Source organism: Coturnix japonica, chromosome 33, assembly GCF_054131305.1.
Source record: "Coturnix japonica strain WE chromosome 33, WE-NBRP24, whole genome shotgun sequence".
In the NCBI taxonomy this organism is placed as follows: Eukaryota; Metazoa; Chordata; class Aves; order Galliformes; family Phasianidae; genus Coturnix; species Coturnix japonica.
Window position 1 is genome coordinate 2013777 of NC_140695.1, and position 71481 is coordinate 2085257.

General features: G+C 47.9%; 3 protein-coding genes across 3 annotated transcripts in view; 1 reads left to right on the forward strand and 2 right to left on the reverse strand.

Annotated features, from left to right (window-relative positions):
• Window positions 1-954: 954 nt before the first annotated feature.
• Window positions 955-2359, reverse strand: LOC146755346 (uncharacterized). The gene has a single exon (XM_085525720.1). The coding sequence runs from the start codon at window positions 2307-2309 to the stop codon at window positions 1185-1187; it is 1125 nt and encodes a 374-aa protein (XP_085381846.1). The 5' UTR covers window positions 2310-2359; the 3' UTR covers window positions 955-1184.
• A 14320-nt stretch (window positions 2360-16679) lies between these two features.
• On the forward strand, window positions 16680-41872 carry LOC146755347 (olfactory receptor 14J1-like). Its single transcript, XM_085525685.1, has 4 exons — window positions 16680-16912; window positions 37216-37354; window positions 39062-39137; window positions 40914-41872. The coding sequence occupies exons 1-4, from the start codon at window positions 16680-16682 to the stop codon at window positions 41870-41872; spliced, it is 1407 nt and encodes a 468-aa protein (XP_085381811.1).
• A 24950-nt stretch (window positions 41873-66822) lies between these two features.
• Window positions 66823-71481, reverse strand: part of LOC146755348 (rho GTPase-activating protein 32-like) — an 8171-nt gene continuing 3512 nt past the window's right edge. The window contains exons 8-9 of the mRNA XM_085525686.1: window positions 67593-67638; window positions 66823-67229 (exon numbers count right to left, since the gene is read on the reverse strand). Coding sequence (XP_085381812.1) covers window positions 66852-67229; window positions 67593-67638 — 424 coding nt within the window. The 3' untranslated portion in view covers window positions 66823-66851. The remainder of the gene's footprint in view (window positions 67230-67592; window positions 67639-71481) is intronic.

Below are 71481 nucleotides of genomic sequence, written 5' to 3' on the forward strand. Positions count from 1 at the left end.
ACCTGCTGGAGAGGAGATCTGCTGAGAGGGACCTGGACGTCCTGGTGGACAACAGATTGGCCATGAGCTGGCAGTGTGCCCTTGTAGCCAAGAAGGCCAATGGCATCCTGGGGTGCATTAAAAAGAGCATGTCCAGCAGGTCGAAGGAGGTGATCCTCCCCCTCTACTCTGCCCTGGTGAGGCCTCATCTGGAATATTGTGTCCAGTTCTGGGCTCCCCAGTACAAAAAAGACAGGGATCTCTTGGAGAGAGTCCAGCGGAGGGCCATGAAGATGGTGAAGGGCCTGGAGCATCTCCCCTATTAAGAAAGGAAATGCCTTGTCCAGAAGCAAGCAGTGGGCTGGAGAGGGCACCAAAACGAAACCCTGCTTGCACCTTTCCCTCTCCTCATTCCACATGCTGACATTTATTTTAAGAGCAAAAACAAGACTACAGTGAAGAAAGCTCCAGAACAACTCAGCTACTTTATTCACCCCCTTCTCTTTCCACTACAGAAGATTCTCAGAAAACCTCCTAGAGCCACCTTACTGCTCTGCTGACCCTTCTCTGGGATGCATGAGTGCGCTCAGAAATGACTGAGAGCAACACATGCACACAGACACACAGCAGATCCCTACACAACCGCTTCTCCACTAGGAAACAGAATCAAAAAGCAGCTGGTGGAAGAGTAGAAGTGGAAAGCGGGCATGGTGAGAGAAGTGCTTTGGGCAGCAAGGAAAGGCCATCTGAAGCTCCTGGGTTAAGTCCCTTCTGCAGAGGGTGTCGGCGATGCCGTCTCCTTTGCAAACTCTTCCTGCATGGGGAGAAGCATTGGTCTCCCTCATCCCTGGGCTCTCCAGCATCCTGAGAGTCTCTCCTGCTGGGGGTTTTCCCATGAGAAATGAGGCACCAGCCCTGAGAGAAACTCTTCCTGCAGGAGATGCACTCCTAGTAGCTACCTGTCCTGTGGACTACAATGTTTAATGAGGACTGAGCTTTGCATGAAGTTCTTCTGGGAGTGTGAGGAGCTCTCTGCTCGGCACAAAGCCCTTCTCACACTCAAGGCTTCCTGCCATTTCAGCTCACTGGTGCAGACATTCTGGTAACACAGCAGATGGGATTCTCTGAGGGAGAGAAAAGACAAGTTCCCAGGCATCTCCCTGCATGCAGGCCTGGCCAAAATGTTCTAAAATGTCCAACAGAAGCTATGGTCTCTCTCCTGTGTGCATATGCTGGTGCAGCTTCAATTCAGAACTCCCTTTGAAGCTCTTATCACACTCAGGACACTCACAGGGTCTCTTTTTCCTGTGGATGCTCTGATGCAGCGTCAGCTCAGAACGCCTTTTAAAGCTCTTCCCACACTCAGGACACTTATAGGGTCGCTCTCCTGTGTGCATGCACTGGTGCATCTTCAATTCAGAACGCCTTTTGAAGCTCTTCCCACACTCAGGACACTTATAGGGTTTCTCTCCTGTGTGGACACGCTGGTGGAGCTTCAGTTCAGAGCTGCTTTTGAAGCTCTTCCCACACTCAGGACACTTATAGGGTTTCTCTCCTGTATGGATGCGCTGGTGGAGCTTCAAATTAGAACTGCTTATGAAGCTCTTCTCACACTCAGAGCACTTATATGGTCTCTCTCCTGTGTGGACACGCTGGTGCACCTTCAGTTCAGAGCTGCTACTGAAGTTCTTCCCACACTCAGAGCACTTGCAGGGTCTCTCTCCTGTGTGAATATGATGGTGGACAGTGAGGCTGGAACTCTTTTTGAAGCTCTTCCCACAATCAGTGCACTTAAATGGTCTCTCTCCTGTGTGGATGCGATGGTGGATGGTGAGGCTGGAACTGGTTTTGAAGCTCTTCCCACACTCAAGGCACTTGTACAGTCTCTCTCTTCTGTGGATACACTGGTGGGAAGTGAGGCTCCCACTGTCCGTAAAAGTCTTCCCACAGTCAGAGCACTCAAATGCTCTCTCTCCTGTGTACATGCACTGCTGGCCAGTGGGGTGGAGTCTCCATTTCATGCTCTCTGCAGAATCACAGAACTCGTAATGCCTCTTTGCTGAGTGCGTGCACTGGTGGCTAGTGATGCTGGAATCCAGTTTAAAGCTTTTCTCACACTCAGTGCATGGATTCTGCTTTTTCATCTGGCACACATCCTTGCTCCTGGTTTCCTCAGGCTGCTTTGGACCTATGTTGAAGTCCACTGGGTTCCTCAGTGTCATTCCCAGATGCTTTCCCAGGGGCTTCTTGATGTGCTCACCCTGACCTTGCTGCAGGACTTCCTGGACATCCCTTCTGATTTCTTCCTCAGAGATGCAATTCCGCTGCATTTCCGCTACACAATTTCTCTGCGGAACCTCCTTTGTATTTCTGATCCCATCAGCTGCTAGATGACAGAGGAAATGCAGCAATAGCACACGGTGCCCAAAATAAAACACAGGCAGAGAAGGCTCTTACAGCCCCAACATTCCCCTTCCCTCCACCACCTCACCTGGGCTGAGGTCTCCTGGCATGGCCTCAGGGCTATGCACATCTGGGATCCAGGGGTCTTCCCCTCTTTCAAGCAGGGAGATCACCACGGGCTTGGGGGCTGGAAGTGGAGCTTCAGGGAGAGAAACAGGGAACAAGAGAGCATTTCCCTCATGCTGGCACAGTGCCTGTTCAACAGTTCCACTCTGTGCCCCTCCCCAAGGAGAAACCACCATTTAGGTCTAAATGACACTGTGCCTACAGCTTCCCTTGGAGCAAAGAATGTTTTGACATCTCTGAACATTGTGAAGGGATATTTTTTCTTTCAAATTAACTTTACAACAGCTTATTTGTTTTCTTACAGTCTACCAGTGGTCAAGGCATCAAAATGTTGATGGCAATTGCATGGAAAATCCTCAATTCCATAGCAGTAACCAGGGATTCATCTGTGAGCTGGAGCTGGTGGCACCAAGCAACACACAACACAAGGGCTGGTTTTCTCCCTCCAGGCTGATGCCTGCTTGCCAGCACTGACTCTGTGGCTTTGATCAGAGTGCCGTGCATACTAATCCCTTCTGAAACTCACGCTTTTCAGTATCTCCTTTCTTGCTGGCACTGTGGTGTGAGTCAATATGTAGCTGCATGGTGTTTATTCAAGGCCCGGCTTGCAGAGGCTCATTCTGCACAGCCAAAGGTGCCCTAACGAGGAGGAAAGGCAGACAAGCTCTCACCCAGCGAGGCCACACACTGGTATGTCTCCAACATCACGTCCCGGTAGAGCTCTCGTTGCACAGGGTCCAGCAGCGCCCACTCCTCCCTGCTGAAATACACGGCCACCTCCTCAAAGCTCACAGGCTCCTGCAAGCAAAGAGGCTCCTTGCTGGGAACAGCCGAGACCCAGGCAAGCAGCTCGCACAGGACAGAACCTCACACCCCAGCTGCTTTTCTGTCCCCAGCACACACACGCTGGCTGAGGGCACCTCCCTCTTCCCCTGCATTCACATCCCTGGCCCCTTGGCCTCTCCTGCCTGCTTCCCCAACCCCTACCTCAACTGGATGTGCTGCAGCCATTTGCTGCTCTCCTGCAGGCTGGGATGATCACGGCTGGAAGGCAGAAGTTGAACTGGAGCCTGCAGAGAGAAGAGAAATGGCAGGGGAGCTGTGAGGGAATGCAGCAGTCCCAGTCCCAGCTCAGCCCTTCTGCAGGTCACTGCCTGGCCTTGCAGAGGAAGACAATGAGCTGCAGCACAGGAAACAGTATGGCTCAAAGAGATGAACCGTCACAAAGCTGTCTCAGACTGGGAGGCTGAAACAACTGGTAGCTGACACTTAGTTCAACAGCTGAGACTGAGAGGGGACTTAAGACAAAGCACGGCAAGGAGGCAGTCATCTTACCCCAAAAGAGGGAGCAGCCCAAGTGCCCCTCCAGCTCTGCTGCACAGCAGCGGGCTGCACCACAGGACCTGCCCTCGAGCAGGGCTGTTTCTGCAGCTCACACCTGCACAGAGATCCCTTGCAGTTTGACATCAAGACTCCTTCTCAATACAGATCTTCTGTAAGACACCCGTGGTTACTTTGGAGCTTTCATGTATTCTCTAAGGTTCTGTCTTAGAGGGACTGTGCACGTATGATTCCTTCCACACAAAGCCTTGACCAAGCTTGGGACTAGGAGAGGATCCAGCCACATCCTAGCTCCTTACCTCTGTGGACTGAAGACATGAGAAAAAAAAGGGAACTACTCTGAGCCTCGTGACTCAATGGGAGGGCCTCCTGTAGGTGTGTGCGTAACCCTACCCTCCATGCAGTAAATAACCAAGTGTATCCAGCCACCTCCGATCCTGCTGTGTCACTGTTAAATCACTACAGCATATCCCTATTATATCAACAAATATAGTCCTGCTTCTCCCTTAGGAGTATATGCTGTGTTTGGATCCACTTGTGACCAATGGGCAAAGTCTGCAGGATGGCAAGAAGGGAAACAAACCGATGACAAGAGACATGAAGCGCATCCCAAATTCTTCTGTGAATGTTCTCGTGGCAACTGCTGTAGTTGAGCGGCAAGCAGAGGTCACTGGGGGCAGTAATAGGATGCAAAATGGGAAAGGTGGTATCAGCATCGTGTCGGGTTTGGAAGTGACATATGAAGCAAAGGAGTACTGCACCAGTCCTCCCAGAATCAAAAGCGACTGATATACCACAATATTTCTGCTGCACTACGCGGTGCATGTTGTGCAGGAAATGCTTATTCACACAATAAACGAAGACCTCCCCAAGTCGCCTACAATCCTTTAGGCCACACATCCTCCACCTGTAGGGTTTGGCTCCAAACAGATGCAAAACTGCACCCATAGCACTAATTAAAGGCACTGCCTCTACAAAGTTAAGGCAAACAGAGGCAGCAGAATGACGGCTTATTGCCTGCCCTAGCTGCAGTTAAGGAAACTGAAGAGTGATACAGGAGGAATGGGAAAGGGGAGTTTCATTGGAGGTCTGTGTGGTGAAGGAAGTTGAGGACATACAACAAGGACAGCCTGTGCCAACTGGGGGATCTTTTGATTGACTGCAAGCACGCCTAAAGGGGACGGCTACCCAGGAAAGAGATGCAGAAATACTGTTAGAAAATGGTATGGCCATCCAACCATCCAGCAGGAGGTGCAGAAAAGCACCTGGTTCATGGAAGAACACCGTGAATGCAGCCCCCAACACACAATCACAGCAAGCCTCAGCACAGATGGCAGCTGCCAGCAGAGCAGCCTGCTGGAGCACCACCTCCACAGATCCATGAGGGAACACCTGGTGGCAAATGGATTAAATCCTCTGGCAGATGTCTGTACATCCTCTCAGGAGTGGAAGTAGCCCTGGGCTTGCTGAAATCAAGCAAGCCCTCAGAAAAGGGTTGGGAAAAGTACTCTGTAAAGGTGACTGATGTAGTTCTCAAAACCACCTACTGCTGATGTTACCTAAAAGTGGTGATGGCTCACATTCCTCAGGTAAGGAAGTGCAAAACGGCGAGGAGTCAACTGGATGGTTCACACTTCTCAAATAAATAGGATGGCTTACTTAAACATAACAATAAATCAACAAAACATCCAACCACACGGAGATTATTTTTCCATCTCCTGAGAAGAGAGAGTATCTGACAGCACTGCAGCCAAACCAGCCTGTGACGGTCACAGCCACCACCAGCCGATGCAGTCAGCCCACAGGCTGCCAGCTTCTCATCGTCTGCTCCAGAGCCCAGTGCCGGAGCTGCTGCAGATGCTGAACGTGCTCAGGGCCCGCAGCTGTGTGCTCAAGACATCTGCAGCTGCCGGGACAGCCTGAACAAAAGCCTTGCCAGGGGTTTGCACAACCCCAGCTGAGCCATCAGGCAAGCGCTCAGCAAACAAAAGGTAACGCCATTTCAAGGGTCGCCAGAGGCACGTGTTGCCCGCAGGGTCCCCGAAGAGAAGCTGGGGGCTGCTGGGGAGGAGGAGCAGGGCGAGTGCAAATTTCCACTTGGAGGCTTCACATTAAGACACTGCAAAGGAGTCATCGGGGGGTTTAAAGCTTCCATCAATCCACGCGTGCAAAGCTGCAGAGCGAGGCCGTCTCGTGTCTCCCGTGGCCCAGAGGAAGAACTGCAGCCCCAGCTGTGCTGTGTTACAGAGATCCAACCGGGCAGCAGAGCACGCTGACCTCCTCTGCTCCCTTCCTCACTGCCCCAGCTCCCAGCCCGTTCCCGTGCCCCTCGGAGCCCAGCCCGGGCTGCATGAACTGCTGCCCTGGTTGCAGCCCGTCTGGGCCAGCAAACCTGCTGCGCTGAGCGGGAGCTGGAGCCGGGACCAGGGTCCCGCCTGGGGTACGGCAGTGCGGGTTCCGCCCCGTCCGGGGCCGCTCCCCGCTCCTCTCCCGGTGCTGCTGGCAGGGGGCAGGAAGCGTGCGCTCCTCTGCACGAGCCACGAAGGGCACCTACCTTGGGTGCGGAGCAGGCTGCTCCCAGCTCTGGTGCAGGTAGCCGGGCTCCTCGGAGTCGCGTAGAGCAGAGGACGCCGAGTGCCCTCAGCCCGGAGCTGGCCGCAGGACGGCCTTGGTGCACCTCCTGCCACCGCGGTGCTGCCCGGATGGCTTCCAGACAGGCTCTCGCCTCTTCCGCACAGGCTCAGGAAGGCAGGAATTCCCGCAGCGAGCACGCCCCGAGCCGGCTGCCAGGCGCTCGGCAGTTTCACAGCTCGTTCTCATGGCACATCTGCACCCGTGGGAGGGGGGAAGGGGGGAAGGGATGGGTGTTTGTGTTACGCTAATGAAGCATCGCTTTCTGCCGGCTCTCTTTGCTTCCTTCGCTGGGGACATTCGCACACCCCTGTGCTCAGGCATCTCTACCTTGCTGTCCTGGCGTTCCTTTCACTCCTCTCCCCCACGAGTATGTCCCAGCAAGAGGCAATCTCCGGTACAGCACCAGAGGACATTGTGTGTTGAACAGAACTCTTGCAATGGAACCGAGCTGTGGGTAGGAGCTTTACCCAGAAGCTGCTGTAAGAATACGACTTTCCCCAGATCCTTGTCTAAGGGTCCTAATAAGTCTTCTGTGCAGCGATACCTTGTGGTTCTGTGTGGGTTTGTGGTCCGTATGGCTGGCCATACCTACCCTTGAGTTGCACCGGGCAATGTACTTGGGGGTGACCTCACTGGAAGGAAAGCAGTGTGCAAACTGCAATGGGAAATTGCATTTAGGAAAGCAGGATATTGAGGTTCGTTTTCTGGTGGATATGGGTGCGTCTTACTACCCATAGATGGTTTTGTAACAGTAGTAGATGCTACTGCCCAACGAGAAAAGGTTTCCTTTTTTGGATTAATTAAACATAAGCTAAGAAAACAAGCAGGAATACAGAAATTCTTGTACCTGCTGGGTTTCTCTGGCATGAAATTGAATAAAACTGGAGCTAAGAGTGCAACGATATTGACTGATTAAAAACTGTAACTCTGGCTTTAACACAAACTGGGCAAAACAATGTTGTACCCCCAGGAGTTACAGCAATCTCAAATATGACACACTTGGTGGTGTGGGCATCAGGGCCAAAAATGAAGCCCCAAATAGAAGTTAAAAGCAAGAGTTTGCCTAGTCAGGGTAAAGCGGTGCCCTTTGAGAGTATGGGACTGTAAGAGGATAAAAGAAATAATAGGTAACTTTTTGGAGTTTGGATTCCAATTTTGATAGCAAGTGCTGTAGTTTGGTACAAGACTTGAGGGCAAGTACTAGAATAGTTGAATGGATACACTCAGTGGTGGCAAATCCATGCACTTTATTAACCAAGTTAAGGAACAAAAAGATGGAGTTTACCTTCTGGATTTGAGGGATGTCTCTTCTGCCTGGTTTGGCCAAAGGAAGCCCAAGGTTATTTGCCTTTGAATAGGAAAGCCCTGATATAGGGAGAAGAGTCTCAGTTAACCTGGACAGTGTTACCCAGGGTTGTGAGAACAGCTTAATGATGGTCAACTTGTGAGCCTGAGATCTGGGATCCTCTATTCTAGGGTGGAACTTTACTGCAGCACGTGGCTGCCACAGCAACAAAAGGACTGTGTACAATAGACTGAGAGTTTGCTGAGTTTCTTGGTTTACAGAAAGCACAAATAACTCAACAGCAAGTGACATATTTGGGAAATGAGATTACAGCTGGACTTTGAACCTTAAGGACTGCCAGGAAAGAAGTCATCTGCCAAACCCCTGAGCTGCAAATTGCCAAGGAAGTGAGTAAGGGATGGCCAGGGTGCGTGAGGGCGGTGGCTGCACTGGTGCTTGTGGGAATACAAGAAAAGCTGTTCAGAGCAGCAGCTATGGAGCAAGATCAACAGCATGAGAACCAAGGACACCTCTGCTAGGAGAATGTCATGGTTTTGTAATTTTGTAATTTTGCTATCAGTATTCCACATCATAACATCATGTCAAGTATGGATACTTCTGTTGAATGTGCAGTCCACAGAAGAAGACTACATATCCCAGAGAACAACAGGGTTAATGATAAGTCACAGGACCAGGACGCTGTATAATCTCGTTCCCAGGCTGGAGTGCCCTCCTTCTTCTCTCGAACTTCTCGGAGAGTGGGAAGCGTTCCAGCCATGTCACCTAGAGTTCACAGTCGGCCTCTCGGTTTTTGGGGACTCTCTCTGTTTCATTCGATTTGTTAGCCTCAATTATATTATATTGTGTTATCTTGTATTTCGATATCATATTTAGTAAAATAAGTTTTTCCTCCTTAGATTGCCGCTGTTTTTATCCCATTCCCCTTTTCCCCCTCCTTTCCGGGCCCCGGGGGGGGGGCCCACAGGGTGGCTTCCCCTGTCACGGGCATAGGTAAATCTAAGTAACCCGTGACAGGCGGCTATGGTGCACTTATGGGGTAGCTATGGGACACTTATGGGGCTGCTATGGAGCACTTATGGGGCAGCTATGGAGCACTTATGGGGCAACTATGGGGGAGCTATGGGGCACTTATGGGGCAGCTATGGGGCACTTATGAGGCAACTATGGGGCAATTATGGGGCAGCTATGAAGCATTTATAGGGCAGCTATGGGGCACTTATGGGGCTGCTATGGGACAGTAATGGGGCTGCTATGGGGCAGTAATGGGGCACCTATAGGGCACATATGGGGCACTTATGGGGCTGGTATGGGGCAGCTATGTGGCACTTATGAGGCTGCTATAGGGCAGCCATGGGGCACTTATGGGGCAGCTATGGAGCATCTATGGGGCACTTATTGGGCAGCTATGGGGCACTTATGTGGCTGCTATGTGGCAGCTTAGGGACAGCTATGGGGCAGTTGATGGGCTGCTATGGGGCACTTATTGGGCTGCTATGGGGCACTTATGGGGCACTTATGGGGCATTTATGGGGCACTTATGGGGCATTTATGGGGCATTTATGGGGCTGCTATGTGGCAGCTATGGGGCAGTTATTGGGCTGCTATGGGGTACTTATGGGGCTGCTATGGGGCACTTATTGGGCAGCTATGGGGCACTTATGGGGCAGATATGGGGCACTTTTGAGGCACATATGGGGCAGATATGGGTCTGCTATGGGGCAGCTATGGGGCCGGTATGGGGCACTTATAGGGCGATTATGGGGCTGCTATGGGGCACTTATGGGGCAGCTATGGAGCTTTTATGGGGCACTTATGGGGAAGCTGTGGGGCACTTTTTCTTCCGTTATGGGCCAGCTATGGGGCATCTATGGGGCAGCTATGAGGCACTTATAGGGCACTTATGGGCACATATGGGGAACTTATGGAGCAGCTATGGGGCACTTATGGGGCTGCTATTGGGCAGCAATGGGGCACTTATGGGTCACATATTGGGCAAGTATGGGGCAGCTATGGGGCACTTATGAAGCAGCTATGGGGCACTTATGGGGCACTTATTGGGCTGCTGTGGGGCAGCTATGGGGCACTTATGGGCCAGCTATGGGGCGGGTATGAAGCACTTATGGGGCAATTATCACTGAATCACAGAATTATCAAGGTTGGAAAAGACCTAGAAGATCATCTAGTCCAACCATTACCAATACTTCCTGGCTAAATCATATTCCTCAGCACCACATCGAAGCATTTCTTGAACACTCCCATGGTCGGTGACTCCACCACCTCCCTGGGCAGTGCATTCCAATGCCTGACTACCCTTTCCAAAAAGTAATACTTCCTAATGTCCAGCCTGAATCTCCCCTGACGCAGCTTAAAACCATTCCCTCTAGTTCTATCACTGATTACACGAGAGAAGAGGCCAACCCCCAGCTCACTACAACCTCCCTTCAGGAAGTTATAGAGAGCTATAAGGTCTCTCCTGAGCCTCCTCTTCTCCAGGCTGAACAATCCTAGCTCCCTCAGCTGCTCCTCATAAGGCCTGTGCTCCAGATCCCTCACCAGCTTCGTAGCCCTCCTCTGAACACGTTCCAGGGCCGCAAAGTCTTTCTTGCACTCTCGGGTGAATCTCATCCGGACCCATGGACTTGTGGCAGTCCAGTTGGAGTAGTAATTCCCTGACCACTTCTTCAAGAATCACAGGGGGTTCAGTCTGCTCCCCAGCCGAGACTACCAGGTCAGAGCGTGGGGAGCCCTGGGGATGACCGAGACGACTTTTAAAGACAGACGTAAAGAAGGCATTCAGAACATCTGCCTTTTCCTTATCGTCTGTAATCACATTCCCAGCCTCGTCCAGTAAAGAATGGAGATTCCCCTTTGTCCTCCTCTTACAGCTGATGTACCTGTAAAAGGGTTTCTTGTTTGTTTTTACCCCAGCGGCCAGCTTAGATTCAAGCTGGGCTTTTGCCTCTCTGACTTTCCCTCTACACAACTTACCAGCCTCTTTGTAGTCATTCTGAGCTGCTCTTCCCTCCTTCCACAGGCGGTAGATTCTCTTCTTCTTCTGCAACCTTAAGAACAGTTCCCTATTCATCCACGCCGGTCTTCTTCCCCACCGGCTCATTTTGCGGCTCAGGGGGACTGCCTGCTACTGCGCCCTTAAGACTTCCTTCTTGAATAGCAACCAGCTCTCTTGGACCCCTTTGTTTGCTAAGACTGAATGCCAGGGGACTGCCCCTACTAGTCTCTTGAACAATTCAAAGTCCGCCCTCCGGAAGTCCAAGGTAGCAGTTTTACTATTCCCCCTCCAAGTTTCACCATGAATTGAGAAATTTATCATTTCATGGTCACTCTGTCCAAGGCAGCCCCCAGCCTCCACATCTCCCACCAGACATTCCCTGTTTGCAAACAGCAGGTCTAGCGGGGCATTTCCTCTTGTGGGTTCTCTGACCAGCTGCATCAGGAAGGCATCCTCTATGCACTCCAGAAACCTCCTAGAGTGCTTCTTCTGTGCCGTGCTATACTCCCAGCATATGACAGGGAAGATGAAGTCCCCAATAAGGACAAGGGCTGACAACCGTGCAGCTCGTGCCAGCTGCTTGAAGAATACCTCATCTGTCTCTTCATCCTGGTTTGGTGGTCTATAACAGACGCCCACCAGGATGTCTGCCTTGTCAGCCCTTCCTCTGATCTTTACCCATAGGGATTCAATGTTATCATCCCCAGTAACAATCTCGGTAGCATAAAAGAATTCCCTAACATAGAGAGCCACACCACCACCCCTCCTTCCTTGCCTATCCTTCCTGAAGAGTTTGTAGCCATCCATTGCAGTGCTCCAGTCATGGGAGCAATCCCACCATGTTTCTGTTATGAAGTTCAGAGTTTCATTGGAACTGACTGCTTGTTCAGACTGGGCCCTTCTCTCAACCCACATCCTGCGATGATACACAGGGCCCATATGGGACATGAACTTCACACCGTCCTTGCACCCCATGCACAGCCTGGGATCTTCTGTCCCCATGTCTTTCATTAAACATCATACAGACCTCCATCCCACTGCCCCAGGAAGGGCCCTGAGCCAACATGAGAGACAGGATCTCCCTGCCAAGGGTCTGGGAATCAGGGCTTGTCCTGTTTGCTTCTTAAGACAAAGAAGGATTTTCTTAGCATCAGAGCCACCGTGCCAGTGCCTTTGCCTGACTGGAGTCATGGCTTCCAATTATCTGCTCTAATTAGTGCCTTGGGAAGCTTACTTGGTAATGGCCCTCAGTGGGCCCATTAATACTCCAAGAATCTTCACTGTTACTTTTGACTTTGTCTTGCTGAGTTCTTTGTGCAAACTTCTCTCTGCACTGGAGGTTGATGGACTCAGCACCAAATGTGCCCTGTGGCCCATTATTAACTAAAGAGCCTCTTGCGCCTCTTGCCTTCCTGTTATCTTCTTCAGGTTTTCAGAACTTGTTCAGCAACATGGAGACAGCTTAAAGAGCAAGAATCCAAAATGCAGTTATTGTCTATTTGTTTATAGTTTGTTTTATACAGGAAGTAAAAGAAGCACTTTGCAACTGATGTCAATCCAGGATGTCCCCAGTGAGTTCTATTCTGTTTCTGTGTGGAGAAAGTTCCTCCTCAATCTCCCCACCTCGCTTCTACTCTCATTGGCCCCATGGGACTTGCATCACTTTTCCTCACATCACTCTTCTCTTCTGCCATCACCCGCTCAGTGTTAAACCTACTTTGTACCAACTTCCAATGGCTTTCCACAGAGAACCAGCTGCACATGGAAGAAGAAAGAATTATCTTTATTTATGGCCAACAAAGAGAAGGAAAGGTGATGTAATTGAATGAACAGTAAAACACAGTGATCAACTGTATGCCGTGTCCAAGCTGCTTCTATTGAGGTTTATCTTTCATAGGGAATATTTGCACAAGAAATGAGTTAGACACAGATAGGATGGGATAGACAGAATCATGGTAAAGGAGCTGACAACAGACTTTTGAGGAATGGAGCAAATTCCAGTAATCTCCCTGGGATAGATCAGCCAGGGAGTTGGGAGGTATCAACACTGAACAGGACTCGTGAGTATTTCTTACTTTGAGATGGGTTAACACATTCTTCTTGATTTCTATCTTTGTCTTCAACTCTTTTTTTCACTTTTACTGACATTAATGAACAACTTACAGAATTCATGCTTTCTTTGAAGCATGAAAAATTAAAAGAGAGAAAGTGAAAGAAAAATAGAAATAGAAAAAGAAAAAGGAAAATGAAAAGGAAAAAAAGGATATGGAAAGGGAAAGGGAAAAGGTAAAGGAAAGAAAAAGGAGAAGAAAACGACATAGAAAAAGTAAGAGAAAAAGAAAAGATAAGAAGGGATAGGTAGAATCACGGTGAAGGAGTTGACAACACAGTCCATCAGACTTTGGCGAGATGGAGCAAATTTGAGTCATCCCCCTAAAAGTCAGAAATCAGACAGATAATTGGGAGATATCTGTCTGAACAAAGAGCAAGGGATGGGGAAATCTGGCAGGCTGTGGCAAGAGCATGTGTCTAAATGGCCTGCTGAAAACATGCCCTTAACGACAGCCATTTATTTAGGAGAGCTGGAGGCACCTGTAGCATGAGGGACATCAAATAGACAGCAGGGAAGAGCAGCAGCGGGAGCCGGGCTATAGTCTCAGGGCATTGGCACTGGCACCGCTGTCTGTGTCCCTGAACCTGAAGGCATTTGTGTCCAGCAAACACAGTTCTGGAAAACATCGTAGTTTCAGAAAAAGAAAAAAAAAAAAAAAGAAAAAAAAATAAAAGAAAAAAAAAAAACATCAAATCACCTCAAAGATACATATTTACAACTTATAATGGAACAAGGCTCATGAGGTTTTCTCATGTTGAGAATGGTTAACAAATTTTCATTGATTTCAATCTTTGTCTTTAATTCTTTGTCTCAATTTTATTGACATTAATGAATATCTTTTAAGTTTACGGACTCAAAATAAATAAATAAATAAATAAAATGAGATCCATTTGCTTCTTGTACATGGCCTGATGCCCCCTCGACCTTCAGAGATCCCACCAGACTTTTGTTTACGGAGAGTATGAGATCCAGCAGAGAGAACCTCTCCACTTTGGTTCCTCCATGGCTTGGTCAAGAATCTCCCATCTGTGCTCTACACGAATCTTCTGGATGGCACATGCCCTGCTGTGCTGTCCCTGCAGCAGATACTGGAGTGAAAAAGGCTCCCAAAAGGGCCAATGGCCTGACAACATGAGACTCCCATATGTCTGCAGAGGGCACCTTCCACTTGCTCTCCATGAAAAGAAGACAGGAACAGACACTGATGGTCTCCTCTGTTGGCCATTTCCCTTAGCTCTGACCTGTCTGCTCTTCCATCCTCAGGCAGATCTCAGTGCACTCTCACAGAGGGCAGTCGCCCTTCCTTGACTACTCACCCAACCTTTGTTAAGACTCTGTATTCCCCTTGTGCTACAGTGAAGTTGTGGAAGCCATGTAACTGTGACCCTGTGGTCCACACAGGAGCTCAGGCCTGCAGCTCATCTATGGTATCAGTGTGCAGAAGGTGAAACACAGACATTAGACGGATCGTGGGTCTTGGATTCGACATAGCAACACGGACACTCCTAGGGCATGGCTTTCCTGAAGGCCCTGTGCTGCTCTTGCAGATGCGTGTGAATACACCAGACAGCCGGTGCTATCCCCTCTCTGGCCCTCAGCTGATGCCCAGGAAGGAGGTGTCTATCTGAGGGACTTCCCACACGGTTTACAAGCACTTGCAAACATCAGGAGCAGCCCAGGCACCTTGGGCATCACCCAGTGTCTGTGTGTGAGCAGCTGCCTCCCAGCTGAAGGACTGAGGACTCAGAGCAGGAGCTCACATGCAGGCAACTCCTTGTGCTCTTCTGAACTGAATCAGAGGAATCCCAGCTCCTGTGGTTCTGTGGGGAGCTGAATCTCATTTCAGCTCCAGGATTTCTGTCATAGGATGAGATTCCTGCACTGCCTCAGCTGGATCACTGTCCTGCACAGGGAAAGTCCAAACCTCCCTGTCCTTGCCTGGGTGCCCTTTGTGCTTCATCAAACGAACTCTAGTAGCACTCGCTATATGTCTCCATCAGTCACTGACCACTGGACATGTGGTGGTTAATTGAGCGGATTTCAAAACACAGTCATGATGCTGTTGTCTTTCAGGAGATGTTGACCTTGAGGACCCAGGGAAATGTGAGGGGAGATGAGTGGGAAGAATAAAAATGAGATGATCTGCTGTTGAGCTGGGCCATGCTCCTGGGACACAGGGAGCTCATAAAAGTGGATGGTGCTGTAGAGAGACAGCTATGCCCAGGAGCGTCTCTTGTGCACAGAGAGACACCCATTTGCTGTGTGGATAAAGAGAGGCCAGAGTGGGTGGGAACTAGTTCCCGCCCACACAACACAGAAGGTGTGAAAAGCTGTTCTGAGCACCTAGTTTGGAGTAGTCAGTGTTTGAGGGCTGCCTGGGCTACCCACTCAATAAGGCAGCAGTGGGAGTGGAGGCTGCATCCTGTGTGAGCACGGGTCAGTACTCTTGTCTTTTCTCAGGTAACTTGCTCTTCTGTTGACAGGACCTGATGCTAACACTTCAAACATGGTCCTTACCAGGAAACGGTCTTCCCGTGCAAAGACTGTGGCAACCCAAACAGAGGGTCTGCTCCAAGATGCGGCAGTTCAGGTCTCTGGCTGCCAGGAGTGCCTCAACCTGCTGCTGCCAGGAGAGGATGGGAAGGATGCAACTTGTGTGCGGTGTGAGCAGCTAGATGAGCTGCTCAGCCTTGTGGTGGAGCTTAGGGAGGAGGTAGTTAGACTGCGGACAATCAGAGAATCTGAACAGGAGAGGCTGAGGTCCATTAAGGACTGTGAAATTGAAATTGATGGGTGGTGCCAGGCCCTATTGGCCCTGGGATCCAGGCACACAGCTGAGGCTCCCCAAGAAGCATGTTGCCCCCGGTCACCTTGCGAATAGGCGATAGAAAGGAGTGTGCAGATGGACTGTGCTCCTGCTGCACTGAGCCCTCAGTCCTCCCTTACCCCTACCAATACAAATGTAGAGGTAGGGGGTGTGGGACTGTCGGCAGAGCCTCTATCCTGCAGTTGCCAGTCAGACCAAAGTAGTCTGAGAGAAAAGGATGGGTGGAAACAGGTACCGGCAGCTCGGCGAAGTGGGAGTCCCCACCCACGACCATGCTTGGCTCCCCAGGTGCCTCTGCAAAATAGGTTTGGGGCCCTGGAACCCGAGGGAGAGGTGAATGCCGATGTGGAAGCAGCCCCACCTGTGAGGGTGCCTCGGGGGAAGCGGACACACCCACGCCTCAAAACTTCTTCCACACGGAAGGATAGAAGGGTAGTTGTCATAGGTGACTCCCTTCTGCGAGGAATGGAAGGCCCTATATGCCGGCCTGACCCTACCCACAGGGAGGTGTGCTCCCTCCCGGGGCACCGGTCAGGGACATTGCTGGGAGACTTCCCAGTCTGATCTGCCCTTCTGACTACTATCCCCTGCTGATAGTTCAGGCTGGCAGTGAAGAAGTTAGTTAAAAAAGCCTGAAGGCTATCAAAGATGATTTCAGGGGACTGGGGCGGGTAATCGAAGGAACAGGTGTGCAAGTGGTTATTGCATCTGTACCTTCAGTGGCAGGGAGGGATACTGAGTTGGGCCTAAAAACCCACCTCTTAAACAAATGGTTAAAGAGTTGGTGCAGACATAGGAGTCTTGGTTTTTTTGATCATGGGGCAATTTATTCGGCTCCTGGCATGACAGCTGCAGACGGAAGCGGCCTGTCTCAATGGGGTAAGAGGGTTCCAGGTGAGGAACTGTCAGGACTTATTGACAGGTGTTTAAACTAGGTAGGATGGGGGAAGGGGACAAAACAAGGGTCACTGGGTCTGAGGCGGCAGTTCAGGTCTTAAAGCAGAACTCGCTGGGTGCAGACAATGGAGTTAAAAGGCATGGAGAGGGGTGGAGAGATGCTGCCTCTCTCAAGTGCCTCTATACCAACACGCAAAGCATGGGGAATAAACAGGAAGAATTGGAGTTCTGCGTACAGTCACGTGGCCAGTATCTCATTGCGATCACGGAGACGTGGTGGGACAGCTCACATGACTGGAATGTTGTCATGGAGGGCTATGTGCTTTTTAGGAAAGATCGGCTGGCAAGGCGGGGTGGTGGAGTTGCTCTTTACGTGAGAGAGCAGCTAGAATGTATTGAACTCCACCTGGGGGAGAGTAATGTAGAAGTCGAGAGCTTGTGGGTGAGAATCAAGGGCCAGGCTGGCAAAGGGGACACTGTTGTGGGTGTGTACTACAGGCCTCCTGATCAGGAGGAGGAGGTCAATGAGGCCTTCCATAAGCAACTGGAAGTAGCGGCACACTCCCAGGCACTGGTGCTTATGGGGGATTTTAATTATCCAGATATTTGCTGGACAACCAACATGGCCAGGCATGCGCGGTCCAGACAATTCTTGCAGTGCATTTAAGACAACTTCCTGATGCAGGTGGTAGAGGAACCAACGCGGGGTGGGGCATTGCTGGACCTTATTCTCACCAATAAGGAAGGACTTGTTAAGGAAGTAAAAGTTGGGGGCAGCTTGGAATGTAGTGACCATGAGATGGTGGAGTTTGAGATCCTGAGTGGAGGAAGCAAAGCAAAAAGTAGGACTGCTACCCTGGACTTTAGGAAAGCCAACTTTGATCTCCTTCGGGACCGACTTGGGGCTATCCCATGGGCCAGGGTGCTAGAAGGCAAGGGGGCCTGTGAGAGCTGGTTAGTGTTTAAACGGCTCTTCTTCCAAGCTCAGGATTGGTGAGTCCCTGTGACTAAGAAATCAGGAAAAGGTGCAAGGAGACCTGCGTGGATGAGTAAGGAGCTCATGTGCCAGCTCCGCGGAAAGAAGAAAGTACATGATATGTGGAAAAAGGGTCTGACCACTTGGGAACAATACAAGAATGTAGTCAGGGACTGCAGAGATGCGACCAGGAAGGCCAAAACCCACCTAGAGTTGAATCTAGCTCAGGAGATAAAGGATAATAAAAAAGGCTTTTTTAAATATGTTAACAGCAAAAGGAAGGCTAGGGAGAATGTGGGCCCCATACTAAGTGAGGGGGGCACTCTGGTAACAGGGGATGCTGAGAAGGCGAAAATACTGAACGCCTTCTTCGCTTCTGTCTTTAGTGAAAGGGTTCTCCCTCAGGAATCCCGAACCCTAGAGGTTGATGAGAGAGTCCAGGAAATGGGAGATTTCCCTTTAGTCAGGGAAGAGGTGGTCCGTGATTGCCTAGGAAACATTAAGGTCCATAAATCCATGGGACCTGATGGGGTGCATCCGCGGTTGCTGAGAGAGCTGGCGGAGGTCGTTGCTGAGCCGCTCTCTGTAATCTATCAGAGGTCTTGGAGAACTGGGGAGGTGCCTGAAGACTGGAGGACGGCCAGTGTCAGTCCAGTCTTCAAAAAGGGCAAGAAGGAAGACCCGGGTAACTATAGGCCGGTCAGCCTCACCTCTGTCCCAGGGAAGGTGATGGAACAGCTTGTGCTGGATGCCATCTCCAGACAACTGGGTGATAAGGAGGTTATCAGGAGAACCCAGCATGGGTTCGCCAAGGGGAGGTCGTGCTTGACCAACCTGGTCGCCTTTTATGAAGATGTCACTAGCTGGGTGGACACGGGGTGGGCGGTAGATGTAGTCTACCTTGATTTCAGTAAGGCTTTTGATACTGTCCCCCATGACATCCTTATAACAAAGCTGAGGAAGTATGGGATAGATGAGTGGACGGTGAAGTGGGTTGAGAATTGGCTGTCTGGCAGAGTGCAGAGGGTTGTCGTTGACGGTGTGGTGTCTGGCTGGAGGCGTGTAACTAGCGGCGTCCCCCTGGAGTCCGTACTGGGTCCGGTATTGTTCAACATCTTCATCAACGGCCTTGATGAGGGGATAGTGACCACCCTCAGCAAGTTTGCTGATGACACGAAGTTGGGAGGATTGGCTGACATGCCTGAAGGCTGTGCTGCCATTCAGCGAGACCTGGACAGGCTGGAGAGCTGGGCAGTAAGAAACCGGATGAGGATTAACAAAAGCAAGTGTAGAGTCTTGCATGAGGGTAGAAATAATTGCATGCACTAGCACAAGCTGGGGGTAGACCTGTTGGAGAGGAGCTCTGCTGAGAGGGACCTGGGCGTCCTGGTGGATGACAGATTAACCATGAGCCAGCAGTGTGCCCTTGTAGCCAAAAGAGCCAATGGCATACTGGGGTGTATTAAAAAGAGCGTGTCCAGCAGGTCGAAGGAGGTGATCCTCCCCCTCTACTTTGCCCTGGTGAGGCCTCATCTGGAATATTGTGTCCAGTTCTGAGCTCCCAGTACAAAAAAGACAGGGATCTCTTGGAAAGAGTCCAGCGGAGGGCCACAGAGAAGGTGAAGGGCCTGGAGCATCTCCCCTATGAGGAGAGACTTAGGGAACTGGGTCTGTTTAGCCTAGAAAAAAAAGAAGGCTGAGAGGGGACTTGATCCAGGTTTATAAATACCTGAGGTTTTTGCTGGGGGGTTGGACTCGATGATCTCTAGAGGTCCCTTCCAACCCCTACAATTCTGTGATTCTGTGATTTCCCACACAGTTTACAAGCACTGGCTAACATCAGGAGCAGCCCAGGCACCTTGGGCATCACCCAGTGTCTGTGTGTGAGCAGCTGCCTCCCAGCTGAAGGACCGAGGACTCAGAGCAGGAGCTCACATGCAGGCAACTCCTTGTGCTCTTCTGAACTGAATCACAGGAATCCCAGCTCCTGTGGGTGTGTAGGGAGCTGAATCCCATTTCAGCTCCAGGATTTCTGTCAAGGGATGAGACTCCTGCACTGCCTCAGCTGGATCACTGTCCTGCACAGGGAAAGTCCAAACCTCCCTGTTCTTCTCTGGGTGCCATTTGTGCTTCATCAAATGAACTCTGGTAGTGCTTGCTATATGTCTCCAATCAGTCACTGACCACTGGACATGTGGTGGTTAATTGAGCAGATTTCAAAACACAGTCATGATGCTGTTGTCTTTCAGGAGCTGTTGGCCATGAGGACCCAGGGACATGTCAGGGGAGATGAGTGGGAAGGATAAAAATGAGATCATCTGCTGTTGAGCTGGGCCACGTTCCTGGGACACAGGGAGCTCATAAAAGTGGATGGTGCTGTAGAGAGACAGCTGTGCCCAGGAGCGTCTCTTGTGCACAGCACAGCCTGCAGGTGACAGAAGGAGAGGAGAGAAATTGGAGTGAGCTTACAAGATATGTACTGTGTGAGTGGGCTGCGAGCTCTCTGCAGGAGCATTGCTCACAGACCACGACACGGTAAGTCTCATTCAGTAGGTAATGTAGCTGCTTTTAATTGAGGGTTAACTAAATCTGGGACATCCCGTAGCAGATTGGCTGCAGGTAATGCATGTTCGTTACAGTGGAAAAAAGACTTATGCTTCACCTGAGGGCTTCTGTGCTGCAGCATAAGAGCTGGGGGGGAGAGCTGCGTGTCCCAGCACGGCTGCAGGCTGTGCAGCCGGGGCTGGAGGCGGGTGCCCAGGGTTGTCCTGCAGAGCAGGGTCCCTGCTGTGCCCCAGGGGCTGTGTGCCGGGTATGGGACTCTGCCGCCTGCCAGGCTCAGCACTCAGCCTGCCCGGGGAGCTGCCCAGGGCGCTGCGGGGAGACGTGTGGGGGGAAGGAGCCCCCTGGCAGGGCTTGTGCTGCCACAGCTGCTGCCTGGGGCAGGGGGATCACAGCTACACTGCACAACAGTATGATTCTGAGGTTGCTTTGCCGGAGGAGAGCCAAAGCAGAGGGTTTCCATTTCCTGTTCTGGGGGAACGTAGAAAGGATTGGAGGCAGAAATGTAAAAGGGGCTGTCACAGCTCTGAGAATTTTTCTTCACTCAATTGATTGTTTTCAGAACAGTCACACATGATGTGCTCTCAGTCTCCCATTTCCTGAAGGATGGAACCAACAGAAAATATCCTCATTTTCAGTAGACATGAATAATTCACTTAAAATGCAAACAGGCAGTCTTTTAGAATTCACACTGAATGGCACAGAGGTTGTTTTTGGGGCTCTAAGGGCACCTGGGGAAAAGATATGAGACATGAAACAGATGAAAATATCCAGGGAGAAGGGATAAGAAAAGAAGTGGAAGGTTACAGCTCCATATGCTGCATCTGATTTAGGAATGCTGAACAACATGAAATTAAATGCAAGTAATGGTGCTAAATGTACACTGTTGTAGGAGAATGAAAATATTTTATGTTATAGCAGGAGGAGTGTCTCTGAGAATGCTCTGGACTTGTCGTTATCTTCTGCACTCTGAGCAGGACTCCAAGCCCAGGAAAAAAAGCAGATGCCCAACGGCAGCTCCATCAGCGAGTTCCTCCTGCTGCCGTGGGCAGACACGCGGCAGCTGCAGCTCCTGCACTTCTGGCTCTTCCTGGGCATCTACCTGGCTGCCCTCCTGGGCAACGGCCTCATCAGCACAGCCGTAGCCTGTGACCGCCGCCTGCACAGCCCCATCTACTTCTTCCTCTTCAACCTGGCCCTCCTCGACCTGGGCTGCATCTCCACCACTCTCCCCAAAGCCATGGCCAACGCCCTCTGGGACACCTGGGACATCTCCTACACAGGATGTGCTGCACAGCTCTTTTTCTTTACCTTCTTCATTTCAGCAGAGTATTCCCTTCTCACCATCATGTCCTATGATCGCTATGTTGCCATCTGCAAGCCCCTGCACTACGGGACCTTGATGGACAGCAGAGCTTGTGCCACTATGGCAGCAGCTGCCTGGGGCACTGGGGTTCTCTATTCCCTGCTGCACATTGCCAGTACGTTTTCACTGCCTCTCTGCCAAGGAAACATTGTGAACCAGTTTTTCTGTGAAATCCCCCAGATCCTCAAGCTCTCCTGCTCAGAATCAAATCTCAGGGAAGTTGTTTTTCTCTTTTTTGGTTCCAGTTTAGCCTTTGGCTGCTTTGTTTTCATAGTGGTGTCATATGTGCAGATCTTCGTGGCTGTGCTGAGCATGCCCTCTGAGCAGGGACGGCACAAAGCCTTCTCCACGTGCCTCCCTCACCTGGCCGTGGTCTCCATGTTTCTAAGCACTGCCTTTTTTGCCCACCTGAAGCCTCAATCCATTTCCTCCCCACTCCTAGATCTGACAGTGGCACTTCTGTATGCAGTGGTTCCTCCAACACTGAACCCTATTATCTACAGCATGAGGAACAGGGAGATCAAGCACGCGCTCAGGAAGGTGTTGCAATATGCACTATTCCAACTTCCATAAAATGCACAACTTCCTCATAGGATTCCCAGTGATGGTTCGTTATGTTTTATGCACCTTTGGTTGTTTGATTATGTGAGATATAGGAATGTGCAAAATAAAATAAAATAAAATAAAAATAAAAATGTTATTGAAGTTATAAATAAAAATGAATTTAAATTCTTTACTACCTAATTTCCATTTTATCACTTTAGGAGCTCAAGTAAACATGTAACCAGATTCCCTGAATACGTTATAAGATACCTAAAAAGGTTTCAAAAAAGACATTTGCTTAGCTATTCTGTCTTCCTACATTGTCTGGATTTGGGACGTACAGCCGCAGACAGCAGCTCAACGTTTTCATTTCTGATCTCTTTACACCACCACAGTGCTCTCAAGTCCTCTCATTTGTGCAGGCTGAATGTCTTCTTTTTCTCACAACAGTCCTGTTGTCTCTACAGCAGCACTCCAGGGCTGCAGTCAGTAGCCAGCAATATGAATGACTGTGTCAGAGCTGGTCTCCTTGCTGGCACTGCCATAACAAGAGGGCACCTTCGGAGCAGGTCCAGAGAACTGGAGGCCTCTTCTAAATCTGGCTTAAGGAATGTACCTCAGGAGCTGCTCTCTGAGAAGACTTCAAGATACTCTGGTGCATTTCACTGACTGCCAGGGATAGTTTCAGAAGTCCCAAGGAGATCTGTAAGGGACTCAAGGCAGTGCTGAGGATTAGAATCTGTGGTTTAAGGTCAAGATAAAAAGAAAATGATTATAAATATGATAAATGCATATATACATATCTTATATATATAGTATATTTTCAGATATATATAATATAGGCAGTTGCTAATATATGTGCATGTACTAATACATATACATATGATACATAGATGATAATAGTTTATATGCATATCTGTTTGCAAGTCCAGGACCTGTTGCAGGGGTTTTAATAGCCTCAAGTTTCACTGTAGGAACTGGAGAGGCTGTTTTCCTACTGCAGGAGTTTGAGTAACTGCAGAGGTCATTGCCAGAGCTGGAATCACTGCAGGACCTGGGATTAAAGTTTTAGCAACCACTGTGCTCATTGGAGGAGTTGGAGTGACCACAGGGCTGTACCTCCTGGCACAGTGCACCACCCTTGGGAAGCATTTGTTTCATTTTCTTATCAAAAACTTGGAACAGATACAGGACCTGTAGCAGGAGTGACTGCAGAGCTCATTATGAGAGGTAGAGTGGCAGCGGGATCTGTCAGCAGATCCAGCTCTCTTCCCATTGATGATGCTGAAGAATGTTTAACACAGCTCAGTAGGTGTGGGCCAGGCCCTGGCACACTCCAGTTGTTTGTGCCTGTTTGAGATCTCCAGGGTTTCATCAGACCTTCCCCCAATATTCTACCAGTTTCTCAGGATCCTGCGGTTGCTCAGAGATGAAGTTCCTAAGCCCTGGGGGTGCCCACCGCTCCAAACAGCTGCCCAGACCATCCCACACCCCCTGCCATGCAGAGCCTTCTCACCTTGAAACAGATCTCTCACTGATATTCCTGAATAATGTTTAACCTCAGTCCTAGAATTCTAGAATCACCAAGGTTGGAAAAGGCCTAAAAGATCATCCAGTCCAACCATTCACCTATTACCAATAGCTCCCACTAAACCATGTCCCTCAACACAATATCCAGTCACTCCTTGAACACCCCTGGTCTCCCAGAGGAGACTATGTAAAATGTGTAATTTCTAATCATACCAACAATATTACTTCCAAAACCCAAAGATGACCACAGAGATGAATGTGCACAAAACTTCACTTTGTCAGCTGCCAATTTTATCATGATACAAACTAAGGTCAAAGAGCATAGCAAAATAAATACCCTAATCCAGAATGCAGAGTTGACAAATAATGCAGCAGGGAAAACAAGCAGCAAGCAAGGAGCTGTGCAATGCAGCTTCATGAGAAGACTCAGCAAGCTCCACACATAGGGAAACTATCAGCATCATGGGCTGCACTTCTCCAACTCCCACAAAGCCCTGTGTTAACTCGATCTGGACAAATGTGCTGTTATCTCAACCCTTGGAGACTCACATCTGGCACCAAAATGATGGTGGTTGTTGAACCCAACATGTGGCTCAGCAGCACACAGTGCTTGGTGCACTGCCCCATTCCTAATGGGATGGGGAAGAGAACTGGGAAAAAAAGTACAACTTGTGGGTTGTAACAAAGCAATTTACTAAGAGAGATAAAAGGAGAGGAGTTATAGTTATCACTATATATCCGTTGATATGGAATAGTATGTAACAGCGGATAAACAAGCACTTGCTCAGCACCACCAGACAGATGCCCAGTTGGGCCCTGGGAAGAGAAAAGACTGAGATGAACTCCCACCCCTTTCAATACAATTTCTGCTTGCTGTCAGCTGATAGAGAACATCCTTTCGGCCACTTTCAGTCAGCTGTCCTCACTCTGTTCCCTCCCAGCTCCATGTGCCCTCTACTGACCATGGCCTTGGCTCTGTACAACACTGCTTAGCAGCAACTGAAAACATTAGAGTGTTATCAATGGTTTTCTCCTAGAACCAAAACACTGCACCATAGCGGAATGTCTGAAGAAAATAATTCCATCCCAGCTGTAACTCACATACCTGCCTTTCCTCTTCCTCTTGTTCTTCCTGATCAGGAAGCAAGGAACAGAATCTGCTGCTCTCCTCTTTGTGCCTTTTCCATCAGTTCTCAGCTGGCTCCTCTGCCATCCCCAGGCAGAGCTCAGTGCACTCTCACAAAGGGCAGCAGCCTTTCCTCATCTTCCTTGCCCATCCATCATGAAGTGTCAGTGAATAGTGAAAAGGTACCCCATAGTAGATGAAAAGGGAATACTTTGCTACAGAAAGGCAAATCATTTATTTGTGCAGTACTCGGTGCTGCTTTAAAAGCAGCCGTGGAGTTCCGAGATCAGCAGTTTGAGGCGGAAAACCAGACTATACAGTCGTTACAAGAAACAGTTAAAACAACCCAGGAACTCGTGAAAGCCTTGCAAAACCAAACTGGAAATCTAGAAGTACAATTGGAAAGAGAGAGACATAATTCGGCCTTGTTACAAATGGCTTTTAAGGAAATTTTAACATATTATGATACGGGTGACACTGATATTCATGTTGCACCACAAGAAAAACTGTATCCTCAGGAAGAACTGAAAGAAACAAAACAAAGTTTTGATAAGATTGAAACTCCAATAGCCCCTCTGTGCCCTCTAATAAAAACAGAAGATACCTTTGATAATGGAGAGGACCTGGATCCTCAAATGAATGTTAAAGAAATTCCCTTTTCTGCCACTGAATTAGCAAAACTGAAAAAGGATTTTAGCCACTCTCCAAAGGAATCCGAAACAGAATATGTATGGATAGTCAGTCTAACTGGTGGAGAAAAAATAATGTTAACCGAAAAGGAGGCTGAGGGTTATTGGGGGCCAGGAGTATTTTTGACTACTGGTAATAACCATGTTCCCTGGTCCCTAACACAAAGGGCTGCTTACTGGGCTGGTGGTCTCAACCCTTTAGAAAGGGGAGACCCTCTTGCCATTAATGGGACAGTTGACCAATTGGTTGAAAGTGTCCAAAAGTCTGCTTGCCTGCAAATGATGTATGACAGGAAATTGCAGCCATGGCACGAATCACCTATGATGATGCCTGTGGATCCTGAAAGGATGACTCCTTTAATTAGGGGGCTTCCAGAATCGCTGAAACCCATAGGTATACAACTACAGGGAAAAATACAAGCTATGCCTCAGGGAGAAAGAACCCGGCCAGCATTAGAAGGAACTGGCACCTCCGGCCATTTGCAGTCAGGGTACAATGTATGGACATGGGGGGAGGTTGCCCAAGAGTTGATTAATTATGAAAGGAAGTATGGGCCTGTGGCTTCTTCCAGTAAATCTGAGCCAGGGGAAGTAAGGCTCGCAGCAACCACCCTTGCTCCTAGGCCACCTAGCCCAAAGCTTAGTGGAACTGGAAGGGTCTCATTGCCAGTAAGAACAGGTAGGAGAAATATTGATCATAAACGTAATCGTCTCTGGACACTGGGCTGGCAAAATGGTGTTCCACGAGATTTGATGAATGGATTACCCACAGTCAGGCTAGAGAAATTAGTTAACTTGTGGCCAGAACAAAAGCCCAAGGAAAGTTGATACTTTCGCCCCCTCCCCCAGATGAGAGGGAGGTGGGGGGGGGGGGGAAGCAGTGAAGGGTGGATGTGTTAGAAAGCTCACAACAAAAGGAGAAGATAATTGTATTAACAAAGCCCCCGAAGGGCGAGTTGTCTTGCTTTATTTTACAGAAGATCCCCGTGGGACCTTCACAGAACAGAATGGCTTGTAGCTGATTTTAACCATTTGTGTTTTATGACAGAAAAATTGAAGATGTGATCATGCTAGAATACTGATATATCTCTTTATTACATATTTGGTTGCAATAGTATTATGTTTTTGTTTGCTGTAGTTGTGAGTTGTGATTGATATCAGTCTTTGGATCTGTTTAAACTTCACAATTGGGTTCAGAGTTTTTTTTTTTCAGGTCATCCTGGCTTTCTTGTACTCTTTGCACAGTGGTAATCATTCCTTTTGACCCCTTATTTCACCTCTTTTGGTCAAACTTGATGGTGATTTGCATGTAACTCCATGGTGTTTCCAAATTCCTAATGAATTGGGAAATGAGCAATGGAACCCATCTAATATATGTTAGATGTAGTCACAAAAGTGAAATTTATCATAAAATCCTTTGCACTGATGCTTTTCAGTGTCTCATCAGTCCAGGAGTTCCATTCAAAACATGGTTGTTGGAAAGTGTCTGAGTTTTTGACAAGAAACATGTATGTTTCTGGGATTGCTCCCTATGATTTAAATTCTGGGGTATCCTACACTATGTTGTGACTATAACAGTTCTTAAACTTGCCAGACTAGTATTTATATCTCTCAGCAATTGAACTGTTTTGGAAATGCTCAAGTGGAAAGTTCTTCTGACACAATGATCCCTATTGTTTTACTGGTTTATTTATTGCTATTGGTTATTGTTAAATGTATGGTTGTTTTCAGTGTATGGCTGTTCCTTCTCACTTTCTACCTTTTATTCATTATGTAATATTTGTCTCACCCCTCCTGAAGAATCACTGAGAGGTGCCTGTGTCAAATTAAATGTTCCACCTGTTGTCTAAAGATTGATAATGGTGAAGTTAAACCAATTGCTGAAGGTATACAGAAAATAGGACATGTTGTTCCTGTCCAAACTTGGAAAAGTCCAGACCTTGACCTTTTTTCCTGGCTTCCAGGTGGACTGTGTGTAAAATGCATCTTATTATATCTATTGTGTGTTGTTGCAACTTTCATGTTTGTTTTGTGTATGATATCACGTTTCATTGAACTTATCCAATGTGTTGTACTGTCCATGTATTTTGTAACCTCCTCAAGTGATGGAGAAGTTGAGCACATCAAGAGATCTTTTGTAATCATTGCATTAAACCACCCTCACCTTCCTTTTCCCTCATGCTTGCTATCTTTTTCTCACCATCCTGGATCAGCAGTGGTCCATTTTTTAAGCAAACTTTGAGTCATGGGGTGGTGTAAGAGGTCATGCTTTTTACATTACTGTCTCAAAGTTTGCTGAAATGAACAAGTTCAGGCAAGTCCTGGCCAAGGTTCCAGGACTCCCTTTGTCTGAGACACACAGGAACCAAGGTTCGAGAAATCCCGTTGTTCAAGAGATGGACAAGTCTGGGAGCTATAAGAGAGATAAGATGCTGATTAATGGCCCAAAAGTGGTCTTTTTGTGTGGGCCTATCTCAAGGAAGATGGCCATCTCCGAGGAATTCACATGACTCTGACCCGAGCCTTCCCGAAATGTCATGAAGGCTGGGAAGAAGTAGAATAAAAAGGGCACGGACTAACCCCGAATTTGGGTTTTCTGATACCAGATGCCTCACTACGGAAACAAGGAGGTTTTCTGTCATCAGATGCCTCTCTACATGAACGCCTGCATGCTGAAGAAGATGCCTGCATGCTGAAGAACCTTTTAGGTAACTGACCTCAGATTCCTCCACCGTTGTCCTACTGCTGCCTACTGTCTCTCCTGGGATTGCTGCTCGAGACTCTGCTCCGTGAGACCTCGCTGCCCGACACTCCGCTTCTTGAGACCACGGTACTGTGACCGCCTTCTGCGCTGCACCGATCTGCTGCTTGCGGCCTGCTACTCTGCTGCTGCTCTCCCCTACCAACATAACAACGTACTACGGGTCGCTGCTGCATCCAGGAGGTGACTATTCCCCGCTTTAACGTAATTCTTGCTCTTTTCTACCTTTTTCTATCGCCTACTTTCCCGTCCCCATCAACCTAATTTTGGTATTCGTCGCTCTCCCTTCCCCATCCCCTCAGTTGTCTATCACCTCTAATAAGCTGGTTGGATCAACATTTGAATGCTCTTCTTCTTAATCTCATGCTGGGCATAACATATCAAAAGAACCTTTGCCTCACTCCTAAATTGGAGCGAGACAGGCCTTTATATGGGACCACATTCATCCCAATGACAATGAGAAGGCCGGCAAGCAACAAGGTAAGTGCAACCCATAAGTGTGACCCCATAGGGGCCAATGGGGACCCCAGACCAATAAGTGGGAAGACAGACCCATAAGTGGGACTCAAAACCCCATAATTATGATTCTAGCCCCATAAGTGTGACCCCATAGGGGCTAATGGGGACCCCTGGCCCCATAAGTGAGGCTCCAGACACATAAGTGAGGCTCCAGCCCCATAATTGTGACCCACAAGTGAGGCTCCAGACCCATAAGTGGGAACACAAACCCATAAGTGGGAACACAGACTTGTAAGCGGGTCCTCAGACCAATAAGTGTGACCCTAAAGACTTCAAGATGTCCCCACTCCCATAAGTGTGACCCATAAGTGAGGCTCCAGCCCGATAACTGCATCCCCAGCCCCATAAAAGTGACCCTATAGGGGCCAATGGGGACCCCAAGCCTCATAAGTGTGAACACAGCCCCATAACTGAGACCCATAAGTGAGGCTCCAGCCCCATATCTGTGACCCCAAACACTAATGACGTCCCCATAAACCCTAGTGGGGTCCCAATAAGTGTGACCCCAGCCCCATAAGTGGGTCCCTAGACCCATAAGTGGGTCACCAGACCCATAACTGCATCCCCAACCCCATAACTGCATCCCCAGCCCCAAAAGTGAGACCTCAAACCCCATAACTGCATCTCCAGCCCCATAAGTGTGACACCAGTGGGGACACTATGGGGGTCCCTGGTTGACATATCTGTACCCAGCCCCATAAGTGTGACCCATAAGTGGTTCCCCAGCCCCATAGGTTCATCTCCAGCCCCATAACTGCATCCCCAGCCCCATAACTGCATCCCCGATCCCATAAATGCTTCTCCAGCCCCATAAGTGGGAACACAGACCCATATCAGAGTCCCCAGCCCCATAACTGCATCCCCTGCCCCATAAGTGGGTCTTCAGCATCCTCAAGGGGAAGAGAGCTGGATCTGCTGACAGTGCTGCAGCCTCTGCAACTCCTGGCACAGACCCTGCAGCAGCTCCAAGGTTTTGTTACACATTCTGCAGTTACTCCACGCTCTGGACAGATCCCGCTGTCACTCCATCCCTCATAATGAGCTCTGCAGTCACTCCTGCTACAGGTCCTGTTGCTGTTCCAAGTATTGTGATAAGAAAGTGAAACAAATTCCTCCCAGGTGAGGTGCACTGTGCCAGGAGGTTCAGCCCTGTGGTCACTCCAACCCCTCCAATGAGCCCAGTGGCTGCTCCAACATAGTCACATCTCCTGTGGTGGTCCCAGCTCTGGCAATGAGCTCTGAGGTCACTTCAACTCCTGCAACAGCCTGAAAGTCAGTACAGCTCCTACAGTGAACCCTCTGGCTGCTAAAACCCCTGCAACTAGTCCTGGACTTGCAAACAGATAAACATAGGGCTTAATTCATATATGACTGCAACTGCATATGTTGTATATGTGTGAAAACATACTAAAGATATTATATATGTATAAATACATTTGTCATAATTATTATCTTTTTCTTTTTCTCTTTATCTCAACTCATAAAATTTAAACCACAGCACTGCCCCGAGTCTCTTACTTATCTCCTTGGGACTATTCAATTTGATTGGGTCACGCACTGAAGAGCACCAGAAGATCTCGAGGTTTTCTCAGGGAGCAGCTCCTGAGGTATATTCCTTGCACCAGCTTTGGAAGAGGCCTCCCTCCAGTTCTCTGGGCCTGCTCTAAAGGGGCCCTTTTGTTATGGCAGTGCCAGCAAGGGACCAGCTCTGACAGACCTGTTCATATTGCTGGCTACTGACTGCAGCCCTGGATTGCTGCTGTAGAGGCAACAGGACGGTCGTGAGACACACAAGACCTTCAGGACTGCACAAATGAGAGGACTTGAGAGCACTTTGGTGGTGTAAAGAGATCAGAAATGAAAAGAGCACGTTGAGCTGCTGTCTGTGGCTGTACCTCCCCAAATCCAGTCAAAGCAGGAAAAAAGAAAAGCTAAGTAAAATCTATTTTGAAACCTTTTTAGGTACCTTAAAATGTATTCAGGGAATGTGGTTACATGTTTCCATGAGCTCTTGGATAGAGAAAATGGAAATTAGGTAGGAAAGAAGTGAAATATATTTTTATTTATAAGTTCAATAATATTTTTTTCTTTTTTTTTTTTTTTTTTTTGCACGTTGCTATATCTCACACAATCAAACAACAAAAGAGGCATAAACCTAAAGAACCATCACTGGGAATCCAATGAGGAGGTTGTGCATTTTATGGAAGCTGGAATAGTGTGTACTGCAGCAACTTCCTGAGAGTGTGCTTGATCTCCCTGTTCCTCGTGCTGTAGATAACAGGGTTCAGTGTTGGAGGAACCACTGAGTACAGAAGTGCCACTGTCAGATCCAGAAGTGGGGAGGAAGTGGACGGGGGCTTCAGGTAGGCAAAAGCCTACCAGTGCTGAGAAACAGGGAGACCACGGCCAGGTGAGGGAGGCACGTGGAGAAGGCTTTGTGCCGTCCCTGCTCAGAGGGCATCCTCAGCACAGCCACAAAGATCTGCACATAGGACACCAATATGAAAACAAAGCAACCAAAGAATAAATTGGCACTAAAAATGAGAATCACAATTTCCCTGAGGTTGGAGTCTGAGCAGGAAATCTTGAGGATCTGGGGGATTTCACAGAAAAACTGGTTCACAATGTTTCCTTGGCAGAGAGGCAGTGAAAACGTACTGGCAGTGTGCAGCATTGAATTGAGAACCCCAGTGCCCCAGGCAGCTGCTGCCATGGTGGCACAAGCTCTGCTGTCCATCAAGGTCCCGTAGTGCAGGGGCTTGCAGATGTCAACGTAGCGGTCATAGGACATGATGGTGAGAAGGGAATACTCTGCTGAGATGAAGGAGAGAAAGAAAAAGAGCTGTGCAGCACATCCTGTGTAGGAGATGGCCCTGGTGTCCCAGAGGGCGTTGGCCATGGCTTTGGGGAGAGTGGTGGAGATGCAGCCCAGGTCGAGGAGGGCCAGGTTGAGGAGGAAGAAGTACATGGGGGTGTGCAGGTGGTGGTCGCATGCTAATGGCTGTGCTGATGAGGCCATTGCCCAGGAGGGCAGCCAGGTAGATGCCCAGGAAGAGCCAGAAGTGCAGGAGCTGCAGCTGCCGCGTGTCTCCCAGCGGCAGCAGGAGGAACTCACTGATGGAGCTGCTGTTGGGCATCTGCTGTTGTTGTGCTTTGAGTCCTGCTCAGAGTGCAGAAGATAATGACAAGTCCAGATCATTCTCAGAGACACTCCTCCCGCTGTACTCTGAAATGTTTTCATTTACCTTTGGATAATTTTCATTTAACTCCATAACTTGAATTTATATTCATGAGCTTCACAATCCCTAAAGAAATAGAAGATTAAGGAGCTCTTAATATGTTCTCATTTCATAATCATATCCTGAGCTTCTGAATATTTTCCTCTTTGGAGCTGTTTACATGTCTCATATCTTCACTCCAACTGTTCTTAGTGCCCCCAACTCCAGCCTGTTTGCACTTCAATATGTTTTAGTCAAATATTCCTGTTTGCAGTATAAGTGCAATATTAGAGTCTGCAGAAAACAGCAAAAACTTAAACTGATTCTTTCCTTTTAGAAACGAGAGGCTGAAAGCACAACCTGTGTGGTTGTTCACAAAACAAGCAATTGATTGAAGAAATATTTGGGAGTAACATAGCTGTGTTTTAAATTTTACCTCTATAAGCCTCTATAAGATTTCCACCTCCAGTCCTTTCTGCCTTCCCTCAGAACAAGATATGAAAAAACCCTTCCTTGGCTCTCCTCTTGCAAAGGGCCTTCACAAACATTCAGTTGTGCAGTGGGGCTGTGATCCCCTGCCCCAGGCAGCAGCTGTGGCAGCACAAGCCCTGCCGGGGGCTCCATCCCCCCACCCGTCTCCCCGCAGCGCCCTGGGCAGCTCCCCGGGCAGGCTGAGTGCTGAGCCTGGCAGGCGGCAGAGTCCCATACCCGGCACACAGCCCCTGGGGCACAGCAGGGACCCTGCTCTGCAGGACAGCCCTGGGCACTTGCCTGTAGCCCTGGCTGCACAGCCTGCAGCCGTGCTGGGACACGCAGCCCTCAGGGCTGTGCTTTCATATTGCAGCACGGAAGCCCTCAGCTGTAGCAGAAGGGTTTTTCCACAGTACAGAAACATGCAGTGCCTGCAGCCAGATCTGCCATGGGATGTCCCTGATTTGGTTAACCCTCTATTGAAAGGAAGCTGCATGGTCTGCAGTGAGACTTACCTTTTCATGTGCCCACAGCCTGCTCACACAGTACACATCCTGGAAACTCTCTCCCCTTTCTCTCCTCTCCTTCTGTCACTTGCAGGCTGTGCTGTGCACAAGAGCTGCTCCTGAGCACAACTTTCTCTCTGTAGCACTGCCCACCTTTATGAGCTCCCTGTGTCCCAGGAGCCCGGCCCAGCTCAGCAGCAGAGGATGTCATGTTTTATCCTTCTCACTCGTCTCCCCTGAGATGTCCCTGCGTCCTCTTGGCCAACAGATCCTGAAAAACAACAGCATCATGATTGTACATTGAAATCTGATGAATTAAACACCAAATGTACAGTGGTCAGTGACTGATTTCAGACCTGATACCTGAGATCCTGTGATGAAACAAAATGGGCATACAGGCAAGGACAGAGAGAGGCAGACTTCCCCTGTGCACAGCAGTGATTTAGTTGAGGCAGTGCAGGAGTCTCATCCCTAATGGGAAACCCTGGGGCTGAAATGGGATTCACTGGACACACAGTATCATTGGGATTCCTCTGGTTCAGCTCAGAAGTGCACAAGGAGTTGCCTGCATGTGAGCTCCTGCTCTGAGTCCTCGGTCCTTCAGCGGGGAGGCAGTTGCTCACACACAGACACTGGGTGATGCCCAAGGTGCCTTAGCTGCTCCTGGATGTGTTCCAGTGCTTATAAACTGTGTGGGAAATCCCTGAGACAGACACCTCTTTCCTGAACATCAGCTGCGTGGCAGAGAGGGAACAGAGGTATTATCGACCATCCTGAATGACAACAGACCCCAGCGTTCAGGGCACTTAATGGTGCCTTTGTCTCCAGCTGTACTGAGAATGCAGCATTACACAGCTGACTAAATGGATGAGCTCACAAAAGAAGAGCCAGATCTTTCTCTGTTCTCCATCTGAGACATATTCTGAAGGTCAAGGCAATACAAAGATAACATACGTCCTTATTCTTCAACAGACATAACCTTAGTTTTCGTTGCGCTCTCAAGTGAATGGCTTCAGAAGCAGCCTAGTGTCTCTGGGCTCTCCCACACACTCACATGCAGCTGTAAATGCAGCACAGGGCCTTCAGGAAAGCCATGCCCATGGTGTATCTGTGCTGCTATGTCAACTGCAAGACCCACAATGGATCTAATGTCTGTGTGCCACTTTCTTCACAGTAATGCCATTAATGAGCTATCCAATCAGGCTCTGTCCAGTGATGCTTTCCAATGAGGATGTTTACTTCTGTATTTTTGCACTAATGAGAACAACAAAACTTGAGGAGCTAGAAATCTTTGTAGAGTTACATGCCTGAGCTCTTGTTTGGACCACAGTGGCAGTGTGAAATGGCTTCTACAACTGCACTGTAGCACAAGGGGTATACAGATTCTTTATGATGGATTGGCGAGGAGACAAGGAAAGGAGAGTGCACTGAGCTCTGCCTCGGGACTGCAGAGCAGCCAGGTCAGAGCTAATGGAAATGGCCAACAGAGGAGGACAACAGTGCCTGTTCCTGTCTTCCTGATCAGGGAGAGCAAGTGGAAGGTGCCCTCTACAAACAGATGGGAGTCTCATGTTTCAGGCCCTTGTCCCCTTTGGGGGCCTTTTTCACTCCAGTATGTGCTGCAGGGACAGCACAGCAGGGCATGTGCCGTCCAGCAGATCCTTGGAGAGCACGGATGGCCGTGTCTTGACCAAGCCATGGAGGAACCAAAGAGGAGAGGTGCTCTGCTGGATCTCATACTCTCTGGTATGGTAGGTCTGGTGGGAATTGTGAAGGTCAAAGGGGCATCGGGACATGTGCAAGATGCAAATGGGTCTCTTATTTATTTATTTGTTTATTTATTTATTAAGCTGTAAGCTTAAAAGATGATCATTAATGTCAATAAAACTGAAACAAAGAATTGAAGACAAAGATAGAAATCAATGAAAATGTATTAACCCTTCTCAAGATGAGATGTTCTCATGAGCCTTGTTCCATTTTTAGTTGTAAATATGAGTCTTTGATGGGATTTTGTGTCTTATATTTATTTATTTATTTTTCCTTGCTATTCAGGTGTCTTCAGGTTCAGGGACACAGACAGTGGTGCCGTTGCCAATGCCCTGTGACTGAAGTCCAGTGTCCGCCGCTGCTCTTCCCTGCTGCCTATTTGATGTCCCTCATCCACCAGGTGTCTTCAACTCTCCTAAATAAATGGCCGTGGTTAAGGGCATGCTTTCAGCAGGCCGTGGCCGTGGGCACACACTCCTGCCACTGCCCTCTTGATTTCCACATCCCTTGCTCTTTGTTCAGTTAGATACCTCTCAGTTATCTGTCTGATTTCTGACTTACAGGGAGATTACTGGAATTTGCTCCATTCCTCAGAAGTCTAATGGACTTTGTTGTCAATCCTTCACTGTAATTCTATCTATCCCACCCTATCTGCATCTAAATCATTTCTTGAACAAATATTCCCTATGAAAGATAAACCTCAGCAGATGCAGCTTGGACATGGCATGCAGTTGATCACTATGTTTTACTGTTAATTCATTTGCATCACCTTTCCTTCAGTTTGCTGGCCAAAAAAAAAAAAAAAAAAAAAAGAGAGAGAGAGAAATTTTTCCTTTTCCATATGCAGCTGGTTCTCTGTGGAAAGCCACTGGGAGTTGGTGCAAAGGAGGTTTAACACTGAGCGGGTGACAGCAGAGGAGAAGAGTGATGTGAGGAAAAGTGATGCAATTCCCATGGGGCCAATGTGAGTAGAAAGGCGGTGGGGATGTTGAGGAGCTTTGTCAACACAGTAACAGAATAGAACTCGTTGGGACATCCCAGATCACGATCAGTTGCGAAGTGCTGTTTTAATGTCTTGATTAAACCAAAATATAAATAAATAGACAATAAATGTCTGCTGGATCCTTCCTCTTTAAGCTCTCTCCAGGTATCTCTCCATTTTGCTGAACAAGTTCTGAAAACCTGAATAAGATAACAGGAAAGCACAAGGCACAGGAGGCTCTTTAGGTTATAATGGGCCCCAGGGCACATTTGCTGCTGAGTCCATCAACCTCCAGTGCAGAGAGAAGTTTGCACAAAGTACTCAACAAGACAAAGTCAGAAGTAACAGTGAAGTTTCTTGGAGTATTAATGGGCCCACTGAGGGCCATTACCAAGCAAGCTTCCCAAGGGACTTGTTAGAGCAGATAATTGGAATATATGACTACAGGCAATTAAAGGCACTGGCATGGTGGCTCTGATGCTGAGAAACCTCTCTTTGTCTTATGAAGCAGAAAGGCCAAGTCCTGATCCCAGACCCTTGGCAGGGAGGACCTCATGATGACTAAGGATCCTTCCTGGGACAGTGAGTTGGAAGTCCGTATGATGTTAAATGAAAGACATGGGGACAGAAGATCCCAGGCTCTGCATGGGGTGCAAGGACGCTCTGAGGTTCATGTCCCATAAGCGCCATGTGTTTCATCGCAGGATGTGGGATATGAGAAGGGCCCAGTCTGAACAAGCAGTCAATCCCAATGCAACTCAGAACTTCAGATTTCTCAGTTCCAGTGCCCTCCTGTGCACACTCACCCATAGTTTGATGTCGTTAATGTCCTTTATGTGCCCAGAAGTGCACCCAGCGCTCCAGGTGAGACTGCAGCAGCGCAGAGAAGACAAGGACAATCCTTTCCCTCATCCAGCTAGCAATAAATTGCTTGATGCACTCCAGGGGACCGTTGGCTTTCCTGGCTGTCTGGGTACACTGCTGACTCATGTTTTATTTGATGCTGACAAAGACCCCTAATCTTTTTCAGTCAGACCGCTCTCCAGTGTCCTGTATGAAGTCAGTGTGTATGTCAAGGGTTGCCCCTACCCAGATGCACAATCAGTCTCTTTTGTTATACTTTATGCACTTGATGCTTAGTACCAACTGGTACCCACTTCTCTGACTTGTCCACATCTCTCTGCAAGTCCTCTCCACCCTCAGTGGAGGAAACAGCACCTCCTCATCTGCTATCACCAGCAAACTTGCTCAGAACATCTTCTAGTCCTGCATGCAAGTCATCCACAAAATCATGAAAGAGAAGTGACCCTAAAATGGAGCCCTGGGGACCCCTGATAGTAACTACTTACTAGAGTGATGGAGCCCAGTGACTATAGTCCTTTGGACTTGACCTATTGGCCAACTGTTCACCCACCACATTCTGGAGTGCACATGGCTGGGCTGCCACACAGCGTTGTTAGAGAGGGGAGGTACTTTGCTCCTTTTCTCCCCGGGTTTGTTCCCACAGTCAAGGAGTGAGATCTAGAGAGAACTCCGTGACAACATGCAACAACCACTTCTCAGCTTCAACTATGACACTTATGACTCTTGGTTTGCAAGCAGCACGTATTGCGCGGCCATCACCTGCCTCCTGATGAGGTCTTGGAAGAGCAGGAGAATAGTTAGTGCAAAGCATAAGAACACAGAGCCAATTCCCAGCCACGTGAGCACAGTGCCATGAATACCGCCGAACCACAGCCAATTCCAGAAGTCAGAGATACCCAGCTTGCTGCCCCATCAGTCGTGATTGATGAACCCTTTCTTTTCTCAGAGCCTCTGCACAGCATTCTTCACTCCCTGCAGGGCAGTAGTGGTGTTCTTTTCCCCATTGGAGTTTCTATTCCTTTAGAGTGTGTTAAGAACCTCAGTCATTACCACTATCCCAGTGAACTTGGATAGTGGCCAATGGAGGTTGCAGCTCCTCTGAAGCTCCTCCTCTTCCTCATCCTCTTCATCTGCCAGTACTCGAACCATACCTGGAATGTTGCACAACACGGCCATTGATTAGGTGCAAATGAGGGCTCACGCTCACCATGTGTCATGGCATGTCAGGTAGTCAGTGGTGTTTTGCGACGCACTTAAAGTCATAACTGAGATATTAAGTCTCTTGCTGTAGTTCCCTGGCTTGAAGAAATACCCAGGGAGGGGAACCCTTTGTGTGCCCCGGTGGCGCAAGTGGTAGGAATGCCGCCTTGCAATCCCCCCTGTGGTGCAAGTGGTACAAGTGCCGCTCTGCAGCACAGAGGCTCGAATCCCAGGAGTTGGACTCGATGATCTCTAAGGTCCCTTCCAACCCGCACGAGACTATTACTATTACTATTACTATTACTATTACTATTACTATTACTATTACTATTACTATTACTATTACTATTACTATTACTATTACTATAACCCAAAATGAGCAGAGTGAGAAAGGGTCCCCTACAGATGATAAGGCCAGGCATATCACACAATTCTCCTGGTGGGAAGTCAGAGTGGCCAACTCTTTCCAGAAATTAGATGCCACTTGGTTGAGCAGAAATGAAAGAAGCAAGGACAGGCACTGTAGAGGTCTTATCCTAGAGTTTCTGGAAGAGTGTATTTCAGGACATAACAAATCTAGTCTTGAAATGAAACATCTTTGTCTGGAGAATATGACTCCCCGGTTGTCCAATCTGACCTGATTCTGCAAACACAATGACAATGCAAAGCGCCAGCAAATCACTGCTATCCTTGCTAAGCCTGTAACAGTGACAATAAATGAAAAGCAGATGTATCCTTCTATTCAGGCTAAAATATGGGGAAGTCTTGAAGAGATCACAGGTCTCCCTGACGTAATGCTGGACAGTTTCATCAAAACAGGTACCACAGGGGATTTAGGATCCATTAAGGCTGAGGTTACAGCAACCACCGCGGCCCTTCTTGAACCATTCTCGTTCGACTTCTTTGACTTCTCTCCTCCCACCGCTGTTGATGGTTCCTGATCTAAAGTCGCTTCTGCATTGGTATCTTGTATTTCTCCAGCCGCAGGCTCCATCTGATTCCCCTTGTCTAGTGCCGCGTCTGAGGGGGTGGCAAGGTTGTCAGACTCAGACTTGGGACAAACCTTATTAGACAAGCAGTCATGCGCTGCTTGCCATAGCTGTTGTGATTCCTTCACTCAGGAAAAAAGACGTAATGACCAAAAGGCTGGAAGCAGATTTTCTGCTTCCTTACTACCAGAGCAAGAATAGTTCTGGAATAGTTATCCTCTCGCCTTTTCTAAATTACATTTATTAATGCATTCCCCAGGGGTTGAGCCAAACCCCTTCTTCATCATCCAATGTATTAGTGGCTTCAATTCCTTTTCATGGACTGGATAGTCCACATTCTGCCCTGTCCCTTTTAGCATACTCACCACTCGCTTCAATTAAGCCATAACAACCAGCCTTCTCTCACCACGAGTGTGCACCCAGTTGTATCAAGTCAGGGTCACCAAATGTAGCCGCGATGCTAAGGACCTACGTTGATTGAATGGCAAACCAGCTAGGCTAACCCCCTACATTCTGGACATCCACAGCCCAGGGCACACAGAACAGACACACGCAATGAATAACCGTGACCCATATGTCCTGCACATGTGTCCGCCCCCTGGTACACGCAGGCAGAATGTAAATGAGTTCCAGGAAAATAATGAATATGAAGATGAGTTCCAGGAAATTTGTTGGATATGTTTCAGTTTGGTTTTCAAATATATAACAGTTCTGCTTACAGGTATGCAAGATAAAAGTGATCACCTTACACCAGGTGACTAATAAGAGACTAATAAGTAGACTTCCTAATTTAAAACCTAACTCTGGGTTATAGAGTTTGATTCCACAACTCAAAGCCATGCTTTTGGAATCAGTCTTTCCACTGGTGAATAACAGATCTGACATCCAAGTGCATTTAGCAGAGATGAGCCTGCTGTCTATCAGAAGGTTTCTGCTCTGTAGCCCCAGGGAAATCTCCCGGGGAAGCAGTGAGGAAGAGAAACTCAAATCCTCAGATGTGCCGAGCTAGGCTGGGCTCCTGGGACACAGGGAGCTCAAACAAGTGGGCAGTGCTGCAGAGAGACAGCTGTGCCCAGGAGCTGCTGTTGTGCACAGCACAGACTGCAAGTGACAGACAGAGAGAAGAGAAAGGGGAAAGAGCTTCCAGGATGTGTATGGTGTGAGCAGGCTGTGAGAGCACAGCAGGAGAGTTACTCACAGAACAAGAAATGGTAAGTCTCACTACATACCATGCAGATGCTTTTCATAGAAGTTTCACTTAATCTGGGACATCCCGTAGCAGATCTGGCTGCAGGCACTGCATATTCCTTTACTGTGTTAATAGCCTTCTGCTACAGCTGAGGGCTTCAGTGCTGCAGTATGAAAGAAAAGCCCTGAAGGCTGTGTGTCCCAGCACGGCTGCAGGCTGTGCAGCCAGGGCTGCAGGAGGGTGCCCAGGGCTGTCCTGCAGAGCAGGGTCCCTGCTGTGCCCCAGGGGCTGTGTGCCGGGTATGGGACTCTGCCGCCTGCCAGGCTCAGCACTCAGCCTGCCCGGGGAGCTGCCCAGGGCGCTGCGGGGAGACGTGTGGGGGGAAGGAGCCCCCCGGCAGGGCTTGTGCTGCCACAGCTGTTGCCTGGGGCAGAGGGATCACAGCTCTACTGCACAACACTATGTTTCCTAGGGTCCATTGCAAAAGGAAAGCCAAGGCAGGGGGTTTCCATTTCCTGTTCTGAAAGAAGGAAAGAGGATTGTGGCAGAAATCTAAAAAGGTATGTCTAAGTTAAAAACAGCTCTTCAACTCACAAATATTTTTTATCAATCCATCTTTTTTTGTTGTTTTTGTTGTTGTTTGTTTTTCTTTTGTGAACAGTCACACAGGTTGTACTTTCAGCCTCTTCTTTCGAAAAGGAGTCAATCAGTTTAACTTATCGTTGTTTTCTGCAGACATTAATAGTTGATGTCTCCTGCAAACAGGCAGATTTCTTGATTGAAGTACACAGAGGCAGGGGCTGGGGTCCCAAAGAGCATAGAGGAAAATATGCAGGAGGCTGTGACGTGATTAGGAAATGAGAAGAAAATAAGAGCTCCCTAATCTACTTCTTTTTAAGGGATGGTGAAGTTCATGATAATGATCATTTTCCGAAGGGAAAGGAAAAAATTATGGTATAGCAGAAGGAATGTGTCTGAGAATGGTCTGGACTTGTCATTAACTTCTGCACTCTGAACAGGACTCCAAGCCCAACAACAGCAGATGCCCAACAGCAGCTCCATCAGCGAGTTCCTCCTGCTGCCGTTGGCAGACACGCGGCAGCTGCAGCTCCTGCACTTCTGGCTCTTCCTGGGCATCTACCTGGCTGCCCTCCTGGGCAACGGCCTCATCAGCGCAGCCGTAGCCTGCGACCGCCGCCTGCACACCCCCATGTACTTCTTCCTCCTCAACCTGGCCCTCCTCGACCTGGGCTGCATCTCCACCACTCTCCCCAAAGCCATGGCCAACGCCCTCTGGGACACCAGGGCCATCTCCTACGCAGGATGTGCTGCACAGCTCTTTTTCTTTCTCTTCTTCATGTCAGCAGAGTTGTCCCTTCTCACCATCATGTCCTATGACCGCTACGTTGCCATCTGCAAGCCCCTGCACTACGGGACCTTGATGGACAGCAGAGCTTGTGCCACCATGGCAGCAGCTGCCTGGGGCACTGGGGTACTCTGTTCCCTTCTGCACACTGCCAGTACGTTTTCACTGCCTCTCTGCCAAGGCAATGTTGTGAACCAGTTTTTCTGTGAAATCCCACAGATCCTCAAGCTCTCCTGCTCAGAATCAAATCTCAGGGAAATTGTGATTCTCATTTTTGGTTCCAGTTTAGCCTTTGGCTGCTTTGTTTTCATAGTGGTGTCCTATGTGCAGATCTTCGTGGCCGTGCTGAGGATGCCCTCTGAGCAGGGACAGCACAAAGCCTTCTCCACATGCCTCCCTCACCTGGCCGTGGTCTCCCTCTTTCTCAGCACTGGCTTTTTTGCCTACCTGAAGCCCCCGTCCATTTCCTCCCCACTCCTGGATCTGTCAATGGCACTTCTGTACTCTGTGGTTCCTCCAACACTGAACCCTGTTATCTACAGCATGAGGAACAGGGAGATCAAGCACGCTCTCAGGAAGATGTTGCAATACACACTATTCCAGCTTCCATAAAATGGACAACTTCCTCATAGGATTCCCAGTGATGGTTCTTCATGTTTTATGCATCTTTGATTGTTTGATTATGTGAGATATCGCAACGTGCAAAAAATCTGTTATTGGACTTATAAATAAAAATGTATTACACTTCTTTCCTACCTAATTTCCATTTTGTCACTTTAGGAGCTCATGTAAACATGTATCCAGATTTCCCAAATACGTTAAAATATACCTAAAAATGTTTCAAAATAGATTTTACTTAGCTTTTCTTTCTTCCTACTTTGTCTGGATTTGGGGAGGTACAGCCGCAGACAGCAGCTCAACGTGCTCTTTTCATTTCTCATCTCTTTACACCACCACAGTGCTCTCAAGTCCTCTCATTTGTGCAGTCCTGAAGGTCTTGTGTGTCTCACGACCGTCCTGTTGTCTCTACATAAGCACTCAAGGGCTGCAGTCAGTAGCCAGCAATATGAACAGGTCTGTCAGAGCTGGTCTCCTTGCTGGCACTGCCATAACAAGAGGGCTCATTCAGGTCAGGACCAGAGAACTGGAGGCCTCTTCCAAAGCTGGTGTAAGGAATATACCTCAGGAGCTGCTCCCTGAGAAAACCTCGAGATCTTCTGGTGCTCTTCAGTGCGTGACCCAATCAAATTGAATAGTCCCAAGGTGATCAGTAAGAGACTCGGGGCAGTGCTGTGGTTTAAATTTTATGAGTTGAGATAAAGAGAAAAAGAAAAAGATAATAATTATGACAAATGTATTTATACATATATAATATCTTTAGTATGTTTTCACACATATACAACATATGCAGTTGCAGTCATATATGAATTAAGCCCTATGTTTATCTGTTTGCAAGTCCAGGAGTAGTTGCAGGGGTTTTAGCAGCCGTAGGGTTCACTGTAGGAGCTGTACTGACTTTCAGGCTGTTGCAGGAGTTGAAGTGACCTCAGAGCTCATTGCCAGAGCTGGGACCACCACAGGAGATGTGACTATGTTGGAGCAGCCACTGGGCTCATTGGAGGGGTTGGAGTGACCACAGGGCTGAACCTCCTGGCACAGTGCACCTCACCTGGGAGGAATTTGTTTCACTTTCTTATCACTGTACTTGGAACAGCTACAGGACCTGTAGCAGGAGTGACTGCAGAGCTCATTATGAGGGATGGAGTGACAGCGGGATCTGTCCAGAGCGTGGAGTAACTGCAGAACGTGTAGCAAAACCTTGGAGCTGCTGCAGGGTCTGTGCCAGGAGTTGCAGGGACTGCAGCACTGTCAGCAGATCCAGCTCTCTTCCCCTTGAGGATGCTGAAGACCCACTTATGGGGCAGGGGATGCAGTTATGGGGCTGGGGACTCTGATATGGGTCTGTGTTCCCACTTATGGGGCTGGAGAAGCATTTATGGGATCGGGGATGCAGTTATGGGGCTGGGGATGCAGTTAAGGGGCTAGAGTTGAACCTATGGGGCTGGGGAACCACTTACGGGTCACACTTATGGGTCTGGGTACAGGTATGTCAACCAGGGACCCCCATAGTGTCCCCACTGGTGTCACACTTATGGGGCTGGAGATGCAGTTATGGGGTTTGGGGTCTTACTTGTGGAGCTGAGGACACAGTTATGGGGTTGGGGATGCAGTTATGGGGCTGGGGAGGCACTTATGGGGCTGGGGATGCACTTATGGGGCTGGGGAGGCAGTTATGGGGCTGGGGAGGCATTTACGGGTCACACTTATGGGGCTGGGGTCCCCATTGGCCCTTATGGGGACACACTTACGGGGCTGGGAATGCACATATGGGGCTGGGGACATCTCAAAGTCTATTGTGGAGGGTTTTGGGTCACACTTATGGGGCTGGGGACCCACTTATGGATCTGTGTTCTCACTTATGGGGCTGGGGTCCCCATTGGCCCCTATGGGGTCACACTTATGGGGCTGGGGACCCACTTATAAGCCACACTTATGGGGCTGGGGTCCCCATTGGCCCCTATGGGGTCACACTTATAGGTCACACTTATGGGGCTGAGGATGCACTTATGGGGCTGGGGATGCACTTATTGGTCACACTTATGGGGCTAGAATCATACTTATAGGGTTTGGGGGTCTCACTTATGGGACTGGGGACACACTTATGGGTCTGGGGACTCAGTTATGGGGCTGGGGACCCACTTACGGGGCTGGAACCTCACTTATGGGTCACACTTATGGGGCTGGGGTCACACTCATGGGGCTGGGGTTACAGTTATCAGGCTGGGGTCACACTTACGGGGCTGGGGATGTAGTAATTGGGCTGGGGACCCACTTATGGGGCTGGGGATGCACTTATGGGGCGGGGGTCCCCATTGACCCCTATGGGGTCACACTTATGGGTCACACTTATGGGGCTGGGGTCACACTTATGGGGCTGGGGATGTAGTTATTGGGCTGGGGACCCACTTATGGGGCTGGGGATGCACTTTTGGGGCTGGGGTCCCCATTGGCCCCTATGGGGTCACACTTATGGGGCTTTGTTCCCACTTATGGTTCCGTATTCCCACTTATGGGGCTGGGGTCCCCATTGGCCCTTATAGGGTCACATTTATGGGTATGGAGCCTCACTTATGGGGCTGGAGTCACACTTAGGAACTCAGTTACGGGGTTTTAGGTCCCACTTATGGGTCTGGAGACCCACTTATGGGGCTGGGGACATCTCCAAGTCTATAGTTATTGGGTTTTGGGTCACACTTATGGGTGTGTGTTCCCACTTATGAGGCTGGGGTCCCCATTCACCCCTATGGGGTCCCACTTATGGGTCGCACTCACCTTGTTGCTTGCCAGCCTTCCCGTTGTCACTGGGGTGAATGAGGTCCCATATAAATGGGGTTTGGGGTCACACTTATGTGTCTGTGTTCACACTTATGGGGTTTGGGGTCTCACTTATGGGGCTGGGGATGCAGTTATGGGTCACACTTATGGGTCTGTGTTCCCAACTATGGGTCTGAAGACCCACTTATGGGTCTGGAGCCTCACTTATGGGGCTGGATACTCACTTATGAGGCTGGGGACATCTCCAAGTCTACAGTTATGGAGTTTGGGGACCCACTTATGGGTCTGTGTTCCCACTTATAGGGCTGGGGTCCCCATTGGCCCCCATGGGGTCCCACTTATGGGGTTTGGGGTCACACTTATGGGGCTGGGGACGCAGTTATAGGGCTGGGGAGGAACTTATGGGGCTAGAATCATAAGGTTTGGGGTCTCACTTATGGAGCTGGGGTCATACTTATAAGTCTAGGGACCCACTAGTGTGTGCCCCAGTGGCACAAGTGGTAGGAGTGCCGTGTTGCAACACCGAAGGCCCTGGGTTCGAATCCCCCTGTGGCGCAAGTGGTAGAAGTGCCGCTCTGCTACACAGAGGCTCGAATCCTGGGGGGTTGGACTCGATGATCTCTAAGGTCCCTTCCAACCCGCATGAGACTATGAAACTATGATACTATGATGATACTTATGGGTCTGGAGCCTCAATTATGGGTCACACATATGGAGTTTGGGATCCTACTTATGGGTCTGGTAACCCACTTATGGGTCTGTGTTCCCACTTATGGGTCACACTTATGAGGCTGGGGACCCACTTATGGGGCAGGGGTCACACTTATAGGTCACACTTATGGGGCTGGGGACCCACTTATGGGGCAGGGGTCACACTTCTGGGATTTTGGGTCACACTTATGGGGCTGGGGCTGCAATTATGGGACCCACTTATGGGCAGGGGTCACACTTATGGGATTTTGGCTCACACTTAAAGGGCTGGGGACGCAGTTATGGGTCCCACTTATGGGTCTAGTGACCCACTTATGGGTCTAGGGACCCACTTTTGGGGCTGGGGTCACACTTATTGGGACCCCACTAGGGTTTATGGGGACGTCATTAGTGTTTGGGGTCACAGATATGGGGCTGGAGCCTCACTTATGGGTCTCAGTTATGGGGCTGTGTTCACACTTATGGGGCTTGGGGTCCCCATTGGCCCCTATAGGGTCACTTTTATGGGGCTGGGGATGCAGTTATGGGGCTGGAGTCTCACTTATTGGTCACACTTATGGGAGTGGGGACATCTTGAAGTCTTTAGGGTCACACTTACGGGTCTGAGGACCCGCTTACGAGTCTGTGTTCCCACTTATGGGTTTGTGTTCCCACTTATGGGTCTGGAGCCTCACTTGTGGGTCACAATTATGGGGCTGGAGCCTCACTTATGTGTCTGGAGCCTCACTTATGGGGCCAGGGGTCCCCATTAGCCCCTATGGGGTCACACTTATGGGGCTAGAATCATAATTATGGGGTTTTGAGTCCCACTTATGGGTCTGTCTTCCCACTTATTGGTCTGGGGTCCCCATTGGCCCCTATGGGGTCACACTTATGGGTTGCACTTACCTTGTTGCTTGCTGGCCTTCTCATTGTCATTGGGATGAATGTGGTCCCATATAAAGGCCTGTCTCGCTCCAATTTAGGAGTGAGGCAAAGGTTCTTTTGATATGTTATGCCCGGCGTGAGATTAAGAAGAAGAGCATTCAAATGTTGATCCAACCAGCTTATTAGAGGTGATAGACAACTAAGGGGATGGGGAAGGGAGAGCGACGAATACCAAAATTAGGGTGATGGGGACGGGAAAGTAGGCGATAGAAAAAGGTAGAAAAGAGCAAGAATTACGTTAAAGCGGGGAATAGTCACCTCCTGGATGCAGCAGCGACCCGTAGTACGTTGTTATGTTGGTAGGGGAGAGCAGCAGCAGAGTAGCAGGCCGCAAGCAGCAGATCGGTGCAGCGCAGAAGGCGGTCACAGTACCGTGGTCTCAAGAAGCGGAGTGTCGGGCAGCGAGGTCTCACGGAGCAGAGTCTCGAGCAGCAATCCCAGGAGAGACAGTAGGCAGCAGCAGGACAACGGTGGAGGAATCTGAGGTCAGTTACCTAAAAGGTTCTTCAGCATGCAGGCATCTTCTTCAGCATGCAGGCGCTCACGTACTGAGGCATCTGATGACAGAAAACCTCCTTGTTTCCGTAGTGAGGCATCTGGTATCAGAAAACCCAAATTTGGGGTTAGTCCGTGCCCTTTTTATCCTACTTCTTCCCAGCCTTCATGACATTTCTGGAAGGCTCGGGTCAGAGTCATGTGAATTCCTCGGAGATGGCCATCTTCCTTGAGATAGGCCCACACAAAAAGACCACTTTAGGGCCATTGATCAGCATCTTATCTCTCTTATAGCTCCCAGACTTGTCCATCTCTTGAACAAAGGGATTTCTCGAACCTTGGTTCCTGTGTGTCTCAGACAAAGGCAGTCCTGGAACCTTGGCCAGGACTTGCCTGAACTTGTTCATTTCAGCAAACTTTGAGACAGTAATGTAAAAAGCATGGCCTCTTACACCACCCCATGACTCAAAGTTTGCTTAAAAAATGGACCACTGCTGATCCAGGATGGTGAGAAAAAGATAGCAAGCATGAGGGAAAAGGAAGGTGAGGGTGGTTTAATACAATGATTACGAAAGATCTCTTGATGTGCTCAACTTCTCCATCACTTGAGGAGGTTACAAAATACATGGACAGTACAACACATTGGATAAGTTCAATGAAACGTGATATCATACACAAAACAAACATGAAAGTTGCAACAACACACAATAGATATAATAAGATGCGTTTTACACACAGTCCACCTGGAAGCCAGGAAAAAAGGTCAAGGTCTGGACTTTTCCAAGTTTGGACAGGAACAACATGTCCTATTTTCTGTATACCTTCAGCAATTGGTTTAACTTCACCATTATCAATCTTTAGACAACAGGTGGAATCATTTAATTTGACACAGGCACCTCTCAGTGATTCTTCAGGAGGGGTGAGACAAATATTACATAATGAATAAAAGGTAGAATGTGAGAAGGAACAGCCATACACTGAAAACAACCATACATTTAACAATAACCAATAGCAATAAATAAACAAGTAAAACAATAGGGATCTTTGTGTCAGAAGAACTTTCCACTTGAGCATTTCCAAAATAGTTCAATTGCTGAGAGATATAAATACTAGTCTGGCAAGTTTAAGAACTGTTATAGTCACAACATAGTGTAGGATACCCCAGAATTTAAATCATAGGGAGCAATCCCAGAAACATACATGTTTCTTGTCAAAAACTCAGACACTTTCCAACAACCATGTTTTGAATGGAACTCCTGGACTGATGAGACACTGAAAAGCATCAGTGCAAAGGATTTTATGATAAATTTCACTTTTGTGACTACATCTAACATATATTAGATGGGTTCCATTGCTCATTTCCCAATTCATTAGGAATTTGGAAACACCATGGAGTTACATGCAAATCACCATCAAGTTTGACCAAAAGAGGTGAAATAAGGGGTCAAAAGGAATGATTACCACTGTGCAAAGAGTACAAGAAAGCCAGGATGACCTGAAAAAAAACAACTCTGAACCCAATTGTGAAGTTTAAACAGATCCAAAGACTGATATCAATCACAACTCACAACTACAGCAAACAGAAACATAATACTATTGCAACCAAATATGTAATAAAGAGATATATCAGTATTCTAGCATGATCACATCTTCAATTTTTCTGTCATAAAACACAAATGGTTAAAATCAGCTACAAGCCATTCTGTTCCGTGAAGGTCCCACGGGGATCTTCTGTAAAATAAAGCAAGACAACTCGCCCTTCGGGGGCTTTGTTAATACAATTATCTTCTCCTTTTGTTGTGAGCTTTCTAACACATCCACCCTTCACTGCTTCCCCCCCCCCCCACCTCCCTCTCATCTGGGGGAGGGGGCGAAAGTATCAACTTTCCTTGGGCTTTTGTTCTGGCCACAAGTTAACTAATTTCTCTAGCCTGACTGTGGGTAATCCATTCATCAAATCTCGTGGAACACCCTTTTGCCAGTCCAGTGTCCAGAGACGATTACGTTTATGATCAATATTTCTCCTACCTGTTCTTACTGGCAATGAGACCCTTCCAGTTCCACTAAGCTTTGGGCTAGGTGGCCTAGGAGCAAGGGTGGTTGCTGCGAGCCTTACTTCCCCTGGCTCAGATTTACTGGAAGAAGCCACAGGCCCATACTTCCTTTCATAATTAATCAACTCTTGGGCAACCTCCCCCCATGTCCATACATTGTACCCTGACTGCAAATGGCCGGAGGTGCCAGTTCCTTCTAATGCTGGCCGGGTTCTTTCTCCCTGAGGCATAGCTTGTATTTTTCCCTGTAGTTGTATACCTATGGGTTTCAGCGATTCTGGAAGCCCCCTAATTAAAGGAGTCATCCTTTCAGGATGCACAGGCATCATCATAGGTGATTCGTGCCATGGCTGCAATTTCCTGTCATACATCATTTGCAGGCAAGCGGACTTTTGGACACTTTCAACCAATTGGTCAACTGTCCCATTAATGGCAAGAGGGTCTCCCCTTTCTAAAGGGTTGAGACCACCAGCCCAGTAAGCAGCCCTTTGTGTTAGGGACCAGGGAACACAGTTATTACCAGTAGTCAAAAATACTCCTGGCCCCCAATAACCCTCAGCCTCCTTTTCGGTTAACATTATTTTTTCTCCACCAGTTAGACTGACTCTCCATACATATTCTGTTTCGGATTCCTTTGGAGAGTGGCTAAAATCCTTTTTCAGTTTTGCTAATTCAGTGGCAGAAAAGGGAACTTCTTTAACATTCATTTGAGGATCCAGGTCCTCTCCATTATCAAAGGTATCTTCTGTTTTTATTAGAGGGCGCAGAGGGGCTATTGGGGTTTCAATCTTATCAAAACTTTGTTTTGCTTCTTTCAGTTCTTCCTGAGGATACAGTTTTTCTTGTGGTGCAACATGAATATCAGTGTCACCCGTATCATAATATGTTAAAATTTCCTTAAAAGCCATTTGTAACAAGGCCGAATTATGTCTCTCTCTTTCCAATTGTACTTCTAGATTTCCAGTTTGGTTTTGCAAGGCTTTCACGAGTTCCTGGGTTGTTTTAACTGTTTCTTGTAATGACTGTATAGTCTGGTTTTCCGCCTCAAACTGCTGATCTTGGAACTCCACGGCTGCTTTTAAAGCAGCACCGAGTACTGCACAAATAAATGATTTCCCTTTCTGTAGCAGAGTGTTCCCTTTTCATTTACTATGGGGTACCTTTTCATGATTCACTGACACTTCATGATGGATGGGCAAGGAAGATGAGGAAAGGCAGCTGCCCTTTGTGAGAGTGCACTGAGCTCTGCCTGGGGATGGCAGAGGAGCCAGCTGAGAAGTGATGGAAAAGTCACAAAGAGGAGAGCGGCAGATTCTGTTCCTTGCTTCCTGATCAGGAAGAACAAGAGGAAGAGGAAAGGCAGGTATGTGAGTTACAGCTGGGATGGAATTGTTTTCTTCAGACATTCCGCTATGGTGCAGTGTTTTGGTTCTAGGAGAAAACCATTGATAACACTCTGATGTTTACAGCTGCTGCTTAGCAGTGTTGTACAGAGCCAAGGCCATGGTCAGTGGAGGGCACATGGAGCTGGGAGGGAACAGAGTGAGGACAGCTGACTGAAAGTGGCCAAAGGGACGTTCTCTATCAGCTGACAGCAAGCAGAAATTGTATTGAAAGGGGTGGGAGTTCATCTCAGTCTCTTCACTGCCCAGGGCCCAGCTGAGCATCAGTCTGGTGGTGCTGAGCAAGTGCTTGTTTATCCGCTGTTACATACTATTCCATATCAACGGATATATAGTGATAACTATAACTCCTCTCCTTTTATCTCTCTTAGTAAATTGCTTTGTTACAACCCACAAGTTGTACTTTTTTTCCCAGTTCTCTTCCCCATCCCATTAGGAATGGGGCAGTGCACCAAGCACTGTGTGCTGCTGAGCCATATGTTGGGTTCAACAACCACTGTCATTTTGGTGCCTGATGTGAGTCTCCAAGGGTTGAGATAACAGCACATTTGTCCAGACTGAGATAACTCAGGGCTTTGTGGGAGCTGGAGAAGTGCAGGCCATGGTGCTGATATGTGTGGATGTGCTCCCTATGTGTGGAGCTTGTTGAGTCTTCTCATGAAGCTTCACTGCACAGCTCCTTACTTGGTGCTTGGATGCTGCATTAGGGTATTTATTTTGCTATGCTGTTTGACCTCAGTTTGTACCACGATAAAATTGGCAGCTGACAAAGTTTTGTGCACATTCAGCTCTGTGGTCATCTTTGGGTTTTGGAAGTAATATTGTCCATATGATTAGGAATTACACAATTTACATTGTCACCTCTGTGAGTCCGGGGGTGTACTGGATATTGTGTTGAGGGACATGGTTTAGTGGGAGCTATAGGTAATAGGTGAACGGTTGGAATGGATGATCTTTTAGGCCTTTTCCAGCCTTGGTGATTCTATGATTCTAGGACTGAGGTTAAACAATTATTCAGGAATATCACTGAGAGATCTGCCCCAAGGTGAGAAGGCTCTGCATGGCAGGGGGTGTGGGACGGTCTGGGCAGCTGCCTGGAGCGGTGGGCACCCCCAGGGCTTTGGAACTTCATCTCCGAGAAACTGCAGGATCCTGAGAAACTGGTAGAATTGTGGGGGGTGGTCTACTGTGGCACTAGTAACCCCCAAGAGGCACAAATGACTGCAGTGTGCCAGATCCAGAGAGCTGGATCTGCTGACAGTGCTGCAGCCTCTGCAACTCCTGGCACAGACCCTGCAGCAGCTCCAAGGTTTTGCTACACGTCCTGCAGTTGCTTCAAGCTCTGGGACAGATCCCGCTGTCACTCCATCCCTCATAATGAGCTCTGCAGTTACTCGTGCTACGAGTCCTGTAGCTGTTCCAAGTATGGTAATAAGAAAATGCTACAAATTCCTCCCAAGGGAGGAAGTACAGCCCTGCGGTGGCTCCAACCCCTCCAATGAGCCCAGTGGCTGCTCCAACATAGTCACAGGTCCTGTGGTGGTTCCAGCTCTGGCAATGAACTCTGAGGTCACTTCAACTCCTGCAACAGCCCAACAGCCACTTCAGCTCCTACAGTGAACCCTGTGGCTGTTAAAACCCCTGCAACTAGTCCTGGCCTTGCAAACAGATATGCATATGTATTAGTATCTGTGCATATATGATTGCAACTGCATATGTTGTATATGTGTGAAAATATACTAAATATATTATATATGTATAAATACATTTGTCATAATTATTATCCTTTTCTTTTTCTCTTTGTCTCAACCCATAAACTTTAAACCACAGCACTGCCCTGAGACGCTTACAGATCTCCTTGGGACTATTCATTCTGATCTGGTCACACACTGAAGAGCACCAGAAGATCTCGAGGTTTTCTCAGGGAGCAGCTCCTGATGTATATTCCTTACACCAGCTTTGGAAGAGGCCTCCAGTTCTCTGGACCTCCTCTAAAGGGGCCCTCTTGTTATGGCAGTGCCAGCAAGGAGACCAGCTCTGACACAGCCATTCGTATTGCTGGCTACTGACTGCAGCACTGGATTGCTGCTGAAGAGACAACGGGACTGTTGCAAGACACACAAGACCTTAAGTCCAGAACAAATGAGAGGACTTGAGGGCACTGTGTCAGTGTAAAGCAAGCAGTAATGAAAAGAGCACATTGTGCTGCTGTCTGTGACTGTACCTCCACCAGACCCAGACAAAGTAGGAAGAGAGAAGAGATAAACAAAAGTCTATTTTAAAAGCCTTTTAGGAATCTTTTAAACTATTCAGGGAATCTGGTTCCATGTTTACACAATCTCTTGGAGTGAGAAAACAGAAAGTAGGTGGGAAAGATGTGAAATAAATTTTTATTTATATGTTCAATAATATTTTTTTTGTGGGTTACTATATCACACACAATCAAACAATGAAAGATGCATAAAACATAAAGAACCATCACTGGGAATCCTATGAGGAAGTTGTGCATTTTATGGAAGCTGGAATAGTGCTTATTGCAACAACTTCCTGAGAGCGTGCTTGATCTCCCTGTTCCTCATGCTGTAGATAATAGGGTTCAGTGTTGGAGGAACCACTGCGTACAGAAGTGCCACTGTCAGATCCAGGAGTGGGGAGGAAATGGAGCGGGGCTTCAGGTAGGCAAAAATGACAGTGCTGACAAATAGGGAGACCACGGCCAGGTGAGGGAGGCACGTGGAGAAGGCTTTGTGCCGTCCCTGCTCAGAGGGCATCCTCACCACAGCCACGAAGATCTGCACATACGACAAAACTATGAAAACAAAGCACGCAAAGGCTAAACTACCACCAAAAAAGATAAACACAACTTCCCTGAGATTTGATTCTGAGCAGGAGAGCTTGAGGATCTGTGGGATTTCACAGAAAAACTGGTTCACAACATTGCCTTGGCAGAGAGGCAGTGAAAACGTACTGGCAGTGTGCAGCAGGGAATAGAGAACCCCAGCGCCCCAGGCAGCTGCTGCCATGGTGACACAAGCTCTGCTGTCCATCGAGGTCCCGTAGTGCAGGGGCTTGCAGATGGCAACGTAGCGGTCATAGCACATGATGGTGAGAAGGGACAACTCTGCTGACATGAAGAAGATAAAGAAAAAGAGCTGTGCAGCACATCCTGTGTAGGAGATGGCCCTGGTGTCCCAGAGGGCGTTGGCCATGGCTTTGGGGAGAGTGGTGGAGATGCAGCCCAGGTCGAGGAGGGCCAGGTTGAGGAGGAAGAAGTACATGGGGGTGTGCAGGCGGTGGTCGCAGGCTACGGCTGTGCTGATGAGGCCATTGCCCAGGAGGGCAGCCAGGTAGATGCCCAGGAAGAGCCAGAAGTGCAGGAGCTGCAGCTGCCGCATGTCTGCCAACGGCAGCAGGAGGAACTCGCTGATGGAGCTTCTGTTGGGCATCTGCTGTTTTGCTTGGAGTCCTGTTCAGAGTGCAGAAGATAATGACAAGTCCAGACCATTCTCAGACACACTACTCCTACTATAATATGAAATGTTTTCATTCTTCTACAACAGTGTATATTTAGCACCATTACTTGCAATTAGTTTCATGTTGTTCAGCATTCCTTAAGCAGAAGCAGTGTTTGGAGCTCTAACTATTCCTCTTACTTTCTTACCTTATCCCGTCTCCCTGGATGTATTCATCTGTTTCCTGTCTCATATCTTTACTCCAACTGCTCTTAGTCCCCCAAAAGCAGCCTCTGTGCCATTCAATTTCAGTTAGAAAAAGCTGCCTGTTCGCAGCTAAAGTGAATTATTCATGCCTACAGAAAATGATGATAATTAAAATTGGTTCCATCCTTCAAAACAGGGGAGACTGGAAACACATCACGTGTGACTGTTCACAAAACAAGCAACTGACTGATGAAAAATTCTCAGAAGTGTGACTGCCACTTTCTGCCTCCAATTTTTTTTGCCTCAGAACAGGAAATTGAAACCCGCTGCATTGGCTCTGCTCTTGCAAAGTACCCTCAGAAACATACTGTTGTGCAGTGGAGCTGTGATCCCCTGCCCCAGGCAGCAGCTGTGGCAGCACAAGCCCTGCCGGGGGCTCCTTCCCCCCACCCGTCTCCCCGCAGCGCCCTGGGCAGCTCCCCGGGCAGGCTGAGTGCTGAGCCTGGCAGGCGGCAGAGTCCCATACCCGGCACACAGCCCCTGGGGCACAGCAGGGACCCTGCTCTGCAGGACAGCCCTGGGCACCCGCCTGCAGCCCCGGCTGCACAGCCTGCAGCCGTGCTGGGATATGCAGCCCTCAGGGCTGTGCTCTGACACTGCAGCACGGAAGACCAGACCTGGAGCAGAAGGCTTTTAACAAAGTAAAGAAACATACAGTGCCTGCAGCCAGATCTGCTATGGGATGTCCCAGATTGTTAACCCTCTATGAAAAGCAGCTCACGGTCTGCAGTGAGACTTACCCTGTCATGGTCTGTGAGCAAAGCTCCTGCAGCAAGCTCAAAGCCCACTCACACCACACACATCCTGGAAGCTCTCTCCCCTTTCTCTTCTCTTCTTCTGTCACCTGCAGGCTGTGCTGTGCACAAGAGCTGCTCCTGGGTACAGCTGTCTCTCTGCAGCTCTGCCCTCATTTATGAGCTCCCTGTGTCCCAGGAGCCTGGCCCAGCTCAGCAACAGATGATGTCATTTTTATCCTTTCCACTCATTTCCCCTGACACATCCCTGGGTCCTCATGGCCAACAGCTCCTGAAAGACAACAGCATCATGACTGTGAGTTGAAATTCGCTCAATTAACCACCACATGTCCAGTGGTCAGTGACTGATTGGAGACATATGGGGAGTGCTCCCAGAGTTCGTTTGATGAAACAATAAGGGCACCCAGACAAGGAAGGCGAGGTTTGGACTTTCCCTGTGCAGGACAGTGATCCAGCTGAGGCAGTGCAGGAGTCTCATCCCTTGACAGAAATCCTGGAGCTGAAATGGGATTCAGCTCCCTACACACCCACAGGAGCTGGGATTCCTCTGGTTCAGTTCAGAAGTGCACAAGGAGTTGCCTGCATGTGAGCTCCTGCTCTGAGTCCTTGGTCCTTCAGCAGGGAGGCAGCTGCTCACACACAGACACTGGGTGATGCCCAAGGTGCCTGGGCTGCTCCTGATGTGTGCCAGAGCTTGTAAACCATGTGGGAAATCCCTGAGACAGACAGCTCCTTCCTGGGCATCAGCCGAGGGCCAGAGAGGGGATAGCACCGGCTGTCTGGTGAATTCACTCACAGCTACAAGAGCAGCACAGGGCCTTCAGCAAAGCCATGCCCATGGTGTGTCCGTGCTGCTACGTCACCTCCAAGACCAACGATCTGTCTAATGTCTGTGTGCCACCTTCTGCACACTGATACCATAGATGAGCTATCCAGTCAGGCTATATCCAGTGATGCTTTTCAATTAGGATGTTTACTTCTGTGCTTTTGCACTAATGCAAACACCAACACACAAGAAGCTAGAAATCTTGGTAGAGCTGCTGGCCTGAGCTCCTGTTTGGACCATGGGGACACAGTTTAATGGCTTCCACAACTGCACTGTAGCACAAGGGGGATACCGAGTCTTTAGGATGGATGGGCAAGGAGACAAAGAAGGGTGAATGCCCTCTGTGAGAGTGCACTGAGCTCTGTCTGGGGATGGAAGAGCAGACAGGTCAGAGCTAATGGAAATGGCCAACAGAGGAGACCATCAGTGTCTTTTCCTGTCTTCCTGATCAGGGAGAGTCAATGGAAGGTGCCCTCTGCAGACAGACTGGAATCTGATGTTGTCTGTCCCTTGTCCCATTTGGTGGCCTTTGTCACTCCATTATCTGTGGCAGGGACAGCACAGCAGGGCATGTGCCATCCAGCAGATCCCTGGAGAGCACAGATGGAAGCTTCTTGACCAAGCCATGGAGGAACCAAAGAGGAGAGGTGCTCTGCTGGATCTCATACTTTCTGTCATGGAAGGACTTGTGGGAACTGTGAAGGTCAAAGGGGCATCAGGCCATGTGCAAGATGCAAATGTATCTCTTTTAATTTATTTATTTATTTTGAGGCTGTAAGCTTAATAGTTGATAATAAATGTCAATAAAACTGAAACAAATAATTGAAGACAAAGATGGAAATCAATGAAAATGTGTTAACCCTTCTCAACATGAGAAATTCTCATGAGTCTTGTTCCATTTTAAGTTGTATATATGAATCTTTGAGGTGATTTGATGTCTTTTTTTTTCTTTTACTGAAACTGCAATGTTTTCCAGAACTGTGTTCGCTGGACACAAATGCCTTCAGATTCAGAGACACAGACAGCAGTGCCAGTGCCAATGCCCTGTGACTATAGCCCGGTGCCCAGCACTACTCTTCCCTGCTGCCTATTTGATGTGTCTCATCCTCCAAGTTTTTTCAGCTCTCCTAAATAAATGGCCATGGTTAAGGGCATGTTTTCAGCAGGCCATTTGGGCACACACTACTCCCACTGCCCTCCAGATTTCTCCATCCCTTGCTCTTTTTTCAGTCAGATACCTCCCAATTATCTGTCTGATTTCTGACTTTTAGGGGGATTACTGGAATTTGTTCCATCTCCCCAAAGTCTGATGGAATGTGTTGTCAACTCCTTCACTGTGATTTGATCTATCCCTTCCTATCTATTCTTTTTCTTTTTCTTCTTATAATTTTTCTTTTTCTCAATCACTGTCTCTTTTTTATTAAGGCACGAAGTCTGAAAGATGTTCATTAATGTCAGTAAAAGTGTAAAATAGAGTTGGAGACAAAAATAGAAATCAGTGAGAATATGTTAACTCGTCTCAATGTGTGAAATACTCACAAGTCCTGTTCAATTTTAATTGATACCTCTCAACTACCTGGCTGATCTATCCCAGGGAGATTACTGGAATTTGCTCTATCTACCAGAGTCTGATGGCCTCTGTTGTCAACTCCTTCACTGTGATTCAATCTATCCTATCCTACCTCAGTATAAATCATTTCTTTTAAAAGTATTCCATATGAAAGACAAAATTCAATAGATGCAGCTTGAACATGGCATGCAGTTGATCACTGTGTTTTACTGTTCATTCAATTGCATCACCTTTCTTTCCATTTGCTGGCCAGATAAAAAAGAGAAATCTTTCCTTTTCCATGTGTAGCTGGTTCTCTGAGGAAAGCCAGTGGGAGTTGGTGCAAAGCAGTTTTAACACTGAGTGGATGAATGCAGAGGAGAAGAGTGATGTGAAGAAAAGTGATGCAAGTCCCATAGGTCCATTGTGAGCAGAAATTGGGTGGGGAGGTTGAGAAGGACCTTTGTCAACACAGTAACAGTACAGAACTCATTGGGACAACCTGGATTGGTATCAGTTGCACAGTGCTGCTTTAAACCCAGCTATAAATAAAGAGACAATAAATTTATAATGGATTCTTTCTCTTTAAGCTCTCTGCAGATATCCCTCCTTTTTGCTGAACAAGTTCTGATAACCTGAAGAAGATAACAAGATGGCATAAAACACAGGAGATTCTTTAGGTTATAATTGCCCCAGGGCGCATTTGATGCTGAGTCGATCAACCTCCAGTGCAGAGAGAAGTTTGCACAAAGTGCTCAACAAGACAAAGTCAGAAGTAACAGTGAAGTTTCTTGGAGTATTAATGGGCCCACTGAGGAACATTAACAAGCAAGCTTCCCAAGGGACTTGTTAGAGAAGATAACTGGAAGCCATGACTACAGGCAGGCAAAGGCACTGGCATGCTAAGAAACCTCTCCTTTGCCTTACGAAGCAGACAGGTCAAGCCCTGATTACAAGACCAGTGGTAGAGAGATCCTGTATCTCATGTTGGCTCCGGGCATTTCCTGGGGCAATGGGTTGGAATTTTGTATGATGTTAAATGATAGACATGGGGACAGAAGATCCCAGGCTCTGCATGGGGTGCAAGGACGCTGTGAGGTTCATGTCCCATATGAGACCTATGTTTCATCGCAGGATGTGGGATGTGAGAAGGGCCCAGTGTGAACAAGCAGTCAATCCCTGTAAAACTCTGAACTTCAGATCTCTCAGTTCCAGTGCCCTCCTTTGCACATTCTCCCAGAGTTTGATGTCCTTTATGTTCTGCGGTGCCCAGAAGTGCACCTAGTGCTGCTAGTGAGGCAGTAGCAATGCAGAGCAGAGAGGGATGATCCTTTCCCTCACCCAGCTGGCAATAAGTTTCTTCATGCACTCCAGGGGACTGTTGTCTTTCCTGGCTGCCTTGGCACACTGCTGACTCACATTCAGTGTGATGCTGACCAGCACCCCAACCCTTTCCAGTCAGAATCCTCTCCAGTGTCCCATATCCAGTCAGTGTGTATGTCCAGCGTTGCCCCTACCCAGGTGCACAGTCAGGCACTTGTTCTTGTTATACTTTATGCACTTGGTGCTTAGTACCAACTGGTACCCACTTCTCTGACTTGTCCACATCTCTCTGCAAGTCCTCTCCACCCTCAGTGGAGGCAACAGCACCTCCTCATCTGGTCTCATCAGCAAACTTGCTCAGAACGTCTTCTAGTCCTGCATTCAAGTCATCTGCATAAACATGAAAGGAAAGTGGCCCCAAAATGGAACCCTGGGGACCCCGACAGTGACCATCTACCAGCCTGATGGAACCCACTGACTATAATCCATTGGGACTGACCTACTGGCCAACTGCTCACCCACCACGTTGTGTTTCTGTCTAGCCATATGCAGAACATTCTGTCCAGAAGGTTGTTGTGAGAAACACTGTCAAAATTTCCACTGAAATCCTCAAGGATTACATCAACTGGCTTCCCTTGGTCAACTAAACGGATAACTGTGTCACAGAATGAGCTTAAATTAAACAGGACCTTCGCCTCACAAACTTGTGTTGGCTGCGACCAATGACAGAATTGTCCTTCAGCTGTTTTTCCATAACTCCCACCATCATTTTCTCCATAATTTTACCAGGCTCTGGAGTGAGACTAACAGGTCCATAATTGCCCATGTCATCTTTCTTGCTCTTCCTTACAATGAGACAACATTTTCCAGCTTCCTGTCAGCTGGTATGACCCTAGACTTCTATAGATGCAATTGAAATGAGAGCCCAGAGCATACTAAGGTGTCATCATTGAAAGAAAGTAGATGTGCCATAGCTTTGCAATGCCTTGAACTCCAGAGTATGCCACAGATGGAGCAGAGGGGAAGATTTGCCTCTTCTGTAGTGAACTCATTCATTTGGTAAGCAGAATAACACTACCTGATACACGGGGACTGTGTCTCCACTATTCTCTGCTCAGCTCACAGGGCAGCGGTGCAGGGTGTTGCTCTCATGTCAGTGCAGGTAAACTCACTTTAATTCTTTTTCCTCTGTAAATGCTTCCTCTGTTTGTATGCTCAGATACACTTCCACATTCCCTCAAGTACACTTTCATATATCATTAACAATTACACTTTCTTATACCATCAAAACAGTTTGTCAAACAGTACAGTTCTTCAGTTCACATAAACTGCCTTAATACAGTCTGTATTCTTCAGTTATAAACACTGTGCCACAGAACCAGCACTGATTGAACCACCTCCCTCACACACTTCCTCACAAGCAGTACATAGTATTACATAAATGGGTTGACACTCATTGGTGGTGGAATGTACACCTCTCCTCAGGACAATCTTACTAATCTACAGAGTACAAACTCCCATCTTCTTACATACAAGCAGAAAGTACTTATGAGTGGATAGACAACACAGTCTTTCACTTTGTATGTGTCCGGCCATTTCCCTCACAGGAGGAAGGAAACATGGATCGGGACTCGGCACTCACCCTGCAGCTGTTCTGTGTCTCACTCACACCACACTCACTCTGACATTTAGATCAAAAACCATGGTTTATTCATACTACACAATGCTGACAAGGTTTTCTATCTGGAATCTTAATAACACTCATACACTGGTCGACCAGTTGCAAACGTTAATGTTTTTCCCAGAGTCGGCTTGACACACGGTACCAAACACTTAAAGCAGATGATAATATTGAACATACAACCTATAAGCCCCGTGATTCCACCTTGGAGAACCCAGGCTACCATTTGACAGGCTATCCACTATATCCCATACCCGTAGGAGAGACCAACCTAGGTCCCACCTATTGTCAACTACCTGGGAGAGAGTATTTGTTCTTGTTTCCATTCATATGACATACAGTTCCCTTTCATAGGAACTCACCCAAGGAGTCTTCCTACCCCAGCTGGCAACCAAAGCCATGAGCTCACCTCCCTGGGAGCAGCACGTATGGCTGTAAACTGTGTAGGATGTCTCCTCAAGACATATGGGCTCCACTTACCATACACATACCTGGTCCACCTATGGGTGGTCCTTGTCTGTCCCTGCAGTGATCAGGTGAGGAAGGGAGTCCTTCAGAGAAATCTCAGGGTGCGCCAAAAGTGTCTCCCTCTCAGCTGGTCCTGCAGCGAACAGAGCTGGTCCCATCTGGGCTGCCAAATTGACTACAGGAATTGAACTCTATAACCTCTATAACTGATACAGTCTCCCATGACATACTTATACCAAAGTTGAGGAAGTATGGGATAGGTGAGTGGACAGTGAAGTGGGTCGAGAATTGGCTGACTGGCAGAGTGCAGAGGGTTGTCGTTGGCGGTGCAGTGTCTGGCTGCAGGGCTGTAACTAGCGGCGTCCCCCAGGGGTCTGTGCTGGGTCCGGTCTTGTTCAACATCTTCATCAATGACCTTGATGAGGGGATAGTGACCACCCTCAGCAAGTTTGCTGAAGACACGAAGTTGGGAGGATTGGCTGACACGCCTGAAGGCTGTGATGCCATTCAGCGAGACCTGGACAGGCTGGAGAGCTGGGCAGTAAGAAACCAGATGAGGTTTAACAAAAGCAAGTGTAGAGTCTTGCACCTGGGTAGAAATAATTGCATGCACCAGTACAGGCTGGGGGAAGAGCTGCTGGACAGGAGCTCTGCTGAGAGGTACCTGGGCGTCCTGGTGGACGACAGATTGACCATGAGCCAGCAGTGTGCCCTTGTAGCCAAAAAAGCCAATGGCATTATGGGGTGCATTAAAAAGAGCGTGTCCAGCAGGTCGAAGGAGGTGATCCTCTCCCTCTACTCTGCCCTGGTGAGGCCTCATCTGGAATATTGTGTCCAGTTCTGGGCTCCCCAGTACAAAAAAGACAGGGATCTCTTGGAAAGTGTCCAGCGGAGGGCCACAAAGATGGTGAAGGGCCTGGAGCATCTCACCTATGAGGAGAGACTTAGGGAACTGGGTCTGTTTAGCCTTGAGAAAAGAAGGCTGAGAGGGGACAGGATCCAGGTTAATAAATACCTGAGGTGTGGGGGTCATAGTGGTGAGGCTGGTGTCTATTCAGTAATGCCTGGGGACAGGATTAGGGGTAATGGGTTGAAAGTACAGCATAGTAAGTTCTGCACTAATGTGTGCAATAACTTCTTTATGGTGAGAGTGACAGAGCAATGGGACAGGCTGCCCAGGGTGGTTGTGGAATCTCCTTCTCTGGAGATATTCAAGACCTGCCTGGATGCCGAGCTGTGCGACATGGTGTAGGGAACCTGCTTTGGCAGGGGGGTTGGACTCAATGGTCTCTGGAGGTCCCTTCCAACCCCTACAATTCTGTGATTCTGTGAATATCATCGGGTGGTTTGGATGGGGAAAGACTACCCCTTTGAATGACCTTTTGTCAGGGCATGTCCTGGGATTCCTAGGATCCTTAAAATGCAGCATTGCTTCTGTCACTGAAAAATAGGGCCCTGTGTGGGACGGAGGGAGGGTCCATGAGTCCCTGGCCCACCTGACTGAGTATTTCCATGGTCTTAGCAAAGACATACTTACAACTTGAGAATGACAGTTAGCTGCGTTCATGGTGGCATGGCCACTGCTGATGGCCTTGAACTGTCTGAACATAACTGAAGAGGCTCAGGCTGATGCAAATCAGCTATTGAATGACAGTGTTGAAAAACTGGAAAGACAGGCGGCAGTTTTGATGGGAAAAAAACCTAATTCAATCATTCTTCTATGGAAGATCAGTAACAACTCTCTGGAGGACCATGGGGACCCTGTACAAGGGAATCTGTATAAAATGGACTCTGTAAATGAAGGCACTAAAAGGTCAGATTTTGAGGTTCCATTTGGACTAGATCTATTTGAGATCTGATTGAAATGAAAAAATGAAAAAAAAAAAAATAAATGCAGGATAGGCTGGTGGGAGTGCCCTGACCAGTGTCCAACTCCCCAAACCCTGCTGCCCATTATACAGCAGCTGAACTGATCGATATAGTACAGTGGTTTAGAGAGAAACAAAGAGAGCATGCCAGCATAGCTGCTCTGGTTATGGGACATGGAGGCAGAAAGCGCTGTGGTGAATGGACTGGAAATTTCAAAACTGACATCCATTACTACTCACCCTGCCCTCAGGCAAAGACTGTATGCTCTGTCCAACATAATGAGGATAGCCATTTGATCAGAGAATGATTTATGGCTGTGTGTCATATAACACGGCCAAATAAGAATGACATACCATTAAATATCAGCCTGTGGTACTCTATGGAGGACTAACAAAATTATATTAGAGAATTAGGCATGAAAGAGGCAATCTATGAAGATGATTTTGAGAGCCCAGTCAATAAATTTTTCATCAGGAATGAGGGATCTCATCCTACAGCCATTACCTTTACATCAGTATGGGTCTATGTTATCCATACTGAACCCCCCAGTGGCCCTCAGGTGCTGTAATACAACAGGCTGCCCAATTGATGGAGAGACAAGAGTGCCTATGGCCAGATGCAGGCTCTGAATGGCGGTGAAAAGGTCAGAGAACCATCTGCTGCCATGACTTAGGCGTCCAGCCCCTAAGGTAATCCAGTCTGGACCCATTAGAGTCTTGAGACAACAAATGTTTAAAGACCAGATTAGAGCAGGAGTTCAGTTTAAAAAGATTGATGGACAGCATAATCAGGAAAAAATATCTGTTAAACAGGCCCAAGCACTGAGTATTTTCAGTCCAACCTTTTCAGCCAAACTAGATGTGAATGTAACTCAAGAAGGGTCTGGATGGGGGCTCTGGCAGAGCCAGAGTTCTTTGTGAACCCCTATGAGGTTTTGGTCACAGGTTTGGCATGGAGCAGAATAAAGATACATCACAGTTGAAAAGCATTTATTGGCTACCTATTCTACACTACAGGTGGTAGAACCAGTAACTCAGATTTCAGAGGTTATCGTTAAACAACAAGGCCAGTCCAGGGGTGGGTAAAAGATCTAACACACATCTCTATGATGGGGGTGGCCCAATCACAAGCAGTGGTGCGCTCAGTTGTTCTGCTTGCCTGCTCCTCAAGGAGTTAGGAGAAATCTGTGCCTGTTGCGTGTTCGAGTGCATGCGCAATGCCATGTGGAGGGCTTATCGCAATAAAGATTGGCGGATTTGCTGCGTAGACCGGTCAGAACTCAGATCTGCGTCGTGCTTCCTGCGGCACCAAACGCCCACCAGTGGCAGTTCCGTGCATTGGCCAGCAGGTGGCAGCAGAGACCACGGAAAGAACGTCTGCGGGACAGACCCTGGGGATCCGTTCTCTTTTGATTATAGGGGAAGAACACAAAGATGGAAGAGGAGGGAAGGGGGGTAAAAAAAAAAAAGAAAAAAAGAAAAAACCAAACCACAGCAAACAAATAAAAACTTCTCCAAACGTAGCAAACGTGAATCTCTGTCAATAAATAAATGAGTAATTGAATTGATGTCCGTTTCCCCTCCCCCCTCTCTCCCCCCAAACTTCGGAGATGAGAAAAAACACCTGGTATCAATTGGACAGATGCACACAGTGAAGCCAGGGATGGTCTGAAACGCAAAGCAGCTGAGCAGCTTTTAGAAGAAAACAGAGTAGTAACAACTTCTGTACCTACATTCACCACTCTGAGATCCTGTCTGGGTCACCCAAGGCTTGTAAATAACCACTGGGTCGGTTCTGATGTCGAGTGATTTGTTGTCAGTTCTCTCATGGTTCTCCGGTCAGTTCTCCGGTGCCAGGATCTGCCACAGGGCATTCTGACCACGGGCATCATGTTTCTACGCTGCCGCCTGCATTTAACAGGCAATGGGACTGCCCAGCATGTGCAAGGCAGCACCTCTTTCACACCACCAGAATGTTTAAGGCTGTTGGGATTGTTGTTAGCGTCCCATTAGCACTGAGGCTAGAGATACCCTTAGGATTGACATTACTATTAGCATTACTTTGATGGTGCCCTATCTGGGTCATTTCCAGGGGATGTCAGGAGTAAGGCACAGTGTCAGGAGAAAAAGAACAGACTCTGTTACTTTATAAAAGTGATAATAGAGAGAGTTCATTGGAAAAAATACAACTCTTAAATAATACAAAGCATGCTTCTGATTGGATGCAGGCATCATCTGGGCTCTGATTAATATTACTTTTAAGGTAAAGATTATTGTTACCTTAATGATTGTTTTTTGAATTATGATCAGGGTTAAGGTTCCTTTTGCTACAAACTTCTAGCATCAGTTTTGTTGTTACATTTGGAGTTAGGGACGATTTTAGAATCAGGGTAAGGGTTAGGATTAGAGTTACATTGCGGGTTAATGCTGTTATCTTTACAGCTCCTGTGAGGGTTGGGGTCTGGGTCAGGTGTTTAAAAATGAAATGAAATAAGAATAAAAATATATATTGAAAGCTTCAGATTACATTAATCTTTGTGGAAATCATATAATGTGCAACTCAGATCTGCCTCTTCGTGCAGTGACTGCCTGTAAATTTGCTAGAGCCTGATATAATATGGCCTTGTGCTTTCCGCTAACTCACCTTCATTTCATTTTCATTAAATTTGCTTGGTAGTCAGATTTTGGTGTGTGGATATTTTAAAACAATCTAACTGACATTGGCAAAAAATTAAAAATAAATAAATTAAAAAAAAAATGCACGACAGCATCAATTGTATCAATTTTTATAGATAAGAAGAGCAGTTTCCCTTAGTTTTCTGTGCCTCTTTACTTTCTTACCCTCTCCCCTTGTGTGAGAAACTCTCAAAGTCAAAGATTTCTAGTTAGGCAAAGATGGCAGCGATAGCAGCAGTGCTTATTCATTATTGCAATACTGCGCGCACATCCCCTGTTGGAAAGGGAGAAATTGCACACCAGTCAGTGAAATCAATTCTGTTCTATGCCCTAAACCCAATGCAGGTGATGCTCTCACGGCTCTCATTGGTTGAGCATCTCAGGCTCACAGACTCCTCGAGACTGTTGCTAGGATTCATTTCCATATAAGGTCAATTACCAACCTCTTGTTTTTAGGTCTGCCTTGTACTTTTCTGCAGAGAGAGAAGGGCAATGTTTCCAAAAGTCAGTACATTCATTCTGTCCTGTGCTGGGCTCTACCCACCCTGTGTATTTATCTTGTGCTTGTCTCAATTCTCCCCATGTCAGAATGCCCCCAGTCTGAACTTAACTCTGTTCAGCAACTTTCTTGGTGGAAAAACTACTTATACAGCTGTTTTACAAGAGGGTTATACATTCAGTTAGGGCCTACACTATGTACTGAAAATACTGGAAACTTCCACTGCAAAACCACAATCTACCTCTCCCATCTGTGCAGCCTTGCAGACCCAGAGCACGCCAGGTTATTTCTGCTTTCATAGCATTTGCATGCTGTAGGGTGAGCAAAAGGTTCTGCTGCTTGATTCTTCTGCAAGAGCTGCCTACCGGCAAATGGTTGCAGGGATGGAGGATGTGACAGAAAGCATTTGTCTCCACAAGAGCATAGTTACATTCAGTGCAGAGTGTGAGAGTCAGGTTGGTGTGGAAAAGCACTGACACGCTGGGGATGATGCAGTGCTCACATGTCTAACACTCACAGACATTACTGTCAGAAGGATGGTGCTGTGTTGTGCTTCTACCTTTGGCAGCCCCTGGAGAAATGCTGTGGCACACAGAACACCTTTGTATTGCACTGACTGCTGCCATGCAGCATGGATTTAACACACCAAATCCAGAGGAGCATGACTGCATCTAACTGCCCTGAGAAAAACTACTGTAGCTGAAGAGATGAGGAGGCAGCTGCTCATCTGCAGAACAAGCAGCACTGCCAGACATTGGGCCAGGTGAGCACCTCCTGCTGCAGCGTGATGATGACAGGGCTGGAGATGATCTGCAAAGCCAGCTTAAAAGTGGGAGACATGAGTCAACATGGCAGGAGGACAGAGGTGTTAGGGAGCAGCCAAGGCATCAAAGAGTATCAAAAGGCTTTGAAAGGTATCACAAAGCGACAGCCAGGAAGACTGGGATTATCATGAGCAGCAACCTGGATGCTAGAGATTATTTGCTCCCATACAAAATGGTAGAGATCTTGCTGCAGACATCCCAAAGCCAGGCAAAATGGGAACCCAGAGCTCTGCCTGCACGAACCCCACAGCCATAGCGTTGCAAGCTGAGCTGCCTTGCTGTTGGTTGCATTCATCCCAATCCCTGTGAATGAAGACTCGGAATGCAGCCAAGGCGATGATTGAGCATGAGAGTGACTTTATTCAATAAAAGACAGGAGGGCTTGAGAGGTCAAGGGTGAAGATGGGACTCCTCTTGTCAAGATGAGAGTGGCTCAGAGCTGGTGCTGCTGCCTGGTGCCTGGGACTGGCAGCCTGACTCTAAGTCCCCATCTAAGATGCTCAGCTTCACCTCACTGATGCTGCCCTGCTCCTGCATGGTGGTGCTGCTGCTGGGGCACTCGGGCTGTGCTTGGGATGGGCAGCACTGCAAAGGCGCTGGGTCACAATCCAGGCAGGTGACTGTGGTGTCTGGCAGGCTCAGGTCAGGAGCTTCAGCAGAGCCAGGAGATATGAGAGCATGAACGTGGATGAGCCCCTTGTGTCCATCACTGTTACCATGTGGAAGGCTGTCATCCGAATTGCAGCAATTCGTGCTTAATAAGAACTCTCCATTGATGGAAACACACTGCACATCACTACTTGGTTTGGATCATTGGGTTTGACAAGGGCTCGAATCACCTAGGAAGGCATAGAAACACAAGGGTTAGTGTCAAACGTTTGCAAGTTGAATCATGAAAGAGGTTGTTGATATTTGGTAATAGAGTGGCGGCAGGAAGAAGGAAATAGTCTTCAACTAACAGAGTCACTGTCTTGAAAGTGATCCTCGTGCAGGTCCAGCTCTTGTGTTGACGAGAGACTCATTTGGGAAAGACAGGGGTCAACTGAAGATGTCAGGCACATGCTTGAACACCAGAAGGAGGTACAAGCCCATCGAAAGCATGAATTCTACCTGTGTTGCTGACAAGCAGTGTTTTGAAAGCTGGATTTGCACCCTTACCTGCCAGGACCACGAGTTCTGCTTTGGAGGGCTCCCTGGCACTGCTCTGCAGTTGGAGTTTGGCCACAGGGGATGGTCTGTGCAGGCAGAAGCAGGAACGCCAACTGCCAGCTGGTGACTCCTTCATCTTGCTGGATCTGTAGAGAGAAAACAGAGCATGCTTTCATTCAGTGTGACCTCACTAAGCAAATATTGTCTAAGACCATGAGTATCACATAAATGTGCAGATCTCAAGCTGCTCACTTATCTAGTACCCTTGGCATGATGCTTTATTTTCCTCAGCTGATCATCTAGATTGTGCCTGTTGAAGGTGCAACAACAGCCTGTTGGTCTCGATTACCTGTGAGAGGCTCTAACTTTGGCCAGGAAAAATCATTTGAGGATAAGTAATTCTCTTGGAATCAGTATGGCAGTCTTCCCATTCTTTCTTACCAGCACCCATCTTACATGTTAATTAAGGCTACTGAAAATCAGTTTTAAGATCAAGAAACAATTCAGTTCAAGCATATGCAATGATAGGATCCGTACGTCACCTGCAAAAGTCATTTTATTCAATCCACAATCTCATCCTACAGACAGTTCCTTAGAAGGATCCTTAGGCACACCAACCCCGTGCTCCTATTACAGACATTAACCCCTTGCATAAGACAGGTGATATACCTACAAGATTATCTACAGCTTAGACTACGAAAACAGGGAGTCTAGCTAGAGAAAATAATCTACCTGTGCTTCTGAGCAATCTGTTAACCACTCTCACACAGTTCAGGCCAATCCAAACAAGATGCAATGACATGTCAGCCACAGAAACAGCTTGATTTTAGGGTGTTTGTTTGGACACGCCCCTGTTGCATACAGTGCTCAAACATGCATTACTTGGGGGCACATTGTATTTGATTTAACAGATCCTCTTACCTTTGGCTTTGCACAGAGTCCAAAGTCTATCAGCTTCAAATTGTCAATCAGCAGATTTTCCCGGTGGATGAGAAAGCAGTCAGGAATGATTTCCACCCAAGTGCCCAAGGAAACATCTTTTCTCTTCTCTTCTTTCCTGCTGTGGACAGTGGTTCCCAGTCTACTCAAAGCTCGCTCGCTCTCGCTGTCTCAGAGATCTTCACTGACTGCTGGCAAGTTCCCATCTTCCAATATCCCAGGTGGGAAATACTAGCTTGTATCTGTTGGAAAGGACCTGGGGACTAGGAGGACAAGTGGTGAGAGACCACAGGCTGAATGCAAGCCAGCAGTGTGCTCTGACAGAAAAGAACAACAAGATCATCAGCTGCATTAAAAGCAGCACAACCAGACCAGGACAAGTCATTCCTGCTTCAACACTCATTGCACCACATCTACAATACTGTATCTGGTTTTTGGCCAGGAAGGATAACAACCTGAAACAAACTCTGTGGATGACCTCCAGCCTGTGCAGGGGGCTGAAGCTCCCACTCAGAGAAGAGAAGCTGGGGAGAAAGATGTTTGTTCAGAGTGCCTTCCAGTAGCCTTAGATAGAGGGATTTCATAAGATGCCTAGGAAAATGCTCGTGCTGTAATGATTTGCTTTACTGAGAGATACCAGCAGCTTACAAAATGCCAAGCTCTAAGCTATTGGTGAGGAAATATTCAAGCCTTCCAGTACCTAACCTGTGCTTCAAGTCTTCAGTGACAGAAAATCCATTGGATGGGGTCAGAGGAATGCATCTCACCCCATACCCTCTGTATAGCCACCATTTGTTTAAAGGATCACTCTTCCTTGAGGCACAAAACTAGAGCAGGTTACATAACAGACTGACACCACAAGGGCTTCTCTCTAGATACAAACTGCAGCAAAGAGCATCACAAAAATGTGAAACCAACACTCAGATCAGATCCGTGTCTCTGCTCCGCTCATTAGGAGCATCATGTTTTACTCCCCTTTCAGAGGAAGATACTTGCTTTTGCATTCATCATAACTATTATCCTTTTCTCTATCTCAGTACATAATTCTATCTCAACCCATGAGTTCTACTTTGTGTTACTTCTCCCCCCTTCAGTTCTCTCCTGCAATCCACTGGAATGGAGTGGAGTACTGTAACTTTCTCTCCCAACAGAAAAATAAAAACACATTCATTATTATTTATGGAAGACTGACTGCAGTTCATGCTCACTGGTTTGAGGTCTCTTGGCATAACCCTGACTGTGAACAGAAGCAATTGCTGAAACAATCTGTCAAAAAAAGACTGGAGCTTCCTCTTCCGAAAGGCGGTCCTTAGAAACAATGACATCAAACAGCTTCCCTGTAAGATAAGGTTATCTGAAAATGCATTTAGAGAGTATCAGAGAAAGATAAGTAACAATGACAGCACAGAAAGCAGAAACTATTTCTTACCTCTAAGACTATAAATATTTCTTTGATGTCTCTCTTACATGATACAATGGGCAAACACGTTGATGACTTCAGTTCTTCATGGCATCAATTTCTGTTTTAGCATGAGGCAAGTCATCCTTAACAGATCATAAAAGCAAGCGATGAAATCGCTAACTACTGTGACATACCAGGTACCACATCTGACTGCTGTGGAACATAACAAGCACATATGGGACAGTACACAATTCAACATCAACTCAGCAATGACTGACATCACTCCCATAGAAATTCTGAAACAGAGCTGTGAAAACTTAAAAGTAAAACATTCAGCATTTTCATTGGCATTTTGGTAAAGTTGCTGTAATAATATAACAATAATGTAATGTAATGTAATGTAATAACGTAATAACTTCCTCCATTTTACAGCCAGAGAATACTGCCCTCTGAACAACGAGGAACAAGATTTGTGGTGCTCTGTTAAACTTTTTCCAGCTCTACAGCATCTTTCAAAAGGCAATGGGACCAGTAGGCTGCATTCCTATGTACCATCCCACCTGCCCCTGTGTTCTTGAGAACTCCACAACTCCAACAGAAGATATTATCATATTTAAATGCTTTTTCGCTTACCCCTAAAGTAACTTTCTCCATGATTTTTAGTGCAACTTTTTCACCAGTAAAATTAAGCCGCCCAAGTTTTACCTTTGCAAAACCACCTACAATTCAAAACACAGATGTTTAAAGTTGAGTGTGAATTCTTCTCTAATATAATATTACAGGTAAAGCAGAGTACCTAGCATACACTGTGTGTAATGCTTTAATTAGAGGAAGAGGTAATCAGCACCATCAATTTCCAACAGGTCTCAAAAATCCAATTCCAAGTTTATACAAATGAAACCTGACTTAGAGAACTGACAAGAGCTGACAGTCTATTCTCAGATTAATTCTGGGGTGGTGAGACAGACTGTTAGGCGTGCTGTTTCTGTACAAAGATGACACTTACCCGTTCCAACTGTTTCATGGAATTCCTAGTACTTGAGAATTTCCTCGTAGTCACTGACAGACATCCTGAATGTGAAAGAACTGAAGATCCTCCAAGCACGTGCAATGAGGAAGTGCCAGCAGTGTTCACATCCTACTTAGGACATATTCTTAGAGGCAGAAGGGACACTCGTGGCAGATCCAGCAACGCCCATCTTCTCACCAACATGCATCCCCCTCTCACCCAGCAACAACAAAACATAGTGCATGAAGCTGGCTTCACTTAGGTTAACAATATGGAACATCTCTCAGGGCTTTGTGCCACAGAGCAGTAGCAGGGCTGGATTACAGCTTTAGGAAGCAGTGGAAGCCTTTCCCTGTACGGTTACAGTGTCCCTGCACACACCCCACAGCCAGAGCGTTGCAAGCTGAGCTGCCTTGATGTTTCTTACACTCATCCCAGTCACTGTGAATGAAAACTCAGAATGCAGTCAAGGCGTTGATTGAGCACGAGCGTGCCTTTATTCAATAGGAGAAGGGAGGGGTCGTGAGGTCTGGTGGAAAGATGGGACT

Coding starts and splice junctions, on each gene's coding strand:
- LOC146755347 (XM_085525685.1), top strand. CDS start 16,680: ATGGGGGAAGGGGACAAAACAAGGGTCACTGGGTCTGAGGCGGCAGTT. Junction 16,913..37,215: donor ATTGCGATCACGGAGACGTG/GTGGGACAGCTC, acceptor ACCACTTCTCAG/CTTCAACTATGACACTTATG. Junction 37,355..39,061: donor CAGAGCCAATTCCCAGCCAC/GTGAGCACAGTG, acceptor TGTCCCTTTTAG/CATACTCACCACTCGCTTCA.
- LOC146755346 (XM_085525720.1), bottom strand. CDS start 2,309: ATGCAGCGGAATTGCATCTCTGAGGAAGAAATCAGAAGGGATGTCCAG.